The 70,838-nt window shown below is 50.7% G+C and overlaps 1 protein-coding gene across 1 annotated transcript; it reads left to right on the forward strand.

Annotated features, from left to right (window-relative positions):
* The first annotated feature begins 28,541 nt into the window (after positions 1-28,541).
* CSF2RB (colony stimulating factor 2 receptor subunit beta) lies at positions 28,542-52,608 on the forward strand. Its single transcript, XM_027070843.2, has 14 exons — positions 28,542-28,754; positions 35,183-35,426; positions 36,601-36,724; positions 39,227-39,420; positions 42,616-42,767; positions 42,850-43,018; positions 43,610-43,745; positions 43,920-44,077; positions 45,149-45,288; positions 46,280-46,442; positions 47,527-47,617; positions 47,824-47,881; positions 48,766-48,869; positions 49,468-52,608. Exons 2-14 carry the CDS (start codon positions 35,351-35,353, stop codon positions 50,570-50,572), a joined length of 2,670 nt encoding a protein of 889 aa, XP_026926644.1. The 5' UTR covers positions 28,542-28,754; positions 35,183-35,350; the 3' UTR covers positions 50,573-52,608.
* Positions 52,609-70,838: the final 18,230 nt, after the last annotated feature.

Below are 70,838 nucleotides of genomic sequence, written 5' to 3' on the forward strand. Positions count from 1 at the left end.
CAAATCAACAATTCCCAGGTACTCGACAGAACTGCTGTCTACAGCAGTATTTGAAAAATGAACCTGCCTTAAGGGCTTGGGAGACTTTTTATGTGACTGATGAGAAGATGGTAATATCAGACTTCGTACCTGCACAAGAAGTTTATCAGCCTAAAATGGAAGTAACGAGGAGGTGATGTCAAAGAAATGGTAAATTCTATGGCTCATCTATCGTTCATTCTTGGCATGATGGGGAAATTCCTGAAGTGGTGTTACATACAGATAAGAGTTGACTGTGACCATGAGGGTGCTGATGATATGAGGGACACAGATGAAATCATGCCCCTTGCCAAGGTGGTGAATATTTGTGATTGGGGAATAGCCTTGAACATTCTGCAATTAGTAACGTGTAGAAGGTAAAATGGCAAATTACCCAACTAGAAATAGACTTCTAGGAAGAAATCGAAGTTAACGGATACTCACTAAAAAGAGTATCAATTGCAATGCTGCTTCTTCATTTGAGAATCTTATTCCTGACTCATCAAGTATCCAATAGGAAAATGATGGCATCCTCAAATTAGGATGATCCAAGGAGTGTTTAATAAAGGAACTACTTACAAAGGTAGATGCAGCATGTGGGAAACCAGAAAGAATGGCTCAATATCCCAGAGATAGGACTACGGACCTGTTACATTCCTGGGTCCATAGGAATAAAAGGAGGAAGTGTTTATAAAACTTGGAAGGAGAGAGTTGTGTGCAGAGGGCCACCTTGAGAGGCACAGTGACCTTTGCTTGGTGGACATAATCCACAGTAACCCTTCAGGGAAAGAATCAGAGAAATAAATACCCTATCCTCTTCCTCCTCCCTCCCTCCCTCTGATCTCCCCCAAAGAGAGTGTTTCCCCATGGCCAGAACTACCTGGAAGCCAGAGTACTAGGCTATTATCATCCACTCAGGTAAGGTCCCTAGGGCAGAAAGCAGGGTAGAGAAGAACACAGAGTAGAGAGGAATGGGCAAATGAAGATGTCTGGCACAATCTACCTATTTTGCTTCCTATTTCTCTTTTCCTTCACCCAGGTGAAAATTCCATGCCCCCTGGATGGGGAATGTGGAAAGTTTCATCAGCCACAATATCACTGTAGGGCATTATCAACACAGACATACACCCAACTGAAACCTAAAACATTCACTGACATAGGTATTCTTTATATAAAATGGGGGGGGGGAGGTGTTGGTTTAAATGACACACATGTGGTTCTAAACTGGTCATAGGTTCTAAACTGGTAGCTCAAACTATTTCCTTCCACCATTCATTTCATTGTTCCCTTACTCTCTGCCTGCACACTGGCCAGATAGGGGCCTTTATTTGGTGGAATGACCCAACACTTCATTCTATGGGATCTGAGTTCTTGGAAGACTTGTCTTTATTGAGCTGCCTCAGTATTCCACTGTCCAAGACTAGAGGGTAAGGAAATAATATAAGCACACACATGAATCACTGTAGTTCCAGATATCACCTCCTTTGTGTAGAAACAACTTAATCTCCCCTCAGGCAATAGGCATCAATAGCCCCACTCATTACAGTGACTCTTTGCTCTGCCTGTTGGCTCACTGGCACAAGGAGTCCTAAATGGCTCTGGTTTTTAAAAATGTGACTTTACCATAACCCCCAAGTTTCAATACCCCCATTGTTACTCAATTGTAAATATGTTCTTTAAATTCAACTATGATTCTATTCTTTGAGCTATCAGTGACTCAGAAGTGTGTTTTTAAATTTCTAAATGTGTGGAGCTCTAAAAATATGTTAATGGTCAAATATAATAGTACAGAAAGTGCAGAAAAAGAAAAATACCTGGAAATTAATAAGCTAAGCTACCAATAGCAGAAGTTAAAAAAGGAACAATAGAATTACTGTGAGAAAAGGAAGAAATAACAAAGATAAGCACAGAAGTCAACGTCAACAGCAACAGCAAATATGATAAAAAAAAAAGATGGGGAAAAAAGATAAAAAAGATTTTAAAAATGGGTTCTTTGGAAAGACTGGCAAGACTGATAAAAAGCAAAAGAAGGGATAAAAGAAAATGTTAGGAATAAAAAGGAACCACAATGACAAATAAAACAGAGATTTAAAAGAAACTTACAGAAATCCATCAAAAACCATAATCCTAATTTTTAAATTTTAGACAAAACAAATACTTACAATAGTATATCTTGGCAAAAAAAAATTTTTCAGAACTAGAAGCCTGAATTTTCCCTTAAAACTGTTAAATAAATTGAAGCAGAAGTATTGTGCCTCACTAGGTATATACTCCAGGCTAATGGGCAAATTCTACCAAACATTCAAGGAGCAGATCATGCTACTTGGAAAAAAAAAAACCTTCCAGGAAATAAAAGATAAAATACCTCCCCATTCATCTATGCATCCAGAATTATCTTGGTGTCCAAACAGACAAAGATAGTACAAATAGTAAAAAGTATAAGCCAATCACATATATGAATATAGATAAACATTTTAGCAATGAAATTCAGCAGGGTGCAAAAAAGAAAAAGAACACAAATGGCTACATTAGGTTTAAGTCAGGCATATGAAGGAGGTCTAGCATTTAACTCTCTATACATGTTCACCACTGCCTAACATTAATGGACAAAAACTGTATGGTCACTCCAACAGATGTGGGAAAAAGAAACTGAAACTATTGGAGATCCATTCACGATTTAAATCACACGAGTATTCACATATTTGCACAGCTCTTAGTATACTGGGAATAAAGAGACTTTCTTAAACTCATAAGCCTGTCTTCAAGAAAACCTACAGCAAACATCATTCTTAATAGAAAATATTGGAATATTAGCAGCAGTTTCTTCAAAAGACAGAAAGAAGGCAAGAACACCCATTGCTGCCCATCTATGCAATACTAGAAGTCTTAACCAACCCAGTAGGGCAATAAAAAGAAATTAAAGTATAAGGACTGCATGGCAAAAGCATATCTGTCACTATTCACATTTGATATAATTGTCTTTATAGACAACCCAATAAAATGTATAGGCAAATTATTAGATCTGATAATAGAGTTTATCTATGTTGTAGATTATAGTAATACTAAAGTTGATTGCCTTTTTACATATCAACAATAAACAATCTGAAAAGAATTTCACAACATCAACCAAATCTTTAAGCTACTTGGAAATAAATCTAAAGGTATACAAGACCTGTATGTATAAGATTACAAAATTCAACTGAAAGATTAAAGACTGAAATAAGTGGAAAGACAGCCCATGTTCATGGATAGGAAGCTAATAGCATACAAAGATGTCATTTCTTCTCATTGACCCACAGGTATTCATGGGTTGAATGCAATTAGAAAAAACACTCCAATAATTATTTTGTTTGTTTTTGTTGGTTTGTTTAAAGTTTCATAAATTTATTCTAAAATTTATGTAGAAGAGTAAGGGACTTGTAATAGCCAATGCACTCCTGAAGAAGAATAAAGTAATGAGACATGCCCTCCACAGAGCAAGACTTCTTATAAAGCAATAGAAATGTAAAACAGTGTGATATTAGTGCAGGAATTTACAGTTTAGCGGTGGAACAAAATAGAGAGCCCAGAAATACCATGCACACATGGTGTTTGATATGTGAAAGAGGTACTTTTGCAAATCAGTGGGGGAAACCAGGAACAAAATTTTGAAATGGTGCATAGACAAATTGCTCAACCATATAGAAACCCAACACAAAAGAGATTAAATCCCTAATTCAAAGTATCCCAAAAGGCAATTCTTGATGTATTAAATCATAAGAGGGAAAAGCAATACTTTGAGAAGATATATAGGATACTATTTACCTAATCTTGGGGTAGGGAAGGATTTCTTAAGCAGAACAAAAATGAATAAATATTAATACATTTGACTACATTAAACTTAGGAAGTTCTGCTCATCAAAAACACAAGGGAAAACATAAGCCAAATTCTAGAAAACATTTGCAAGACATATAACTGACAAAAGATTAGTGTTCAGAATATATAAAGACTTCCCACATATCAATAAGAAAAATACAGATAAGTATATTTTAAAATGGGCAAAAAACATAAATAAGTATTCCACTAAAGAGAAAATAGTCAATACATATATGAAAAGACACTGAGTAGAAATAAGAGGAATGTAAATCAATCCAATCACTTTGGAAAACTGTTTGCAGTTAGTTTGTAACGTTGAACATTCATGTACTTTGTGACCCCAAAAGGATCTGTTGCATGTGATCAGGAGACATAAGCAAGATGACTTTGCAAACCACCCCCACAAATGTAAACAACCCAAACGCCAGTCCAGAGAGAACAGTAGTTTCATCCATTAATTACAACACCATTGGGAAACACACGTTAAATACATGAATGATTTTCAGAAACATAATTGAAAGAAGAAATCTAGTCTCCAAAGATATGATTCTATTTTCATAAGGCTCAAAACTTATGAACCACAAATAGCAAACACAAAATTCAGGAGAGTGGTTACTTCTGGGAGGGAAGAAGACAGAAACATACAAATGACTGTTACTGCCTTCTAGTACTTGGGTTTGAGCAATGCATTCTCAGCTGTTTGTCATATTATACTTTATAGCTTACATAAACATTACACATATTCTTATCTATGCATCAAGTATGACATTAAAGATATAATTTAGATTAAAAGTTTAAAAATTGGTTTCCATGGGAAGTTCATATTCTGCCGCTTTCAGAACTTAAGCTTCATCTTGTGTGAATTAAATTATTTTAAGAGCATTCACTCCCTCCCTGCCTTGGGTCACTTTGTACCTTTTTAGATGTTACGTGACACGGATCAGTTCTTTCTTTCCTGGCTCCCGATGGGTCAGGAGTGAGGATGGCATTTCTCTTCTCTGCAATGGTTGGATGATGCCAGTATTTCCCAGAGGGAGTGCCCAAGGCTGCAATAGGCCATCTAAGAACATATTGAACGACAGTATGTTTCCTCCACATTCCAGCTGACAGGTGTGATGGAGCGGAGGCTTTCCTGAAAGATAGGGCAAGGGGAGGCTATAGACTGGGGAGGCTGGCCTTGGAGAAGAAAGCCCGGGCAGGAGTCCAAGTCAACACTGGTGTCTGGGAGGGATTCAAATCTCTTCCCAAGCTGAAAACTTTGGGACTTTCCACCTTTGCAGTTCTGGTCAATGTTCCATTTCCCTGCAAGCAAGCGCAGTAAACCCTGACCATGGCCTCGGTTTAGAGGTTTGTCTTTAGGGACAAAGATGAATGGGAGTAGAGGAAGGAAGGGCGGGTGCTGCTGGGCACCGTGGGGGTGGGGGAAGGGAAGTTCATGCTAAAAAGGAAAGGGAGGCAGCTCTCCGCCTGGAGGCCGCTGTGAAGAGTAGGAAAGCGAGGGGGACCCTGTGGTATGTGGGTGAAAGCATGGGTCCCCTCTCTATCACTTCCTAGCTGGGTAACTTGGGTAAGAGACTCAGTTTCCTCATTGTGAAATGGGCTAATAATAATAGTATCTTCCTTTGTCACAGGGTTTTGTGAGAATAAGGAGATATATTGGGGTGCATGCGTGGCTCAGTCGGTTAAGCTTCCAACTTTGGCTCAGGTCTTGATCTTGCAGTCTGGTCTGGGGGTTTGTACCCTGCATCAGGCTCTGTGCTTACAGCTCAGAGCCTTGAGCCTACTTCAGATTCTGTGTCTCCCTCTCTCTCTCTGCTCCTGCCGCACTCGTGCTCTGTCTCTCTCCATCTCTCAAAAATGAACGAACATTAAAAAAAAAAAGAATAAGGAGATATATCTTGTTCATTTGCTTGGCACATAGCAGCCACCCAATAAATGCAGACCTAATAAAAAGACCACCTAAAAAGAAATTTAACGAGAAACAAAGTTTTTGAGGCAGGGACTGGCAAGGCAGGGAATAGGGGCACAGGGAGAGCTGGCTGGAGCTGGAGGCAATCCCAGACGCTGGGGCCAGATCACACTCTCCCAGCGCCCCCTGCCCAACCTGTCCCATAACAGTTCCTGTAAGGGAACACAAAGACCATCCAGGGACCATGCTGAGGCACTGTTATTATTGTTAACTGGGCTTTTACAAGCTGTGTGCTTTCCCTCCCATGCCTGACGAGAACTCGTGCGTTTCCTGTAAGACAAGATTGACTTGTTCACCCATATGACATTTAAACAATGTACACTTGGACCCAAAGAGCACCAGTTGGGATGTTTGGTTTGGGCCTTAGGTCCTTCCTGCTTGGAAATTGGGGCCTTTGAGAAGCAACGTTTGTTGTTGCAGATCTTTAAGTTTTATAACCTCTATCACCGAGGCAGTTGGAATCCTAGAATCCCCATGACCAAATCATAGAAACTTGGGAGATCAGTGTGTGTCTGTGTGTGTGTGTGTTGGGTAAGAGGAGGGCAGAGAATACCAAAGCAAAACCAATGTGGGATGGAGAGACCAAAGTCTCACAACAGGACAGAGCATTTCTGAAGCCTGAAGTAGAAAGACACCTGGGAAAGCCCAGAAGCAGTGTCTCTTGTCCCTATGTCCCAGGAAGAAGGAGGCCATCTGGTAGGCACCATGACTGCTAGCCTTCTCCCCTGTCAGGGGTGATCCAAGGATGAAACCAGATAAAGCCAGATGCTAATTAACAATTGTTTATGTTCAGATCTCTCAGGTCAAATAACTGGTGTAATCTCTGTCTCTGGATTAGAATTATTATAATCTATAATAATTATTATATTAATTACATTTACTGTATAAGACCTAGAAGTCATTGTCTGGCACTTAGAGAGTCAGTATTCCAGACCGAAGTGTACCACTAACATACAAAGTGATCAAGTAGACAATCCCATGGATTGCCCTCTCTTTTCTGCTCCCATCCTCTTGGGTTACAAAGTGCTCTGTGCTCAACTGCCCTTATTTCCAGGAAATAATAATAATGAAGATAGCACGTATTATGAGTGTATTAGGTACCATGTCACTCCTTATTTGAACTTCTCATTTAGTCTTCAAAACAACGCCATAAAATAGATACGAGTATCACCTTCACTTTATAGACAAACACTGAAACCCACTCAGAGAGGTTAAAAGACTTGTCCCAGGACTCAGAGCTGTAGGTGGTAGGGCCAGAAATCAACTCCCTAGTTGGTGACTCCAGAATCCATGTGCTTCAACTGTTGGCTGCAGTGTTCTGGAAAGAAACAGGCTCTGAGTCACAGCTCTGCCACCAAAGGAAGGAATGGCCAGGGAGCCAAGTAGTGGATGGCTCCATCTTGTGAAATGGTGACCTGAGGCAGTGGGGGCAGAAGTGAGCCACGTGCTCAAGTCAGCAGTGATTGGCGGGGGTTGACTGGAGCACTGGCGATGCCAGCAACACAGAAGGGCACAGTAGACTCTGTGTCATAAACTTCAAACGAACTGGGATTGTGGAAGGAATGGGGAGAACCCATCCCCCTCTGGAGAGAGCTACCATGTCCTCAGGGGAGGGGTCAGAGGTTCGAGTCAGAGGTCAAGCTATAGTAGTTCCCTGGGGCTGACCCAACAAAGTACCACAGAATGGGCAGCTTAGCCAACTAAAATTTATTGTCTCAGTTTTGGAGGTCAGAAGTTGAAAATCAAGGTGTCAACAAGGTTGCTTCTTTCTGAGGGCTGTGAGGGAAGTGTCTGTTCTCTCTTCTTCTTGGCTTGCAGAAGGCCATGTTTCACGTTCACAATGGTGATTTCTGTATGTGTGTCTGTCTCCAAATTTCCTCTTTTGATAAGGACACCAGTCGTATTGGAGTAGAGGCCCATTTGACCCATAATTACCCCAGTCTAACTTTACTAACTCTGTGTGGGTTCTGTCTCCAAATGAGGTCACATTCTCAGGTTCTGGGGGTTAGGACTCCAACATATGAATTTTGAGGGGATGCGATCCAACCCATAACAAGAGTAAAGAGAACAGTCAACAAAGAGACCAAGAGACAGTGGGCCCTTGCTAGACCATGAGTCCCCATGGATACAGGGAGGTGTTTAGAAAAGCTGAGGGGTCAGACAGAGATATGATTAGGAAGTATACAGAGCCCTTTGAGATAAAGGCTTGGACTTCTGGCAGTGACTGGGGTGACCCAGGAAGTTGATGTGTTGGGCTTACCCTAATGGTCTCTTGGGGAAGGTGGTAACCAGTTCCAACTAGCCTAGGACCACCAGACAGCCACCCCCTCTTCCACTCTTGGTAGTTCAGTGCCAAGTGGGGAGGGAAAGCCTCCTTAGCAGCTTGCTCTCTCAAGAATCATTAAGGTGAGTGGGTTTCCTCCTCATGGAAACAAAAGAACAGGAATTCTCCCCCAAGGCCATCAAAGCAGAATTAGCATCACTGGGCACCACTGACCATTCTGTGCAGGGTAAGGGCAGGGTGTATGTAAGTTCTGGAACCTTTGTGACTTCCCTCAATGAACCAGAATTATTACCCATTTTTCTCTTATAATCAGGAAAACAAAAATCTTAAGAATGTAGAATGTCATCATGGAAGTTTTGAAGCATCCTGACTTAGTGGGTGTTGGGGAAACAGGAACCCCTGAGGTTGCAGAGGGAGTAGGAACCTACAAAAGAAGCACTTGCAGAGAAGACTAGGCTAGAAGGAAGGAGCGATGCTTGGGGTCAGGTTTCTGGGGCAGCTCCCAGATGGGGGAGACCCTGATTGCCTTGAACACGAGGGCTGACGGATGGCCCTGGACCCCAGGGCTGTTGACCCCATACAGGCTGAATCTACTCAGCTGTCCTCATCTACCTCCCCACCAAATCCCAACCTCTCCCTGCTTCGTCACTTGAGACTGTCTGGTGTGAGAGAATGCGTGTGTCCAGTCAGCACCCCCACTTACATGCTAATCACCCCAAGACACATGTTCACCACTTCCTCTGTCATACTCAAGAATGTGTCAATTCAAAGGAAACAGTTACACAAGAAGTGGGGGGAGCAGTCTAGAGAGCAGGAAAATCTCATGCAAGGAAGATGCATTTGAAATTGAGAACAGAGTCTGAGAACTCCATGAGTTGCAGACAAATCCCTGCAATGGTCAGGTGGGGTAGCAATTCCCAGGGTGGAGAAAGGGGCCATGTGGGCCTCAAGCTCCCTCTCGTCTCTCTGTCAGCTCCCCCAACCAGGGCTAGTGCTCTAGGTTCACCATGACTGTGCAAGTTCTTATCCCAGCCTGCCTTCTCTGAACCCAGCACTCTAAACCCACCTCTTCTGGTTCCTCTATCCGCACCTCCACCCTCAGACTGTGCTCAGTCAGAGGCAGTTTCAGGCCTTGAGTCACACTAGGAGGATCTGTCTGTCTAAGCCTCTCTCTGAGATGCCTCCCAGAGGTCCTTGCATTCTTGCCTGGAGCATGGCCTTCAACCCCTCAGAACAGAGTTCTCAGTAATGTTCCTAGGTCCTCCTTTCCCATGGCTGAGCCACTGTCCCCTCATTCCCCAGCTGGAGGCTCAGATCCATTATCAGCGTTAGGACTAGAGCTGATATAAGACAGGAGGGATTCACAGGGTCACAGCTGTTCCTTAACCCTCCTTGAGACTCTGTTCTCACCCCTGGGTCTAGCCTTGTTTTTGAGAGCAAGGGCCCACTTATGCCTGGTAGCTGAATTCCTACATACCTCTCCATGCCAGAGTCCCTTTCTTAAAAAGCTCTAGATGATTCTCAACTTTATAAAGAATAGCTACAAAAACCTACCATTGACGTAATACTTAATGACGAGAAACTTGAAGTTTCTCAGGTACAAGGCAAGAATGTCTTTGCTCACTACCCCTTTCCAAGATTGTACTGGAAGTTCTAGGTAATGCAATAAGACAGGAAAAGTAAATAAATGGTATAAAGATTGGGAGGGAAGAAATAAAACTGTTTTGTTTGCAGATGGCATGATCATCTATGTAGAAAATCTGAAAGAATTTTTTTAATCTCCTGGAAATAAGTGATTAAACAGGTTTCAGGATACGAGGTTAATATACAAAAGTCAATCATTTTCCTATAACCAGCAATGAACTAGTAGAATTTAAAATAAAAAACATAGTACCATTTACATTAGAACCTATAAAAATGAATATTTAGGTGTAAATCTAACAAAATATATATAAAATCTGTATGAGGAAAACTACAAATTTCTGATGAACAAAATCAAATAATAACTAAACAAACGGAGAGAGATATTCTATGTTCATGGATAGGAAGACTCAATATTGTCACTATATCAATTCTTTTCAATTGATCTATGAATTCAATTCAATATCAATCAAAATCCCAGGATGTTATTTTGTAGATATCAAATAAGCTGATTTTAAAGTTTATATGGAGAAACAAAAACCCCAGAATAGCCAACACAATATTGAAGAACAGAGTTAAAGTACTGACAGTACCTGATTTCAAGACTTCTTGAAAGCTACAGAAATCAGGATAGTGTGGTATTGCTGGAAAAATATTCAAATAGATTCATGGAATAGAATAGAGAGCCCAGAAAAAACCTACATAAATATAGTCAACAGATATTTGACAAAGGAACAAAGGCAATACAACGAAGCAAAGACAGTCTTTTCAACCAATAGTGCTGGAACAGCTGGACATTTACATTCTAGGAGGAGGAGGAGGAGGGGGAGGAGGAGGAGGAGAAGAAGAAGAAGAATCATCTAGACACAGACCTTACACTTACACTCTTCACAAACATTAAGTCAAAATAGATTATAGACCTAGATGTTAAAAGCAAAACTAGGAAAGTCCTGTAAGTTAACACCGGAGAAAATCTAGATGACCTTGGGTTTGGTGATGACTTTTTAGGTACACCAAAGGCACGATCCATGAAAGAAATAATTGAAAAGCTGGACTTCATTCAAATTAAAAACTTCTGCTCTGCAAAACACAGTGTCAAGAGAACGAGAAGACAAGCCGCAGACTGGGAGAAAGTACTTACAAAAGACACCTCTGGTAAAGGACTGTTATCCAAAATATTTAAAGAATTCTTAAAACTCAATTGTAAGAAAGTGAACAATCTGATTTTAAAAATGGGCCAAAGTCCTTAACAGACTTCACCAAAGATATACAAATGGCAAGGAAGCATATTAAAAACGGCCTGCATCATATAGCATCAGGGAAACACAAATTAAAACAACAATGAGGTATTACCACGCACCTATTAGAATTACCCTAATCCAGACCACTGATAACACCAAATGCTGGTGAGGTTGTGCAGCAACAGGAATGCTCATTCATTGCTGGTGGGAACGCAGAATGGTGCGGCCGCTCACCAAGCAGTCTGAGGGTTTCTTCTAAAGGAGTAAAAACAAAATGTATGCTCATACAGAAACCTGCAAACAGTTGTTTGTGGCAGCTTTATTCATAAATGCCCAAACTCGGGAGCAACCAAGATGTCCTTCAGTAGTGGATAAATAAACTGTGGTAATCCAGACAAATGGAATATCATTCAGTTCTAGAAAGAAATGCCCTATCAAGGCATGAAAAGACATGGGGAAAACTTAAACTAAGTGAGCCAAGCCCATTTGGAAAGTTTACGTACTGTATGACTCCAGCTATGTGACATTCTGGCAAAATTAAAAGGAGACAAGGGGGGATAAATACTTCTCAAAAAAAAAAAAAAAAGAAAGAAAGAAAGACCAAACTGTGGAGACAGTAAAAAGGTCAGTGGCTGCAAGGGGTTGGGAGAGGGATGATATGTGGAGCACAGAGGATTTTTAGGGCAGGGAGACTATTCTCTATGATACAGTAATAGCAGATGCATATCATTATACGTTTATTCAAACCCGTAGGATGTAAAACACCAAGGGTGAACCCCAATGTAAACTGTGGATTCTGGGTGATAATGATGTGTCACTGTAAGTTCGTTCCTCAGTTGTAACGAGCGTATCACTCTGGTGGAAGATGTTGATAGTGGGGAGAGGAGGTGGGAGTGGGGTATGGGGGTAATGGTAAATCTCTGTATTTTCCCAATCTTCATGCGAACCTGAGATTGCTCTAAAAAAAAAAAATCTTAAAAAAAAATTTTTAAGCTCAAGATGGAGGCCTGCCTTGTCCTGCCCCTCCCCAACTGGCCCCCATAATCCTGCTGCTTCTAGGCCCCAGCCCAGAGGCATGGGTCCCATCCCCCTTGTTGACTCCCTTATTGTCCCTCAGAACAAACCTGCTTTCCCTGTCACTGTAATCAGCCTGGGGTGGGGACACCCCTCTGCTTGGGCAGCTATTACTGCCTGCCACCGGTAATTGCCTGAAATCTCTTAGCTTTGCACACTTCTATCCGGAAAAACAGACCCATCGTTCAGAAGGGAGCATGGCTTATCAGGCAGGGATTTTCCTGCAACTCCGCACTCGAGGACGGTTGTTTTATCTGTCTCTGCACAGATGAAATGCTGACGGGCCCTTATCTTCCTCATGACTTCAAACCACACGGTTCAGTTCCTGGTATCTCCTTTACCACCTTGCCCACCCTTGAAAAACAGCAGGTGGTTTCAGGGCAGAGATTTGGGTTTCATCTCCAGTTCCTGATCTTGGGCTCAGAATGCCCTGCTGGTGAGGAAATGTACGTTGGGTGCTTTTCTGGCCTTGGAAGAGTGGTGCAGGGCAAAGCCACCGAGATTGTCCATTGAGGGGCATGGGCAGGGAGGAGGTAGGATCATCAGGTCTCAGAACATAAATTCTCCAGCTACAGGATGTCAGACCAGCTTCTCCTGCCAGGAAAGCCAATTCCTTCCACAAATCCTGAAAGACCATCTTCCATGTGTAGGGCTCAGCACTGGCCAATAGCAACTGCCCTCCGAGGCTGCGTCTCCCCTAGACTTGCTGCCCTCCTTCCATCCACCTGGCTGATAGCCACCCCTCTCAGAAATGTGGGGCTACCATCACCAGACACTGTGGTTCTATCCTTTAAATATGCCACAAATCTACTCACTTCTCTCTTCATTGTCACCATCAAAGTCCCAACCAGCATCATTTTCTTCCTGGCGATCGCCTGCTCAGTGATGTCCCCATCCCCAGTTTATTCTCAGCATGGCAACCTGAGCCACCTGCTCAAAAGTCAAATCTGATCATATTAATCTCTGCCTGAAACTCGCATAGCTTCTCAGTGCCTATAGGATAAAGCTCCAAATTCCTAGTGTGGTTCCAAAGTCCCTCAGAACCTGAGTTACCACCATTATCTCCATCTCCTGACTCCCCATTCTTCCCCTCTCCCTCTCTGGGCTCCACTCCCTGCTCTTCCCAATTCCTCAAATGTCTCTTCTCAGAGACTCTTATCCAACGCTTTCCCCCACTTGCCAAACAACTCCTGCCCACCCTCAGTTTAAATGAAACCTCCTTCAGGGTGCCTTCCCTAAATCTCCAGACAGCCCTGCTATCTGCTTCTCATAGCAGCTATGCTTTTTGTTTTTCAAAGCTTTGAAATGTTCATCATCCTTTTGCTCATTATCTCTGTCTTTAACAAAACTTTGGGCTTCACAAAGGCAGGATCATGGCTGTTTATTCGGTGCTCTGTTCTCAGTGTCCTGCACAGTGCCCAGAAAGTTGTAGGAGTTTAATATACTGTTCAGTTAGGGTTGTATTAGTTTGCAATGGCTTAATTTTTTTGTTTTCATAATAAATCAGAATATATATATATATATATATTTTTTTCAGAATGTATACAGAATGAATCTGGATACCAGTGTTGGTCCAGTACCTTGGTAATGTCAGGGCCAGTGTGTGAATGGTTCTCTTGGCTTTTCCCTCATTCCTGTTGCTCTACGGTTGGAAGATAGCTATGCTCCAGGCTTCAAGTCCAAGTTCAATGATGGAAGGAGGGGGAAGAAGAGAAAGGCAAAAGATCATCTCTTTGTAAATTGATCTTTTTATTTGTAAAGAGGAGCTCTCCTCCACAGACCATCCTTTTTGTTTTGGGTCAAAACAGGGCAAATACTCATCCTCAGGTTAATCTCTTCCCAAATAGAAGGAGACTTCCAGAACTGCTTTATGAAATCGTTTTTCTTCTTCGTTATTTTATTTTTAAAATGAAGGTTCTTCTTAAGGGTTGCAATAAAGAACCACCTTCCTTGAGCACAAGAGATCCTCTTAGAGACCTAAAAAAATAATGGTTCTGTTAGAAGAGAAGAAATAGGGTGAAAACAATATAGATATTATCTATTGTGCTTAGCAACTTAAAGCAATGAACATAGTCTCAAAGTTTCTATGAGTCAGAAATTTGAGAGCAACTTAGTTGTGTGGTTCTGGCTCAGGATCTCTTAAGCAGTTGGCTGGGGCTACACTCATCTGAAGGCTGGACTGGGGCTACAGGATCCACTTGGAAGTTGGTTCATATGTTTGCTGGCACGACTTCAGCTCTTTGTCATGTGGGCTTCTCCATAGGGCTGTTCATAACATGGCAGCTGGCTTCTCCAAAGTGATCTATCTAGGTAGGGGTTGGAGGTGTATAAGGAGAGAGATGGAGAGAGAGTGAGAGAGAACGAGTGAGCCAAGATGGAAACCGCAGTGTCTATTATAATATCAGAAATGACACGCCATTTCCTGCTCTCTTCCATCAGTCAGACAGACCAGCCCTGCTGCAGCGTGGGATGGGACTACGTGAATATAATATTCAGGAGATGGGCATCATTGGGGTGATCATGAAAGCAGCTAAGGCAAACCTGTAGACAATACAACAGACCTTGGTTGCCACGGTGTGTGTTTGTTGAGTAGAACTGCACTGAAAGGAAGGAAATGAGTTGGAATGAAGTGTTCCTGTTTTCGAGGGGAAGAGAAGGAACGAATTGAAAAAGCTTAGGCTCATTTCATGCCTGCTATATGCTAGCCATGCTATATAGGTAATTTCACTGACTTTTCCCAACAGTGCTATAGCAAATAGGTGGTGATGTCGCCATTGTCTGGATGAGAGCATGAGGGGGGTCAAACCTCAGCATGCCTTCTCTACATCTGACACTCAAAAGCCAACCTAACCCACAGGTGGCTATCTACCTGTGATACTTGGATTAACTGAGTCTGTTTGATTCTCTTTCATGACCTTGAACAAAAGAAGCATAGTGAGAGAGTGAGGATCTGGTTGTGAGGCAGAAGCTGAAAACCACTCCACGGTGGACACTGATATACCACTGAGATGCCCTGTCAATTGACTCACACCCCAGGGGCTGGGGATGCTGTTGGCTCAACTGGCAGCCCCTTTAGGGACAGTTCAGCAAAAGCTATGATACTGGAGGTATCCATTGTGGGGAAAGGTGCATGTGGCAAGCCCCAATGAGAGCATCATAATGGCAACCCCTGGAGTCCTGGGCAAGGCTATGCCATCTACAGTGAAGAATTGTATGTTTTTTGAAAAATAATCTTTTGCACACTGTGGGGCCCTAGCAGAGACATTGCTTGATTATGGGACACCCCATGGCCATGTGGCCACAACTGGCCTTCACGAATTGGGTTCTGTCAAACACACCAAGTCATGATGTGGGGCAGGCCCAGGGCATTATATCATCAGATGGAAGCAGTCCATCTGGGATCAAGCATGAACAGGACTGGGAGGCATAAAATAAGCAAGCTGCACGAACAGGTTTTCTGTCTGCACCAATGCTTCTCTCTTAGCTCATGCTAAGACTGCATAGGGTGGGAAGGTCCCTGTTGGACAAGCCAACGGAGGAAGAAAACACTAAGCTTGATTCATATGTAGGTCAGAGGATATGTGGGTGCCAGCAGAAAGGAAATTGTGGCTGTACTGCAGCCCCACATAGGAATGGTCTTGGAAACAGTGGCAAGGAAAAATCCTCCAGTGGGCAGAGTTTTGGGCAAAGGATTTGACCACTTCCTTTGCAAGAAAAGTAGAATAAATATAGACTTACGGGCGAGGCTATGATTAGATCAGGAATCACAGCTCAGCTGCTGCTGCCAGCCCCTGCTTCTTCTCCTTCCTTCTTACAGGTTTTGATCCCAAGAGCACATCTTGTTTTTAAAGTTTTTACTTACTTGTTTTTGAGAGAGAGAGGGTGGAAGAGAGAGAGAGAGAGCGGAAGTAGGGTAGGGGCAGAGAGAGAGGGGACAGAGGATCTAAGGTGGGCTTTGCACAGACAGCAGAGAGTCAGAGAGTCTGATGTGGGGTTGAACTCATGAACCGTGAGATCATGACCTGAGCGGAAGGCAGACGCTTAACCGACTGAGCCACCCAGGCACCCCACCAGGGGCACATCTTAATAAACACCCTGCAAAACACCAAACTCTGTCTGAGAATCTGGCTGTCGAGGAGCCCAAACTGTGACACAAACAGCGAGGCAGCAGAGACTCTGAGATGGAAGAGCCTGTGGGACACCATGAATAATAGTTCAGGGAATCAGGTGGGGGGATGCTCATGGGCACTGACGGGAGGAATAGGAACAGAGATAAGGAAGGAGTGGTCACCGTGGTGGTAGGTGCTGCTGCTAAGTGGCTGACAGTGAAACCAGAGTCTGCTCAGACTTTCAACCACCTGCAGCTCCCTGTTGCCTCCCCAGTTCGGTAACGCTTGGCTCTGTGGGTTCCCAAGAACACCCATCATTGCCCCCCAAGTGTCTGTACTTACTTATTCCTAATAAAAGAATTTGTGCTGGATACGTAGTGTGGTGGGTTAAATGGTGGCCCCCCAAAAGATATGTTTACATCCTAACTCCCAAAACATGTGAATGCGACCTTATTTGGAAAAAGGGTTTTTGCAGATGTAATTAAGGATTTTGAGATGAGATCACCCTGGATTATCCAAGTGGTCCCTGAATCGAATGACAAATGTCTTTATTTCTTTTAATTAAAAAAATGTTAACCTTGTTTGTTTATTTTGAGAGAGAGAGAAAGCATGAGTGGAGGAGGGGCAGAGAGAGAGGAGAGAGCGAGAATCCCAAGCAGGCTCTGCACCACAAGTGTGGAGCCCCATGCAGGGCCCAAACTCATGAACCATAAGATCATGACCTGAGCTGAAGTTGGATGCTTAACCTACTGAGCCACCCAGGTGCCCAGGACTATTCTTTATTCTGAAGTTATGTACTTCGCTGAAAACAGCAACATTCTTTCTCTGGTGAAACCAACAGTGGTAGGTGGGGTCGTGACTGCTTTTGACTTTTCATCCCATAGTTCCTTGTATTTACCAAACATTCCAGGAAGGGAACTAGAAGAAGAAATACCAACCCTGATTTAAGAACCAGGAATTGATAGCAAGTTAAGTGAGCAGCCTTGACCCAGGAGGGAACTGACTGGCCTGTAGTTGCTTTTGAAAATGTTCTTACCTAGCACCACCCCTCCACACAGATGTTGACATCCCCTCACTGGTCATTGTAATAATTTGGAGAAATGTGGGGTGGGGAATGTCACTGGTGTGCAACGTTCTAAATCTGAGACCTCCAAGGTAGAGCACAATGTAGGGCAGATGTCAACATGTTATTCCCAGGATCCACGTCTTATACATTTCTGTGAGGGTTAATGATGGGAAAAGATATCTGGGTGGGGAATTAAGGACAGAGGAATGAAATGAGTTTGAAGTGGATTGGGGAGAGAGAGTTTGTTTCACATCTGCTTTGGAGACATGGAAACCTGCAACCATGGTCTGTGCCTCCATGACACCAGCCACAAGGCTTCCAAGGTGGGAAAGACCAGTTTGCAACCCAGTGATCTATCCTTGGGGGAAAGTGGGCCTGGAGAAATGATGTCCCTGGGATGGACACGGGCTGGCAGTAGTGCCCCCACGGCCCCCTTTGCACAAGGCTGTGTTGGGGGCAGAACTGCTGGAGGTCTCAGGCTTGCAGAGGGGTTGCATCTGAGCCCCAGGCAGGAAACACTGAAATGCTGGGGCAGCTTTGGGGTATTGATCAGAGGGAGCAATCTGTGATAGGCAAGGAAGGAAAACATCAAAGAGTTAAGCAGATAAACTCAAGATTTTAATTTAAGTAGGTTAAGTGTAGTAGTTTCAGTCATGCCTGGCTCTTCAGGCAGATCTCATGTGGAGAAAAAAGACACAGTGAGGCCAGAAAACAAGGCAATAATTGAGGATTGGCTTACATTCTCCTACCTTTGGGAGTGAGGGGCCCTGGAACACAGCTCCAGCCTGGCCAGGTAGAATCAACGAGCTTACTCAGGGCCACCCTGCACATGCTCCACTCTGGCTGCCCTGGGGTAAATGCGTTTTAGGGAGAAAAGTCAAATACAGATGACAGAGACCGTTGTCAAGCTGAGGCAATATGTGGCATCAGCCTTTGCTCCTCTAGCTTTCATGTGCCCACGCATCACCCGAGGATCTCGTTAGAATGTGGATTCTGGTTCCCTGGGTCTGCAGTGGGGCCTGAGATCCTGCTTTTCTGACCAGATGCCAGGTGGTGCTGCTGGGGGTTGTCCAGGAACCACACTTTGAGCAGAAAAGGCCTGGTTGGCATCACCCTAGGAGATCTGGGAGGGTTTGTGGCGCAAACAAAGACGTCACGAAGGGGAAAGAATATATAGTATGTAAAGGGAGTGCAGTGAGGCCCTGTCAGCTGCAAGCAACCAAAAAAAAAAAAAAAAAAAAAAAAAAACAAAAAACAAAAACAAAACCACTGAAAGTAGCTAAGCTTAAGATAAAGAGCCTGGGGGTTGGGCAGCACCCTGTGAATCTCAACAGGTCTCAGGGCCTCAACCTCATCATGAACTCATGTGTTTCCCCTCCTCCTGCTCTAATGGCTCAGAATGTGGGTGATGGTGGCTAGGGTGGCTCCAGATGTCACTAGCAGAGGCCTGGGGGCATGTCCAGATGCAAGAATGATATTTTTCCTCACAATGAAAGGTTTACCCACATGCCTCATTGGGCAGACTGACCACATATGCCCCTTTCTAAGCCAATCGCTGGCAAGAGGAGAATTATCATGAGTAGTTTAAACCAATCAAGTTCTGCCTTCTTGGGACTGGGAACAGGAATGTACCTTATATCCAAGATCTGGTTGATCCACAATCTTGGTTCTTGGGGATCTATGGCTATTGTTTGTTGTTTCTGTTTGCTGTCTCCCATGGTGGCTTGTTTTCCTTGTGAATTAGGTGATAATTAGTTATGGGCTTGTGTATCGAAGGATATGTAGAAAATCAACATGATTTGGCCAAAGACAATGGTGTTTTCTACAAACATCTAACTAGAGCTTGGGGCCCGAGAGACACTTGGGGTTGAGCTGATTCGTTGTGCCTCCTGATGATTGGTCATGTTGGTGTTTATAATAAGTCACGTGGTTCCATGTCTGCTCTGTCACATGTGCTCCTTCTACCAGCTAGCTTCCTAAGGGAAATCATGGAAGGCAGGAACCTAGGATAAGCAGAGAAAGGTATTCTTTCTCCTAACATCTTGTGCTGGGGCTCAAGGCAATCTAGGCATCCTGCCTTTGCCACAATTCCAAGATCGAGTCCACACAGAACAGGCCAGCATCATCAAAAATGGCCATTCTCAGCCCGAGGAGCTCTCATTGATGGTGTCTTTCCTTGGGCTTGTGACCATATTTCCAGGGTCTCTGCACCCACCACAAGCCTTCTGTTCCTTCTCTTACCCCGGACCTTGGGCCCTAACCCAAACCCTCCACTGCCTTCTTCCTGCTATGCCCAGGGACCCTCCAGATTCCTGAACCTTAGTTATGCTGAGCAAGTTTCTGGTAGGAGGGTAAGGGCCTCACCTTTCGTGAACAAAAAGGAGCCTATGGATCTCTCCAGAGGTCAGGGCTGAAACAGATTTGGGCTTCACAGCATGTGTGCGAATGAAACTCTCTAGGGGAAACACAGCTTGAGATGAGCCAAGGGTACAGATGGGCCTTGGAAACACCATCACTTAAGGGATGGGCAGAGAAAAAGGAAGTGATAAAGGAGAAATAGAAGAACACAGAGAAGTGTCGTGTCCTGGAGGCACAAACATGTGTCGAGCATAGAACGTTCAATAGCATCAAGCTCTGCTTCCACAGAGCTGGAAGGTGACTCCAGATCTGGCCATATGGAGGTCCTTATTGGCCTTGTCAAAAGGAAGGTTTAGGGAGCAGATTTCTCTGGGCTAAGGAATAAGTGGGAGGTAAGAAGTGGTGACAGTGAGTGTAGACAAGGCTCTTTAAAATGGCGAGTATCTCCTCTGCCCAAGGAGATGTACCCTGATCGTCCCATTTAATAATGCAATCTGCCCTCTGCTCGCCCGCCCAATTCCTTGTCCAGATCTACTTCTTTCTTCCATAGCACTCACCTCCTTCCAAAATACTATATGCATTCTATCCTTTGTTAATTTATTATGTTCCTTGTTGAGTGTGTATCTCCCTTGCAAGACTGTAAGAGTCCTGAAAACAGAGACCCTTGTCTGTTTTATTCACCAATAAATCCTAAGTGCCTAGAACAAAGAGTTGGCACCCAGGACGCGTTCAAAAATATTGGTTGAATGAAAGAATGAATGAATATAAAGATGGGATTGAGAAGAAAGCCCAGGCAAAGGAGGGTTTTGTGTTTAAAGACGGCGGCAGCCAGATTGTGTGTATGGCTTGGGCAAACTCTCCAGTTTGAAAACAAAGGAGAGAGTAATGGGAATTAATGTCTCAAGGTCTTGGAAATGAGGAATTTCAGAGAACACTTGGAGAGAATGATCTGGTTTGGGGAAGTTGTGATGCTGGGAGGGTAGGTTCATTGAGTGTCCTAAGCCAATCTGCCAGCCTGAGCTCGTGTCAGCTGGAAATCCCAGGCCGATGGTCTTTTTGAACAAAGGAGTGACAGATCACTGTGGTGACCACTCAGGGTCTCTGTGTTGCACGGCTCAGGAGACATCACTCACAACCCCATAGAGCACAACGTGAATGGTGTCCTTGGAAGTTGTGCAACACGGCAGCCCCGTGAGAAAAGGCTGGCACTGAGAGGGGTGCAAGGCAGGACTGTCTGATGGGAAGCTCTTAGAGACACAATAAGGCCTGATGAGGGAATGGCACAAGGGATGGGTCAAAAGTCATAGAGGCTGAGTTTCTGCCAGAGCAGAATTCACACAAATCCAGATCTAATAGCAGGTTGGAAAGTAACAGGGTGAGAAGTACTGAACGTAGGTTGTTTATGGAAAGACCTCGGGGACGGGACGGCTGTGCTGGGGAGATAATGACCTGAGGTTTTGGTAGTTGCAGTTACTCAAGAAAGAAGGAAGTCCACTTAGATATCTTCAATTTTTAAAGTGTGATTATAGATAAATTACCAGATAAGACCCCTGAAGGGAATTCAGTACTTTCTCCTAAAAAGGGGGCTATTGGAAGAGTCAGTGACATTTGCGATTGAGGTAGGGAGGCCACCTGTGTCCTACTGAGGTCATCTTTGGTGCCACGGGCTCCAATTGCATCCTGTCCACTCCATTCAATCCAACCGTGTTTCATTCCATTCAACAGACATCAGTTGAGCATCTACAACTTCCCAGCATCAGAAACAAGGAATAAATGGGAAGGTCCCTGCTCCTGACTGTTGGGCTAAAAAGGGAGAGAGAAAAGCAACTACAACAGAATGTGGAAGACGTTACACTGAAGTTTGCAGGGGATTGAAGGAGGCCAGAAGCAGACGTTTGGGAGGGTTAAGGCTCTTTATCTCCCCAACTTTCCTATGGAGATGAGGCACAGATGGGCTTTCCTTGGTCATCTTTCTTCCCCAAGCCCCAGGAGTGGGGGTGTGCAGGGGCAGGAAAGGGTACAGGAAGCTCAGGAATTCACATTTGCTCCTAGGATCTCTTACTGCACTCAAAGTCATAGAGGTAGCATTGGACTCAACCACTAACTGGCTGTGACCTTGGGGTGTTCTCACTAACTGTGAGCCTAGAAGCGAGGGTGTGGGTCTAGTTCTATGTGGAGGTCCTCTTGACTGCCTGGTGCCTTCCTTAGCTAGCCATGTCAATGAGTAGACCCCAGGGATGATGAGTTCTGTGCAAAAACCCTCACTTCCAAGAAGGTGGCCCAGATATCCCTTTTCCTCTGTCTGGCAAGAGTCTCTGTAAACTCCAAGATCCAGCTCTAGGAGGGCCTCCATTGTGGAGCCTTCTCTGACCTCCCAGGAGATGCTTCCACTGTGGTAGCGGTGGCGGGGGGGGGGGGGGGTCTCAGTGTGTAAGAGGGCGAGGTTTGCACATCACCCTCCCTAGATTGTGAATTCCACGTGGCCAGGCACTGGGGTTTACTCCTCCTCATGTGTTAGATAATGGCAGGTGCTCAATGCTTATTGAATGGATAAATAAATGATTGAACGTCAACATTTTATATCCTCCCTCACCACCCAGAGCCAACGTCACCCTCCCTTGCCACCCTAGGTTAAAGTCACCCTCTTTCCTCATACTGTCATCAAGGGCTCTGAATATCTACTACAGAACAGGAACCGGCAACCACTTTCTATAAAGGAGCAGACACTAAATATGGCTTTGCAGGCTACAGGTCTCTGTTTCAACAATCATGGTAAAACATAGAGCAGCCAGGGACAAAACATGAGTGAGGGAGCATGGCTGCGTCCCAGCAAAACTATTTATGGACCCTGAAATATGAATTTCATGTAATTTCCATATGCCACAAAATATTATTTTCCTGTTGTTTTTTTTCCAACCGCTTAGAAAATGTAAAACCATTTTTAGCCCATGTGCTGAACAAAAACAGGCTGTAATCCAGATTTGGCCTGCAGGCCAGCGTGTGCCAACACCTACCATAGAACTTATTTAGATCTGCTTGCTCACAGGCTTATTTTGGTGTCTCCCATTATTCTATGAAAAGAGTAAACTAAGTAAGAACACAGCCTTTGGAGATGGCTGGGCCTATATTCTAATTCTGATTCCAGACTCCTTCCCTTCCCTTCCTTCCTTTTCAGTCAGTCACGAGGGTGGCCTGATAATGGCAGGAAGATGCCAGAACTCCTACAAGGGGGTACATCCTTTTCCTAGGGTTGCCAGAACATGCCAGAACAGAGCACTCAAAACAACAGAAATGCACTGCCTCACGGTTCTGGAGACTAGAAATCCAAGATCAAGGTGTCAGTGGGCCATGCCCTCTCTGACCGCTCTAGGGGAGAATCCTTGCTTGTTCCTTCTAGCTTCTGGTGTCGGCCCGCAATCCTTGGTGCTTCTTGGCTTATACAGGTACCACTCCCTGTGCGTCTACACATCTTCTTCCCTCTGCACATGTCTCTGTATCCAAATTTCCTTTTTATAAGGACACCGGTCATATTGGATTAGGGTCCCCCCTTGTGACCTCATTTCCACTTAGTTATCTCTGTAGAGCCTCCACTTGCAAGTAAAGTCAGGCTCTATAGTATGATAACGGGGGTTGGTTAGGACATCAACATATCTTTTCCGCGGAAGGGGGCGCAATTTGGGTATCAGAGCAGGGCAGCAGCCCCGCAGGGAAGGGGGCTGCGTGCAGGTGGGCGAGCAACCGAGTAAACATACTGAGGACAACAACAGTGTGGTTTCTCACAGCCAAGAGGCGAGTTGCAGGCTGGAATGGACTCTGTGTCGTTCCATTGGAAAGGAGTGTCGATGTGAACTTGGGATTTTCAAAACCTGATAGATCTACACATAACGAGAGGTGTGAAAACGCAGTTCATGCGTGCATACATCCGTTCATCCACTTCCTGGCTCTGTCCACCCTGAGGGCCTGAGCAGCAGTGAGCCCTAACTATCATTCTCCACTAACTAAACACAACACAACACAACACAACACCAAAGAAAGAAACAACTAGAATTCCTTGGAGAAATGCCAGAGCCTAAGGCTGGGGCAAGAGAAGTCCAAGATAAGACGGGCGTATCTTATGGTGCCCAAACATCAGGAAGGCCTTGAGGAGTAAGGGAGATATGTCCAAAGGTCACAGGAGCCACTTTGAAGGAGCTCCTACTGTCCAAACCTGGGCTGATCAAAACATCCCAACAAATAATCATACTGATCGATGGTATCCATTTAATAAAGCAGGAAGCCATGGGTTTACATTGATTAAATAAGGGGCTAAAAACATGGGAAGAAAATAAAGTTCTTTCTTTAGTTGGTTAGTGCCAACGAACAAACGTAGAAGGAAGGATAACCTCAAAAGGGGCAATCGTTATGATAGTTTGCAATTTAGTTAAGGAGCATCACTCCTTGCTAAATCAGTGGGTGGAAGGAGGGGGATGATGGGATTTCACACAGTCTCCAAAAACCTCTCCACAAAATACTCATTGGTTAATTCAAAAGGTCGGGGGAGTGTGTGGGGGGGGGGGGGACAGGAGGGACTAACTTGACAATGGAGAAGTTTGGCCAACTCCATCTTCATCATGTGAGCAGAGTGAACCTCCCCAGCAACTGGACAGAGCAAACTTGAAAGCTGACAGGATGCCCTGAGAAGAATCCAGCATTGCTTCTCTGTGATCCTGACCAAAAATTATAACCTGGGTCGAATCCTGAGGAAAACCCCAGACCGGCCTAAACAGGGAACGTTCTGCAAAATGCCTGACCTGCAGACTTCACAGATGGCAGAGGGAGGAGGGGCAGCCGTTCCAGGTTGAAGGAGCCTGTAGAGGCGTGACGTCTACACACGGAGACGTGTTGGATCCTCGGTTGGATCCTTTGTTATAAAAGGCGTGACTGAGACACTGAGGCTTGAATGGCGTCGTGACGTCATTCAAAGGGAGTATTGAGGTGTTTTGTGCCGCCCTTAACGCTTTCTGTATTTTGAAATTGCTTTGGAATTAAAGAAAAAAGAAAAAAAACTTACCGTAATAACTACAGTGTTACCATAGATGAGCTATGTTCCCTTTGACACGTTATTTCACTTGTTATGCCTCAGTTTCTTCATCTGTAACATGAAAATAATAATGGCTACTTAAAGGATATTGTCAGGAATAGAAGAGATCGTGTGAGTGAAGCACGGGGTCCACTGTCTGGCCACCTCGGGAAAAGGCTCAGCCCAGGACCATTGCCAGTGTCGTGTTCTTGTCAGCATTGTCCCGAATTTCATAGACTCTAAGATGTCACCAATGGTAAGATGCGTTCTCATTTTATAAGCCACCGGGAAATTAACAACATGCCCAGTTAAGCCGACAAAGTGATTCTTCTCATGTACAGTGTTTAATATTTATTGGAAGAGCTGTTTAGGTTTTTGTTGTTGTTGTTGCAGAATAATTAGCACACAGTGTTAATATTAGTTTTAGGCATACAGTGTAATGATTCTGCAATTCTAGCTATTTCAACAGAAGTACCATATGATCAGCAATTCTGCTTCCGGATACGTTCTTTTTTTTTTATGTTTTTATTTATTTTTGAGAGAGAGAGACAGACAGAGCGCAAGGTGGGGAGGGGCAGAGAGAGAGGAAGACACAGAATCCGAAGCAGGCTCCAGGCTCTGAGCCGTCAGCGCAGAGCCCGACGCGGAGCTCGGACTCATGAACCGTGAGATCACGACCGGGGCCGAAGTCGGATGCTCAACTGACTGAGCCACCCAGGCGCCCCTACTTCTGGGTATGTTCTTAAAAAAATCGAAAGCAGGGACTCGGGCAAATGTTGGTACACTCCTGTTCACAGCAGCTTTGCTCACGACAGCTGAACAGCCCAAATGGCCATCAACAGATGAATGGATAAACAAAACGGGGTTTCACCATACCGTGGAATATTATTCAGCCTTTAAAAGAAGGACATGCAACAATCTGACTCATGCAACAATGTAAATGAACCATGAAGACATGACAGTGAGTGAAATAGGCCAGTCACCACAGGACGCATATCGTAGGATTGCACTTATACGAAGCACCCAGAGATTCATAAAGATTCATATGATTCAGATTCGTAAGGGCAAGAAGTAGAATGATGGTCACCAGGGGCTAGGAGGAGGGAGAGTGGGGAGTTACTGTTTCATGGGTACTGACTCCTGGTTTGAGATGACAAATGAGTTCCGGAGATGGACGGTGGTCAAAGGGAATTCACCCAATTCGCCCAACAGTGTGAAATGTACTGAACGGCCGCTAAACCGTGCACTTCAAAGTGGTCAAGACGGCAGATTGGATGTTATGTATCTTTTACCACAGTTGTAAAAACAAACAGGCACTGTCAGTTTACAGTGAGAGAAACCAGAGTAACAGTTACCTTTAAGGGGTTGTGATGGGGAAAGGGCACAGAGGGACCTCCTGGGGTCTCGGAACGTTCTATAGTTGATCTAGCGGTTATACGACTGTGTAGGTTTATAAATATGCATTGCGCTGGACACTTAGGACTGGTGCACTTTAGAACATGGAACTTGGAAGATATTTCAAATGCACAAACAGTAGAGAATTTTTTTTTATTGTATGAGCCAACCTTCCTAAGTCCCGGGCAGAGAGGAGCTAGGCAGTTGTCCAAGGCGGAAAGCAAGCTTCCCGGGAGCCAGGTGGGATCCGTGCATTACCTACCCCTCTCGTCAGAGCCACGCTGAGTGACCACACACCCCATCTCGCCTTGTGGGATCTCCCACAATCCTGCGTGTGGCCCGCATTTCTCTCCCCATCACCCGGCACGTGCCCCCTGGCACAGAGGAGGGTCTTGGCGACTGTATGTGGAATAAACGAACGAATAACTCTGAGCACAGCAGGGTCGGGGCAAAGGCACAGTGAGCGAGGCACATCCCCGGGCGCAAAATTTAAGGGGCACCCAAACAGTAGCTAAGATAAATAACATTTTAGCGCGATGTTGTGAAAAACTAGCGCAAAAAACCCGCAACAAAGTGTGAAATTTTAGTTTATTTCCTTTAGTTTAGAGGCGCCCCTCAAGAACATGATCGAGCTTTTCTTGTTCTATTTCCTTATCTCGTTCTTGTTGCCTGGTTTTGTACCATTGGCAACTTTGTTTTAAAAGCTGCAGGCTGTTGGGGCGCCTGGGCAGCTCAGCTGGTTGAGCGTCCGACTTTGGCTCAGCTCACGATCTGCGGTTCGAGAGTGCGAGCCCCACCTCGGGCTCTGGGCTGACAGTTTGGAGCCTGGAGCCTGTGTCTCCCTCTCCCTCTCTCTCTCTCTCTCTGCCCCTCCCGCACTTGTGCTCTCTCTCTCTCTTTCAAAAATAAATAAACATTAAAAAAAATTAAAAGGTGCAGCCTGTTAAATTCTGATGTCCTGTATTCAGGCCACCTCCCTGCTGCGTCCCGGTCACACACTCCCTCACCCTGATCGGCGCTTGTCACACAGGGAGCCCAGAGGCTGGGGGGCGCTTGGCCCACCGGAGGAAGGGGTTTGACTGGCTTGCTGTTAGGAGCTCAGCCGAGCTGGGACAGGGAACGCAGCGGCAGGTTCCAGAGTAGCCAGTTACAGCCACCGGCTGCAGGGAAAGAGTTGAGCCTTAACCACTTATGGCTGGAAGAAGCCGGACGTTGCACCTGCAGACAGCGCCTTTTCCATTCCCCCCATAGGGTGGAATGGAGGGTGCGTGGATCCTCTCACCGTCGAGGAGGCCAGAACAAAAAAAAAAAAGGCTCTGGCCATTTTCCCGATGGGGAGGGCGAGGGCTCAGAGTGGAAAGAATGGGGTGCTGAGTCAGAGCGGGGGGGGGGGGAAATGCGTCCCCCGGGTGTGCCCCTTTGAAGAGGGCCTCTCCCAGAGGCCTCCGATGCAGATATGTGAAAGATCGCGGCCCGCCAGGGGCCCTGAGTCCTTGACCGCAGCTCCCCCAGAGGCCCCCTCAGAGAAGACACAGTGTACCCCGAGTCTCGTGTGCGAGGGCGGCTTTCCCCACAGGCCTGCCAGGGAAGCCTTCCTAACTGCCCACGGCTGGGCCTACAAGTCGCATACAGCTCGTCAACCAGGAGCCCGGGTCCTCACCACAGGCGTCCTGCCCTCTCTCTCGGCCCCGCTCCCCCTGCTCTCTCTCTCTCAAATAAACAAACTAAAACCTCATACTTTGTTGCAGGTTTTTTGCGCCAGTTTTTCACAACGTCGCACAAAAATGTTATTCATCGTAGCTACTGAGTGTTTGGGTGCCCCTTAAATTTTGCGCCCGGGGACGTGCCTCGCTCACTGTGCCTTTGCCCCAACCCTGCTGTGCTCAGGGTTGTTCATCCGTTTAGCCCACCTATAGTCGCCAAGACCCTCCTCTGTGCCCGGGGGCACCTGCCGGGCGACGGGGAGAGAAATGCGGGCCACACGCAGGATTCTGGGAGGGGGGCAGGGAAAGACCGCCCTGCGCACTGAGGACTGCGGGACAGGATGGGGAGGTGCAAAACAGGTCACCAGGGGAATCAAAACAATACGGGCTAACCCTTGGGGGTTGTCTGCAGCATATCATTTGGTTCTCTCCACAGCCCTTGAGTGTCTGTAGATGCTCACGGGGGAGTAACGGGGTTGCTGGGGGGGCGGTCCCGAGACCCGGCAAAGTCACACGCCAGTAACTCGCATAAAGTTACACTCTGAGCAGGAGTACAGGTGGGAGCCGGCCCAGCTCCGTCTGGCTCTGGGCTGTCCCCTGCTCTGGTTATTGTAGCCACCGCCCCCCCCCCCCCCCCCGCCTCCCCCAGGGGCGGCACAGAAGGCGGCAGGAAGCCACTGGTCGCCGAGATGACCGAGGATGCGCGGGTGTGTCCAGGGGGGGCGCTGCTGGCACAGGGAACAGCATTGACAAAGTCAGCGAGGCCCAGAGGAAAAAAAAAATCGGTATCTCGGTGTCCACAGTTCTAAGAAGCTGGGCAATGTTGTGAGGAGTCACTTGTGCAGACACAGGCCTGGCCGGTGTCGCTTCCTCTTTCTGCTTCTGTTTCCTAACGACGACGTCAGCATAAATAGGAAGCGTGACAGGCTCCCTGTCGCCTGGACACTCCAGCAGAAGGCTTTGCTGTCCCACCACGAAGAGGTACGGCCTGGCTTTCAGGGGCGGGCTGGGGAGCGGTGGGGGAGGCCCAGGCTGTGGACAGAGAACGGGGAGAGGCGGGGGGGTGTGGGGTGGGCGGGCGCGCTCGGGGACTCGGGGTGGGGGGGGTCAGGGCTTGGTCTCTTGGGAAGACTGGCCAGGCTCCTCGGGCAGCCGGGGGCTGAGCAGACAGCCAGCGGTGCCTGCTTCCTTGAGTGTTGTGTGAACAGGGCGAGGGCCTCCCGTTCGGGATCCAGCCGTCCTGGAGGGAGGACTCCCAGGGAGGCGGCGGTCACACACCTACCTGCGTGGCGTCCCTCTTGGCTTTGCCGCTAAAGTGTCGCCGAGGTGTTAGTGGCAGTGAACCGGTTTCTGCCTCCTTGTCTCTGGAGTGGGAAGAACACATCAATCGTCCCTGACATCCTGGTTTCATATATGTATTTTTTAATGTTTATTTATTTTTGAGAGAGAGCGAGTGAGCAGGGGAGGGGCAGAGAGAGAGGGAGACCCAGAATCCGAAGCAGGCTCCAGGCTCCGGGCTGTCGGCCCAGAGCCCGACGCAGGGCTCGAACCCGCCAACCGGGAGATCGTGACCTGAGCCGAAGCAGGACGCTTAGCCAATGGAGCCACCCAGGCGCCCCTCTGCCGTCCTGGTTTAGAAAAGGAGAGCTGGAGAGTGAGGGTGTGTGTGCGTTTCCATGGGTGTCCGTGGGGATGCAGGGGTGCAGAGAGACTGGGAGGCGAGGGGGGAACCTGGAACTTTGTCATGCTCCGGCCCAGAGCTTGGTGTGGCTTTGGAAGCTCCCTTTGGAAGACGAGAAAGGGCTCGGTCTCTCTCGAAGAATGTGGTTTTACTCTCAACACCCCACCCTGAGCCTCCGTTGCTCAGTTGGGTTCAGGCACAGGTGTGGGTGTTCCGCACCCAAGTCTGTGAGCTGGTGGGGGATGGGGGGGGTTGCGTCTAAGGGGGTATCTACCTCAGGATGTGTGCAGGTGCGTGCACTTGCCCTGTGGATGGGAGCGCGAGGGCTTCCAAGGTCCCCACCGGGGTGGCAGCCTGTGCGGCCCCACCAGACGGGTCCCAGCGACAAGTCGCAAGTGTACAGTTTTGAGTCTTAGGGATCCTGCTACAATTTTGTGTCACCGGGTCCTGATTTTCTCTACCTCTTGCCTTTCATGCTTCCTAATAGTTTTATAACGAGTGAAACCTTTCCTGTTAGCTCTCGGCCCCTCCTTTTTTTTCATTCGCCAGTTTCACTCATGTCGTGTGATACGCACCAAACACTACAGAATAGTCCCTCAGTTGTTTAATGAGCGTGTTTCGTACTAAGCGAATCCGTGGCTATCTGCTTTATCAGCCGTTAGAATGATCCGGAATTGTGTAGCGTAAGAGACAAAGCACCAGCTATCCCTATCTCCCGGCCTCACATCCTACTCTATACCATATGTGTCCTTCCAAAACATTTTCTAAGCGCGATGCAAGTATATAGCTTTCCTTTGTACATAAACAGGAGGATAAGCAGACATATTGCTCGGGGCGCCCGCGTGGCTCAGTCGGTGAAGCGTCCCACTTTGGCTCAGGTCGTGATCTCGCGGTGTGTGAGTTCGAGCCCCGCGTCGGGCTCCGTGCTGACAGCTCGGAGCCTGGAGCCTGCTTCGGATTCTGGGTCTCCCTCTCTCTCTGCCTCTCCCCTCTCGTGCTCTGTCTCTCTCAAAAATAAACATTTAAAAATTAAATATATATATATATACATGTATACATATATATACACATATTGTTCTATGACTTATATTTTCACCTAATATTACATTTGGGACATTCCACAATAACACATACCGATTTAAGTCGTTTATTAGCCCTACAAAATAAGGCAGCATGTATTAGTAGGGGCCACACCACAAGTTACCCAATCCCATACTGATAGACATTTCGTTGTTTTTTGTTGGGGTTTTTCTTCCCCCCATTTTTCCACACCTGTGGAGGTGTTTCTATGGCCCAGATGCCTAGAAGAATTACTGAGTAGGAGATTGTGCATCCAAACATGTAATAAATATTGTCAGATCATCCTCAAAGCAGCTGAATTAACATACACCCCCACAGTGGTGTATAAAAGGCTCATTTCTCTTTAGGAAAATGATCAGTCTTTAGACTGTATCCGGGGCACCTGGGTGGCTCAGTCGGTTGAGCACCAACTTCAGCTCAGGTCACGATCTCATGGGGTTGTGAGTTGGAGCCCCGCATCAGGCTCTGTGCTGATGGCTCAGAGCCTGGGGCCTGCTTTGGATTCTGTGTCTCCCTCTCTCTCTGCCCCACCCTCCTGCTCATGGTCTGTCTCTCTCTGTCTCAAAAATAAATTAAAAAAAAAAAACATTACAAAAATTTAGAAACTGTGTGCAATGGATGGAGGAAAATTGTCTGATTCTTGCTTGGAGTTTTCCTTTCCCTGATTATGGGTGAAGTTACTCCTCTTCCATATGTTCATTGGCCACCTGAGCTCCTTTTATGATATGTATAGGAATGCTTTGTCCATATCCCGGGTTTTTTGTCTTTTACATATTCACTGTAGGAGTAGCTCATTTATTAAGTACACTAACAATTTATTTGCATAACGTTTAAATTATGTTTCCAGATCATTACTTGTCCTTTTTCTTTACCGTGTGGAAGATACTTTCATACAAAAGCATGTTAATTGCCTTCCAAGTTCAGTTTGGGTTTGGTGTCTTGTTAACCCCTAAGGTTAAACAAGTACTTGTAATGCTTTTTACCATTTTAGTTTTGACTTTTAGAACTTTAATCCACCCAGAATTTGGAGGGGTAGGCAATATGTAAAATAATTATCTAGCTTTAAAAAATTATCAGCTAATTGTCTCAACATCACAATTATGAGCATGTGGCCCATCCTTTCCTCTGTGATTAGAAATGCCGCGATTTCTTCCCAAATTCCTATTTGGTTGTTTTCCTTATTGTTTTCTAGTCCATCTGTCTGCGATTATACTCCTCGTCATTTTTCTGGGTAATAGAACCCGTCTCTCACGTTTGGCTTGTTATAATCTAGAACCGGTTTGTCAAGCCTGTTAAAACCCCTTTTGGAGTTTTGACTGAGATTGCGTTGAATTTAGAGATTATTTGGGGGAGATGGCAGTAGTGGGTGGCCTTCCCCTGCTTGTGCCCTTGACGGGGACGACACGCACATTCTCCTTCGACGCTGACGTCACTACTGACTGGTAGTAGATGCCCAGAAACACCAGCATTCCCTTCAACGCCTCATTTGTCGAGGTTCACCTGTCAGTGTGTTTAATTGGGAATGGCTTTTGTATTACTGAATATTGAGAAGCATCTGTCAAGATAAGCTGATCCTTTTTTCCCCCTTTAATCTGTTGGTCTGTTTCTTCTAATCATGAAGAGATTGCTTCATGGCTTTTTGTCTGTTTCTGGAATAATCCCCAGGTGGCCATGATACAGTCTTCTTCTAGAAGTCTTTGTCAGATTGCCCTATGACATTCTTTTTGTCTGGAATGAATTTATGGTTTGCTTTGTTTGTTTGTTTGTTTTTTCATTTCCAGTTTTTATTCCTACCAGTAAATTTCTTCATGAGTTTGGGAATTTTGGTGTGCATGTTTGTTTCGAGTAAAAAGGTGTTTGGTTTTTCTCTTCTCTTTTTTCCCCTCTTCCTCCTTCTCCCTTCCCTCTCCCTGTCCGCCTTTTACTCCTGTGCTTACCCCTCACTCTTAGCGGCTTTTAACCCTTACCTTTTTAACACATGTACATAACGTGTATTTTCCATCAACATTTGGGCGTAATTAACACACTTCTGTGCCTCCAAAACAAGACACGAACCCTAACAAGCTTTCAGTGCTCCTCTGCTTTCCCCCCCTCACCTCACAGCCAGCTCCCACCTTCCAACCACCTGCATCGTTATCACATAACTAACTCACTTTCACTTTATAAGTAACAATTCTTCTCTACTTAGCGTAAGTCTTATTTGGTTTCTTTTCTCACCACTGATTCCAGTATTATATGCTATCTTTCTTGAACTCTTTTTTTCCCCCTGAAATATATCCCAGAGCCAATTGTGTTTCTTAGAAAAGATCTGAAAATGTTCTTTGTCTTTACTACATTTCCAAATGTTGCGTTTTTCTGTCCATGAGCATCAAAGGAAGCTGGACTTTTAATGATTCTAGGTTTAAACGTATTTTCCCTCAGTGTTTTCAAGACATCGCTATCTACTTAGAGTTCAAGGTCACTTGTAAGAAAATCTGGCCAACCTGACCCTTGTTCCTCTGAAAATAATGTTTGTTTCCTACTGGAACCTTTTGGGAGTATTCTTTTATTCTTGGATGACCGAGAGTTTACCAGCACGTGACTGAGTATGGCACTGTTAAAAATTAAGTTTGTCCTTCCCTTTAGCGGACTGTTGTCTCCTTTAAGCCCTGTGAAGTTTTCTTCTATTTCCATTTGTATCTTTTTGGTTGCATGGAAAAATCTTCAAACAACCGTGGCTTAACAATATGGAGGTTTATCTTTGTTCTCACATAAAAGATGTCCAGAGGCAGGCGCTCCCAGGCAGGTGTGGTTGCTCCCGAGTGACAAGAAGGATCCAGGCTTCCCTCTTTCTGTTGTATGTGGTTCCATCCTCAAGGTAACCTTACGGTCCAAAATGGCTTCCAGAGCTCCAGCCATCACTTCCAAGTTGTAGGCTGGAAGAAGGAAGAAATGGGCCCCTCCTCCCCTGGCCAACTCCCTTTAAGAAGCCTTTTTTTGGAAGGCACACCCGATGCTTCCGCTCACATCTCCTTGGACAACTTAGTGACATGACCACACCTAGCAACAGAAGAGTGTAGGAAATAAAATCTTTTATTCTGTGTAGCACCAAGCCCAGCTGAAGCCTGAGCTTCTGTGACCAAGGGAACAGGGGGCAGTGCACACACCGTCTGCCACGTGGTTTGCAACTTTAATACGATTTAACATCTTACATTGAAATTTTTAATGAACCCCATTTTGGGTGTGGTATGGGACAGAGATTTAGGTGGACACGTTTTACAGTGTTATTCATTGTCTCTTAGCCCTTGTTTTTTTATTATTATTATTATCTATCCCTTCACGTTGATTCACGACTCCTCCTTCCTCACGTAGGACATTCTTGGGCAGGATAGAATTGCCTGGTCAGGACGTCCATTGACGTATTGTGTATGTGTGCAACACGCTTACTCATCAGATCTTTACAATAAATTTTGCTACTGGGGAGAGCCTCCTTTTTGCTAAAAAATCTCAGGAACTGTCCTCAGAGCGATTTTTTTTTTCCTGAGGTCCTACAAAAAGCCATGTTGGTAAATTTTGTTTGGAATTGTGTTAAACCTATAACTTATCTTAGGAGGAATTGCTCTCTTAGCACACGTAGTATTCCTAAGTGTGGTAAGACCCAAATAAAAGCTCTGGAAGTTTAGGCTAGTCCCAGGTAGGCAAACACATAGACTCAAGCCCTTACCGCAGGGCATGGCCTCCAGCTACAGAAGCTGAAGGGGATGAATACGTCCCCCCCGCCCCCCCACCAGCTCCAAGCAAGCCTGTTCGTCTTTCTGGAGCCTTTATCCGACTAACCTGTCTATGAACATCACCGCATTGGGTTCTTCTCACGTGAGATACGTGTATTTGTGCCCACATTACCAACGCAGAGAACAAGGTTCAGGGAGCACTGGTGGGTCAGCACAGGCCGCTGGCGGGGGAGAAGCAGAGCCTGGGCTGAAGGTCAGGTCTGCTGAGCCCAGAGCCGTGCTTTTCCCAGTAAGAAAGTTGCTGCTTCGTGTGTGTGCACATGTGCCTCTTGAGTGAAATTTCAGACAATCTTAGGGGGAGAAAAGGAACCACTGTCCCCTGTTCTCCTCTCCTGGGTACTTCCCAGGGCCAGACAGAATGAAAAGAGGAAATCCCCGGCCTTCTGCAGAGAAAAGGGAACAGGCATTCCGAGGGTGGTGTGGGAGGGTTGACAGTAAACGGAGCGTGTGTGCGCGCAGTGTAAGTGAGCGTGTGCTGTGATCATGCCCAGGGGAGGGGAGGGTGTGGCCCCCACACCCCTAAAAGCGGATCGGGTCAGAGGCCGGCAGGGAGCTCAGAACAAGTCAGATACCAGGCCTCCCTGTGAGGTTTTTCCATCGCCAGGGGACTGCATAGGAGCTTCTGATGCACGACCGAGGGGTGGGGGTGGGGGTGGGAAAAATCTCACTTCTTCAGAAGCCACTAAATGCATCTCCCTCAAAGTCACGCCCCAGGCACTGAGGCTAAGGGGAAAGGACTGTCCTGGGTGCCAGGCTGAGGTGGCAGGGGGCGCCAGAGGCCGTGCGTCACTCCCGGCTTCACCCTGCAACGTGGGTCAAGTCCAGGGAGTGCAGGACGGAAGGGGGTCACTCACTCTCAGCTGATGTCCCTTCTGCAGGCGGAGTGCCTTCGCAGGCGAGAGGGCTCACAGGAGCCGGGGACATGGGTCTGGCCTGGCCTCCAGCTGAGCAAGCATACACGACTCCGGGTCACTGAGGACCCCAGCCCCTGCCCAGACCCGGGCCCACCTGAGCCGGCCACCCGTTCGTCCAGAGCTGACCCAGAGATGGTGCTGACCCGGGGGCTCCTCCCTGTTGCCTTGCTGGCTCTGTTCTGGGGGCCCGGCGTGGCGGGGGCCCAAGGTGAGCTCCGTTGCTGCCTCCCCTTCCCTGCGACCCTCCTCACAGCTGGCCCTTGAGCAAGGCCACGCCCACATGTGCCCAGAAAGCCCCAGACCCCTCCCGCCCTCCCTCATTCTCCCCCTCCCTGTCCTCTCTGGCGCCCCGCGCCCCCTCCTGGATTCTCCCTCTTCTCCAGCCTCCTGAACGGCCATCTCTGCTCGTGTGGCTTCTCTGCCCACCTTCTCAGTGTGGCATCCCAGGCATCTCCCCTCCGGGCTGGTCATTCCAGCCTTAATTCTGACCCCCCAGATATTCTGTGCCTCGGGTGGCTTTGACCGGTCCCCTCCTCTGTGCCTTTCTTCCCGGGGCCCCTCAGACTGACGGTCTCTCCCTGCTTCGGCCCCAGCACCCTCCTCCTGCTCGGAAGGCCCTGCTGGGATGTTCCTTTGGCTCTTAAGGTGCACGAACTCCCCCTCCCCACGGGCTCCCAGAGAGCATGGCTTCTCTGATAACCCCGAGAACCACATTCTCTCTTCCCACCGTCAGACCCTGCAGCTGACCAAGAGACCAGGACAGGGAGGTCCCAGAGGGCTCTGCCATGCTGCCACTCTTCCCAGGCTGTCCCAAAAGGGGTCCAGGGGCCGGGCCCATGCCCGATGCAAGCGTCCCTCCTGGGGTGGGAGAGAGACCCTGCGCCAGGAGCAAGGGCACAGCAGGGGCTCAGGAAATGTGCTGTGACCCTATGAGAATACTGCGTTTCTAAATTTGTTTTTTACATTTATTTCTGAGAGACAGAGCGTGAGCAGGGGAGGGGCCGAGAGAGAGGGAGACCCAGAATCCGAAGCAGGCTCCAGGCTCCGGGCTGTCGGCCCAGAGTCCGACGCGGGGCTTGGACCCACAGACCGCGAGATCATGACCTGAGCCGAAGTCGGACGCTCACCCGACTGAGCCACCCAGGCGCCCCTAGAATATTGTGTTTCTACCCAGGCAGCGGGGCCCACGGCTAGGGCCCTCACACCCCCAGAACCCCCGTCCTCCCCGCGCTGCCCAGGGTCCCTAGGGAGCTCTGTCTAGCAGCCAGGGGCCCCTACGGGACTCCGGAAAACCCCTCCCTAGCTCTTGGCACTCCAGAGGGGATGGGGGGGGTGACAAGGGACATCCAGATGTGACCCCCTTTCTGCCTCTCCCCGGGCAGAGACCATCCCACTGCAGACCCTACAGTGTTATAATGACTACCACAGCCACATCACCTGCAGGTGGGCAGACACTCAGGATGCCCAGAAGTTCATCAACCTGACTCTCTTCCGGAGGCTGAATGAGTAAGTGCCACCAGGGCTCAGGGGTCAGAGGGGCCACAGGGAGGCTGCTGAGTGGGACTGTGCCCCGGGGGGGGCTGGCCAGAGGGCAGGGACAGGGAGGCCCCTGCCCAGGAGCTCCTGCCCCATTAGGCGGCCAGCCAGGTCCGGGTGCTGATGGCCGGCGTCGGGGTTTGGAGGGGGGGAAGAGGCTCCTACGTGAACATCGCTGTGGACGACAGAGGTGGTGATACTCGTCCTCCATCACGGTTTAACAGAGTCGCCCTGCAAAGGTCAGTTTTAGATTATCTTCACTGCGAGGTGGGCAGGGCAGGTGTGTGACGCCCAGTTCACAGGTGAGCCGACCCGAGGCCGCGGTGGCACGGTCCACGGGGCAGCTGTGGGGCCGAACGGGAGCCGGGGCCTGCGGCCTCCGGAGTGTGGGTTTTCTCCGTTGCCCTCGCATGGTCTCCGGGGGGACGTGCCGTTTGGGAAGATTCCACACAGCGTTCTGGGGTCTGGTGATGGTCTGACCCACCATTCTGGGGATGATTAAATGGCTGGCGTCACAGGTGCAGAGGGCCCCCCCCCCCCCGCCCCGGAGGCCGGCCCCTCACACCCCCAGTGCCGGCCTCCAGCACTCTGTCCCGCTCTCCTGGGAGCCCCCTTCTTCCCGTCTCCTCTGCCCTCCTCGCCCGCCTTCACCTCCCGCCCTCAACTGTGGCCCGATTCCTCCTGTGCTGAGACACAGCGCGGCCACCACCAGACGCCAGCAAGGCCTGAGGCCCTGGGGTGCCTCCTGACCCCCACCTCCTCCGGTGGAGCCCACCCTCTGCTTCCCCTTGGAGGCCACCCTCCCCCAAAGAGTTGGCTAGACCCACAGTGTCCAAGGTCTTTCCGGTTATTCTGAACCTGGAATGACTGGCCCCACCGGGCCACCCAGACCGCTCGGGCCCGAGGCTACCAAGCCCTCCCTGCTGTTAAACCCAATGCTCGGTCTCAGCCTCCTCCCTCCTTGACCGTGGGCGGCACCTGACACACACCGGCCCCACGGACCGTGGTGAAAGCACCTGCCTCTCCTGGCCGCCACAAACCCCCTCTCCTGTGTCTCCCCAGCTCGCCTTCTCTGTCTCCCTGTTCGCTCCCTTCTTTCGTCTCTAACTTGAAGGGTGAGATGCCCTGGGGTTCCTCCTTGGATCTCCGCTCTTTCATACCTGACCCAGTGGCAGAGACCCAGCCCCAGGCTGCACGCTGGTGACTCTCACGTGCTCTCCAGCCCTGCGCCTCCCCCCACCCCCCCCAGCTCCAGGCCTGCAGGTGAACTTGCCCCCCACCCACGTGGCCTGTAGACGAAGGTGTCTTCCACCCCCAGCGATTTAAACCAAATTCTGCTCACCCCACCCCCCACCTCCCGCTTCACTGAATGGGAGCTCCCAGAGGCTCCTGCTGACCAGCTGGGAGATTCGTTGTTGTCTTCCCTCCTTTAGCACCTTCCCTTCCCCATCGGCGCCTCTAATCTGTCAGCAAATGCTGCAGACTCGATCTTCGAACAGGACGCGAATCTGGCCGAGGCTAACACCACCACCCTGGTGTGAACTACTTGGCCCGTCACTTGGCTATTTCAGGAGCCTCCTATCTGGTCTCTCAGCTTCCGAGACTACCGCCTCCATCCACCCCTATCTATCCACAGCCCAGGGGCCTGAGGAGGCCTTTGGGTCACGACATGCCACCCCTCTGCTCATAACTTAATTATCTCCACGCTCAGTGACATCCAAATTCCTCGGTTTCCTTTTAAGCGCCATGTCACCTTGCTCTACTGGTCTCCCTCACCTCCCACCCTCACAGATGCCACTCCATGCATTCTGGGTGACCGCCGAATCCTACAACACTCCAGGGGCGCCTGGGTGGCTCGGTCGGTTAAGCGTGCGACTTCGGCTCAGGTCACGATCTCACGGTTTGTGGGTTCGAGCCCCGCATGGGGCTCTGTGCTGACAGCTCAGAACCTGGAGCCTGCTTCCGATTCTGTGTCTCCTCTTCTCTCTGCCCCTCCCCCACTTGTGCTGTCTCCGTCTCTCAAAAATAAATAAAAATGTAAAAAAAATTTTTTTTTTAATCATACAACGCTCCAAGCCCGTGCCTGCCCCAGGGCCTTTGCACCAGCTGTTCCCTTTACCTGAACTCGCCTTTCAGGTAAAGCCCATTTGCATGGCTCCCTCCCTGACTTCCTTCAAGTCTCTGCCCAAAAGTCGCCTTTGCCACGAGGCCTTCCCTGTCTCCCCTGTTTCAGATTGCACCCCCCCACCCCACCCCTTCTGGCTTCCGTATCTCCCTGCTGTATCTGTCCGTGTAAAGTTTGCTCCATCCGACACGTGATGTATTTTATCCAGTTCTTCCGTGCGTGTCCCCCTCCACCAGGATGGCAGCACCCTGGCCCCGGACAGAGCCTCGCACATGGTGACCGCTCAGGACCTTTGTTGAACACGTGATGCTTCTTCACTCTGGGCTCACCATGTTCTCTGCTGGCAGGAACCCTCCAGTGCCAGTGTCCTGTGATCTCAGTAATGACACGGGCTTGTCGTTGGACCACCCCTGTGCCGGCTGCGTGCCCAGAAGATGTGTCATTCCCTACAAGATTTTTGTCCTCGCCGACAAAGACTACTTCTCATTCCGACCAGACAGGCCTCTGGGCGCCCAGCTCACCGTGACTCTGGACCAGAATGGTAAGTTCTGGGGTTCCCGGATGGCGGTGGTCCCGGGAGGACAGTGGACCCCGGGGGTGGCGAGACGGCAGAAGGGCCAGAAAGCCAGAGTCTTCAAGGGGGGGGGGGGTGGCTCTGGTCTCTTGAGAGAGGAGGGTGCGGCCTCCCGACAACCGAGGCATTGGAGCAGGTCCAAGGGGCGGAGCCCCCGGCCGGTGGCACCTCCCTGGGCCCTGACTGCTGCAGCACCCGCCAAGATACTGCCTTCCAGCAGTGAAGGCTGCCCTTCTAGGAGAACCAGCCTCCCTATTCAGGTAGAAACTTCCTAGCTTGAGAACACCCATCACCGATATAGCCTCATCCAACGTCTGCAACAACCCATTTTATAGATGAGGCAGTTAAAGCCCAGAGAGGCCACATGACTTTTCCAAAGCGCCAGCCCTGAGCAGTCAAGCCAGTGATGGATCAGCTCTGCCCAGGGCTTCCTGCCCTGGAGATGGAGGTCATCACCTCCCTGCCCTCCCTGAGTGGCTTCCAGCGAGTGCGGCCCGCGTGTCCACAGCGGCCCCAAAAAGCCAATGGTCCTGGGTGGGTGTCGATGACCTAGCTAGGCTTCGTTCGACTGTGTGTTACTCAGAAATATAACCAACACTTCAGCCTCATTAATTCAATTTTTATCTGTGCTCACAATGAACCTACACGAGAGATGTTCGAGGGGATCACCTTTTAAAGTTGAAATTGATGCGGTAAGAACCCTACGGATGGCTGGCTTTTAGGAAACACTGCCCAATATTACGTAACCATTACGACGACGGGTGGTGTCACGCACCCCTGTTTTCTTTTTCACCCCATGTCACTGATGTTGAAACCGAGGCTCGGAGAACAGGAACTTGCCCAAGGCCTCTCAGATACACGTGTGTGACTTTAGCATCCGGGGTCCCGAACGCTGGGCAGGCACTGTAGGTGCAAGCGTCACACGGAGAGGGGACTCCTGCCTTCGCTTCCTGCCTGTTCTCATGACGGCAGCACAAAGCCGTTGCCCGGAGGAGGGGATTGGTTAGGCCATGGCCGATTCACCTGCAACAGTGTCTCTAAACGCGTTTGATGGATGAGAAAGGGCCCCATCCCCATGGGGCTCAGAGCATGCAGGTTGAGAGGCCAGGAAACACCGGAGGTTGAACCAGAAGTGGGTGCCGTGTGCCACATGCTGAGGGGCAGTGGGCAAGGAGCCTGGGGGCCGGGGGTTCAGGACAGGCTTCCCCGGGGCGGGGGGGAAAGAGCTTGCAGGGAGAGCTGAAGGGTGGGTAAGAGGACAGAGCAGGAAGAACATTCCTAGAGGAAACAGTGTGTGCCAAGGCTGGGAGACTGGGGAGGGCAAGGCGGGTTGGGGCAACCGCGAGAAACTGTAGCCCAGAAGCATCACCATCAAAAGGGCCAGACAGTGTGAGGAAGACGGAGAGGGGCAGGTGCAGACAGGGGCCTGACCTGAGGACGCTGCTGGGCCCTGCAAAAGGGCTTAGGGGCCAACGTCTAGGTGATGGAGAGCCATCGAAGGCGCATGACTTGATCAGATGTGAGGATGCCCGAGGTGGGTGACGCACAGGGTAGACGGCAGGGGGCAGGAGGGGGCAGGAGGCTGGGGCCCGGAATGCAACCTGAGGTGCTCGTCCCATGGAGAAATGACGAGCATGCTACTGGAACGCGGCCAGGGCATGGGAGCGGGGGGCAGGGGGGGCATACAAATCATACTTAGGACACACGTGCCCTTCACTCGTTCATCTGCTCCCTCACTGAGCACCCACATCCACCAGCACAGCAGTGAACAAGCCGGTCAGTGTCCCTGCCCCTGTGAAGCATATGGCCTGGTCACAGGGAAGGTGATATGCTGGACATGGGGACAACTTAGAAACGGGGAGGGGAGTGTGACGTTTGTCTCCTAGAGCCTGTGTTCAGCAGGGAGCTCAGCTCCAGCCCCAAGCCATTTTGGCAATGGATCAGGGAAGCTTCTGGTGCTGAGGAGGGACAGGTGTGTGCGTTGGAGCTGCTCTGAGGCTCCCACGAGTGGTGATCTGGGGTATTTTCCTTCCTCTGTCTGTTTCTCCATCTGTGAAATGAGCTAGTGGACTACGATCTCTCAGGTTGGAGGAACAGGTTTGCGCTCAGACTCCCAGTCGTTTCAGTTGGGAGCAGCTTCTAGAGCTCTGTGCTGAAAGGGATTCCCACTCCCCGGGGGGCTCAGGGGCTAGGAGTGCAGTGATTGATTAGTGATGTCTGCTGTGGCTGCGGAGAGATCTGCCACTCGGGGCTTAAGATTTTCTAGAGGCTCCAGCTCGGACATGCTCTCACATGCCACGTCCCGGTCGGACTCATTGGATTCTGTTTCACGGTCATCCCTCAGCATTCAGACACAGAAGCTTCAGGAAGGCGGGAGCCGTGCCATTCGTTAATGACTATGCTCGCCCAACAGACACACGTTTGCTGTTGGTTGACGGAATGCCTTCTTGAAAAGTCTGTGAAGGTTGCCTACATGTATTTATTCGTGGATTCATTCATCCTTCATTCACTTTGTCCCCCAAATTCACTGAACCACTAATCGCAGGCCATGGGGGTAGGGAAGGGTGTGGAGGGCCGAACCCGGCCACCCATAAGCTCCTGACTACTTGGAAAGGCAGAAAAGGAGACACATAAATGCCCCAGGGCTCTAAGGCCCATACAACGGGCTGTGGTGAGACAGGAAGAGGGGCAAGGGATTCTGCCCAAGGGGACGGGGGCATCCAAGAAAGTTCTAGAAAAGGAGACATTTATGCTGGGCTCTGAGAGGAGCAGGATCCTGGGCAGGTGGAAAGAGGAAGAGGATGGACAGCATCGCGGGGAGTAACGTGAGCCACAGCGCCCTCTGCTGGGAAGGGGCCGAACAGGCCGCGAGGTGGGCAGAAGGGACCGGAGGCTCCATTCGGAGGAACTTCACTGGCAGCACCTTTCACGGAGCTTGTGTGATATACGCCCAGAAATCTGCGCGGCTTTCATTCATGTTCACAGTGAACCCCCACAGTTTGGCAGGTGAAGGGCCTGATGCCCACAGAGGAAAGGGGTCTTGTCCAAGGCTGCTCAGCGGGTAGGACGGCACTCAGCCTGGGGCCCCAGTCCGCCCACACAAAACGTGCCGCCCTATAGTTATCCAGCCCCTTCTGAGCCCTTGACCGCCCCTTCCTCCAGTGCAGGCCCCTGCACCCAAGGACCTCCAGATCACCGCTGTCGGGGACCGTTTCCTGCTGACCTGGAGGGTGGCCCCTCCGGGTTCCCAGAGCCACTGGCTGTCAAACCTGGAGTACGAGGTGGTCTACAAGCAGCTTCAGGACTCCTGGGAGGTAGGGGCCATGGCCGGCTCTGCCCCAGCCGAGGGACCTGGCCCAGCTGGCACCTGTTCAATTAACCCCTCCCTCCCTGCAGGATGCCCCTACCCTCTACTGCAACTCCTCCCAGGCTGTCCTGGGGCCAGAGCACCTCCTTCCCAGCAGCACCTATGTGGCCCGAGTGCGCGCCCGCCTGGCCCCCAGCTCAGAGCTCTCGGGGCGGCCCAGCCAGTGGAGCCTGGAGGTTCTCTGGCACTCCCAGACAGGTAACAAAGCCAAACTTGGGGCAATGCCCTTCTGAGGGGAGGGCGGCTCATTCAGCTTCCGGACAGAAAGAGTCCAGGGGTCCGTTTTGCAGGATTCCACAGATCTTCTGTAGCCTGTGTTCAGGATCGATACCCAGGGCGGACCCCATCCCTACTGTGGCTCTCCAGACACAGTGGCTGCGTCCCACCCACGGCTGGGCCCCAGCCTCTTCTGCGCACTTCCTGCGCCCATGTTACAGGGATAAGCATCACGGGCTGTGGCCGTGGCATTCTGAGCAGCTGTGTTTCCGTGAACGCTATGCTGGGTGTGGACAAGTCAACATCATCGTGTTGCGTCTCCCCCCCCCACCACCACCACCAACACTGAAACCAGACGCTCTCCCCAGGGTGCACAAGGGGGTAAGAGGGTTCGCAGAATTCACTCTCTGACCTGCGGACACACCTCGGGCAGGTTCAGGCTAATGCTAAGCCCTAGTTTTTCTGGTCCCAAAGCCCCACGATCTCTCTGAGATGAGGTTCATGGTAGGTCCCACTGAGAGCGAAGGAAGGAATGGAGGAGGGGAGGATAAAAGGAAGTATCTCCCTTCCCAGGGGACAAGGCCCAGCCCCAGAACCTCCAGTGCTTGTTCGATGGGGCCGCCGTGCTCAGCTGCTCCTGGGAAGTGTGGTCCGAGGTGGCCAGCTCAGTCTCCTTCACCCTCTTCTACAAGCCCACCGCCAGTGCAAGGTGAGCGTCCTCTCCTCCCCCCTCACCCGCCCTTCCCTCCCCTCGTCACCACCTGTGTCCTTCAGACCTCCCCCTGACCCTGAGATTTCCCAGTGGAAGCCATGGCTCATCCCGAGGTTGCCTCCCTCCCATGGCCTCTGCCTCCCTCGCCCTCACCTGCACCGTGATCCTCAGGGAGGAGGAGTGCTCCCCGGTGCTGAAGGAACATCTCCCCGGCCTCTTGGTCCAGCACCGATGCCAGATTCCCGTGCCTGACCCCAGGAACCACAGCCAGTACGCCATCTCTGTTCGGGTGAAGGAGGAGGAGAAGTTTATAAAGAGCTCAGACCACAGTGAGTTCGCCCCCAGCCTTGCACGCAGGCCCCCTTGCCACAGTCCTGTCTCGTCGCGTAACCCACGCAAACTCAGGACTCCCTGTGGCCCAGTCTTCACGTTGGTCACTGTCCTCCAAACGCGGCCCAGCGAGCCAAGTGAACAAAAGTCATTCTAACCTTGACGTTCTCAAGAAGCAAGGACACCGCAATGACAAGGGCAAATAACACGAAGGAAGGTTCCACTGATACTTCCCAGGAGCACATCTCTAAAGCCTGTTTTCTCCGATTTCTTGAGCTCTGCGTTCCTGTCCAACCCCGCAGCTCCTCTGAAGCCCCTTCTGCCAACTGTACTCCCCTAGGCCTCCCCCCCACCCCAGACTCTCCCTTTCGTCCCCTGATTGGGTTTTTCGCTCTCTGATTTCCAAAGTCCTCCGCGCACTGATATTTTCAGGCTTCGAAATAGTAGAGCTGTGAGTTACTTCTTCAATCGGGGGCTAGAACATGCGCAAATAAATGGTAGCTCCTTGCGGGTCAATATCCACGACTCCTCTTATGCAACAAGAATCCCATGCAAAGGAACCTCCTGCGTTGCTTCCTGAGGACCCAGGCTCTTCCATCCAGACTTCAGTGTGGGGGGGGAGGCCACAGCCAATCTGTCTTGCTCACCCGGGTTGGAATCCACCACTCACTCCGGGGACACCGGGTTGTCCTCTTTTCCTCCACCACTCGTTAGCTGCCTGGCCTTGGCAAGTTACCTAATCGTTCCGGGGCTCAGTTTCCCCGTCTGTGAAGTGTGACGAGTTAATAGTACCTACCACGTTGGGTTGCTGTTAGAATCGAGTGAGAGATTCGCGCAGACTGAGCATGTATGACGATACCTGCGACATAGTTAATTCTCTAGACTAGGACGAATAAATAGTGTTTCTATTTTTACGTAAATGCTGGGCGTAGCCCGTGCTTTGGCTCACCTCCCTACAAAACGGGCCTATCTCAGCATCTCCCAAGAGGAGGGCCACTCGGATCAAGGTGGATAGTGTGGCAAAGTGAGGTGCAAGGAACAGCGTTCCCTAAAGGTTTCCCTCCCTCCAGTCCAGATGGCTCCCCCGACCCTCAATGTGACCAAGAGCAGAGACGGCTACGCCCTGTCCTGGACAACAGAGGAGATGCTTTACAAACACATAGGTCACACCTTCCAGATCCAGTACAAGAAAGACGCAGACTCATGGAAGGTGAGGGCCTGTGCCCGGGAAGGGGCTTGGATTGGGGTAGGGGGGATGGGAGAAAATACACAGGGGGGCACCGACCTGCCAGGGGCCTGGCTCCCAGCAGGTGACCGGTGAGAGGAAGCCGCTGAGACTTCGCGGTCGCGGCCCTGTGTGGTCAGTTGGTCCTTGTCCTATCCCGTGGCGGAGGTGCTAAAGTTCACAGGGGTGATGTGACATGGCCCAGATTGACGATGGGACCCTGACGTGCCAAGGGGATGTAGACGTCGGGACTCAGAGGGCTGAGAGGCAGCTGGGTGAAGGGTTTTCAAAACTCAGGAGGGGATTCTTCTTCAGAGAAATCTCTGGAACGCAGATGTGCAGCTGCTGAGAGCAGAGCTGCTCTGATAAAGCAGGCAGGGCCCCGGCCCAGGGTTCGTTCTCTGGCCCCCACCCCCAGACGGCCCCCGGGCTGTGTGTGCAGCACCCGGGTTCCCCGCAGCCCCAGTCGGCAACCTCAGAGCCCGCCCCAGACCTTCAGGTCTGGAAGCGGGGAAATGGAAGCCAGGAAGGGCACGGTCAGCGGTGGAGCTGGGAGTGGGGCCCCGACTCGCAAACCCCGTCTCGGGGTCCAGCGATGCTGCCCTGCATTCCTGGGCAGGCCATAACCGGGGTCCAGGCCGTCCCCGAGGAGCTCGGGGGTGGGCGGGGCGGTTTAGAGTGAGGGTGGCACACGCTGTGTCCTCAGGATTTCTGGACCTCGGTGTTGTCCTATGTCGCAGGGGTGCGGCCCCCCGTCCCGTCCAGAGTGCTCTGCCTCTGTGCGCCCTGGGGCAGGGCCCTCCATGGGGGGCAGGGAGGACTCAGATCTGGGGATGCAGCTGCGGCCAGGGCCTGACAGGACAGAAAAGCTGGGGCGCTGAGGTGGGAGGGGCTTGCGGCTGTGCCTCCCCGCCCCCCCCACACCAGGCAAGTAGCCTCAGCCTCAGCAGACCTGCTCACTCGCCTGTGCCCACAGGAGAGCAAGACGGAGACCCTCCAGAACTCCCACGTCATGTCACTGCCACCGCTGGAGCCCTTCACCAGGTACCAGGCGAGAGTGAGGGTCAGGCCCACCCCCAGCGGCTACAACGGGGTCTGGAGCCAGTGGAGTGAGGAGACCTTCTGGGACACGGAGTGGGGTAGGTGTCCCAGCCCCCCACTTCCGGGTACAACCCAGCTGGGCAGAGGACAAGCGAGATGTGAACACAGGGGTGTGACCCCACTCCACCCGAGTGTCCTTTCCTCCACGTGTCACTAGTCACTGCAAAGCGACGCCTATGTGGCAGGTGAGGTCCTGAGAGCAGAGAAGAAGGGTCCTCCCTCAGACTGGCGCTTAGCCCTCTATTGATATGGCCCACGGTTTGTTCCATTAGCCTTGGTGACAGCCATCACCTAGTGACCACTCAGCATGCGTTTCCGGTTACCATGGTAGCAAACATCAGGAGCGATGGGCTGGGGCCTGGGATTGGAAGGGTTCGGTCTGATTTCTTAATCTCCCCCATTGCTGCTTCCAGTGTCTCTCACCGTTGGCCATAGTGGCCACCAGGAGACAAGTACCAGACTAGGTCCAGGAGGTGGTGGCAGAGAGAGGACCGAGGAGGTATTAGCAACAGGGACCCCAGCCCCAGCCAGCCTTGCAGGGGGGGGAGTCGCAGGGAGAGGGCCACAATCAAGCGGAAAGGAGGACTGGACACCAGGCCTAAGGGAAGAGACCAAGAAAGTCCTGGAGGGGCCCAGCCTGTGAAGGGCTCAAGGCTGCCAGGCAGGCAGGAAGTTGGGGCTCCTGATGGGCCTTTGTACCTGCTGATTCCTACACTAGCACGGCCTTCCCCATCTCCGCCTCTCCAAGCCTCCCTGTGCCTCGATGCTCAAGCTTATATGCTGCCTCCTACAGGAAGTCCCCTGTGATTGCCATGGGCTGGAGTCACGGCCCCGCCCCCCACCCCCATAACTCCTTCTGCTACTGGAAAGAATCTAACCCTCTGTGTCCTTCCCAGCACTTGAACATGGGGGTGGGGGAGGTCAGACCAATGCCCTCTTCTTCGCCTATGTCTGGCCTCCCCCCGCCACCACCCTGCACGCCAAGGCAGTGAGTTTCTGGAGCGCCATGCCTGCACAGAGCAGGATCTGGGGGCACTGACCTGGCCTCCGCTCCTCCCCACCTCCTAAGCCTCCAGCTCTGTCCCTCCCCAGATGCTAATATTCCTTTTTCCTTCCCGGAAGTCCTGCCCACGTGGGTCCTGGCTCTCATCCTGGTGTTCACCACGCTGGCCTTGCTCCCTGTCCTGCGCTTCTGTGGCATCTATGGGTACAGGTAAGGGGACTCTATGATGGGTGGGAGGGGTACTCAGGAGCCCAGGGGGTGCCAGGGACCCCACAACTGGCTCCCTCTAGTCCCCGCTCCGCACCCGCTCCCTGGGAAGCCTTGGCCACCTCCCACCTTCTCCCTGGGCCTCAGTTTCCTCTCTGCACGTGAGCATGGGGCCTCTGGCAGCGGTCACCTCCCTGGTGTCTCTCTAGGCTGAACCGGAAGTGGGAGGAGAAAATCCCAAACCCCAGCAAGAGCCACCTGTTCCAGGTAGGAGCCGACCGCGAAGGCGGCCAGGGTGGTAGGGGCGCCTCACTCCTGCAGCCACGTCCCCGTCCCTATGTCTTCCCCGCCTTCCTGTGGCTTTGAGTGTGATGCCGAGGTGGCCCGGGAAGGTGCCAGGAAGCTCTAAGAGGCAGGCCAGCCCCGGCAGGTTCAGCTCTGCAATCCTCTGGGCACCTGCAGGCTCCCAGGGCTGGCCCAGGGTGCAGGGCTCCCTCGGAGCCGGAGCCGGAGGCGGGAGTCGGGGTGGCCTCGGGGAGGGGCTCAGTTCCGCAGGGGCAGGTGGGCTCACAAGAGGCAGAATGGCTTCCCTGAGGATGGGACAGCAGAGCTGAGCTTTGAAGGAGCCAGGGTGGGGCCAGGTGGGAAAGGCCACCGCAGACAGAAGGCCTGTGGAGGATGGGCACGGGACCCCCCTCATAAAAGGAGCCGAGGGGGGCAGGCAGCGAGGCTGGGGGCACATCCCAGATGCTGAGATGGACGCAAGGCAGGCGGTGGCACGTGGGTCACAGGAGCCCTTTGGTCCAGCAGGGCCAGCTTGCCCGGTGGCGGGGGGGTCCTCATGGCTACTGTGGGGGAAAGTAGGGTGTGAGTGTGGAGGCAGTGACACCCGAGATTAGTGAACTCGCAAGAAGAGGGTCCCCATCCTCAGACGCTCAAGGGCCCATGGGAAGTCCCAGCCCCTCTCTGGGCTTCTCCTTCCTGGTGTCAGGGGGCCCGGCTGGTCCTGACCTTGCTGAGACTCCTTGCGTGTCTGCGGGGCTCGCTTTATCCCCTGTCATGCCCTGGCTTCCTCGCCCCACCCCCACCCCCCACCTTCAGCTTCTCGGGCTCCCACACAGCCACGGCACAAGTGTCCTTTCTCTTTCCAGAACGGGAGTGCCGGACTCGGGCTCCCAGGCAGCATGGCAGTACTCACCATCAGGAGCCCCTTACACAAGGGGCCGAGAGGCAGCTACTTCCCTGAAATGGAGGGGTGAGTGTCTGGGCACGGGGTCCCTAGGAGGTGGGAGGGTGGCCCCATCGTGCACACTGGAGGCTCAGAGGAGGTGGCCTCTGGCCTGTGGCTCAGTATAGAGAGATCTGTGGGGGTCGGTGGCTCTAAAGCAAAAGACATACCCGTCAGACATCCGGAAGACTTTCCTGGTTCCCAGGTTAGGGAGGGCCATACCTTGGACTTGGCCAGACGCGGAAGACCGGAGCAATGACCTCTCCCTGCCCTACTGGCCAGGCAGACCCCACACTGGGGTGCTGATGGCACGGTGGGGGATGAAGGGACGAGGGCCTGACCGAGCCCTGGTCCCCGAAGCTGGGTGGATATCAAGGAACCTGGGGTGAGGGGACCACACCTGGCAGGGGAAGAGCTTGAACAAGAACATGGAGGCTGGCGGGCGAGACCCACGAGGGCCACCCGATGTCCTCTCCGGGCCCGCTCCCTCACCTTGCCCTGCTCTGTGCTCTCCCTGAGCTCCGGGTGGGGCCAGACCTCCCCCCGACCCCGGCCCCTAGCCCCAGCATGAGCTGAAGTGGCTGCCCAGGGGACCCCAACGTCCCTGTGCCCGTTCTCCCCGCAGGGTGTTTCCCGTAGACTGCAGGCACAGCGAAGTGTCACCTCTCACCACAGAGGACCCAAAAGATGTGCACAGATCACCATGTGAGCCTGACACAGCTTCAGCCACTTCGGACCCGTGCACGGAGCGGCCCCCCAGCCCCCATCCAGGCCCGTCGGCCCCCGCGGGCAGGCCCGAGAGCCGGGTCTCCGGCTTCGACTTCAACGGCCCCTACCTGGGCCTACCCCGCAGCCACTCCCTGCCTGACGTGACGGGCCCCCCGGAGCCCCCACAGAGGGGTGTGAGCCAGAAGCCACAGCCTCCGGGGTCCCTGGAGTACCTGTGTCTGCCCGCGGGAGGACAGGTGCAGCTGGTTCCACTGGCCCAGGTGATGGCACAGGGCCGGGCCAAGGATTTGGAGAGGAACCCCGGCCCGGAGGCCGAAGGGAACCCCTCACCGGAGTCAGGGGCAGGCCTTGCCTCTCCTGTATACAGGCTGATGGTGGGCGGTCAGGGCCCAAAGGACAGGGCCCTCACGGCTCTGCCCACTGGCTCTGGGGACCTTGAGGACGGCGTCACGGCCTCTGGCTACGTCACCACCGCAGACCTGGCACTTCCCTGGCCCCCGGGGCTGCCATCTGCCTCCAAGGTCCACCCCCTGGACCTGCCCTCAGACCGGAACGACGGCCTCAGTCTTGGACCGGCCCGTAGGCTCTGTAGCGTCCCAGCCCCCACGAAGCCAGAAATCGAGGGCTATGTGGACATCCCTCTGACCCCAGGCCAGCCCCCCAAGTCCCCTCTGGGCAGCCCTGCCCCTCCTGCAGCCAGCAGCCCCATCCTGAGCCCAGGGGAGGCGGCCCCCAGCCCCCCACACCCCGAGGGGCTCCTGGTCCTGCAGCAAGTGGGCGACTACTGCTTCCTGCCTGGCCTGGGACCTGGCCCTCTCTCACCCTCTTCCCCAGGACCCTGTCCTGAGATCGGGGACCACGACCACATGTTCCAGGCCAAGAAGGCCCTGCGCCCCGCCATTCCCCAGGTGCCAGCCGTCAGGCATTTCAAAGCCCTAAAACAGCAGGACTACTTGTCGCTGCCCCCCTGGGATGTCAGCAGGCCGGGGGAGGTGTGCTGAGCCACCCCAGATCCCCGGGGGGGGGGGGTCCACCTGCCCTCCCGCCACCTCCCGGCCCCTCCCACAGTCCCTTCCGCAAAGCCCAGGAGAAGCTTCCGTGTTGGAACAGATGACCCGGAAGTTAGTCGACCTCCTACCTTCTCACTTGACCTTCGGCCAAGGAATTCTGCCCCCACCGCCTCCCGATCTGTCTCTCAGACACACACACACACACACACACACACACACACACACATTTTTCTGTCCTGTTAACTGAATCTTAAGCTCCAGACTGTTAGCGCTCTCTCTATACTCATTCCGTTTGCCCACTTTTTTTTTTTTTCCCAGATTTCCTTGCTTTTGCCACTGTCTTCTTTCTTTTTCCACTGACTTATCATTCGAGTGAGCTTGAGGTCCGAGCTAAGCCCATCCTGAGAGGGCACGTCTCGGTCAGAGCCTGTTCTGACGTTGACATGTCCGGTTGTGTTAAGGACTTGTGTCTGCAGCCTGGCCCTGGTAGGCGCGAATGCGTGCGTTTCCCCCATGGGGAGGGAAGAGACCCCCCACCCCGTGAGGGTCCTGGGGGAGGGGTGAGATGGGGAAGAGCAGTGTAGGACCGGCCTGCTCATGGCTGGCACTGCGGCCCCAGGCACTGTGGCAAAATACCAGCCCTGATGGCTGTCACACCAAGCCATGGGGCAAGAGAAGAGTTGTTCTGAGCCCGTGGGAGCCCCTGCTGGGCCCACCGCTATGACTGGGGAGGTCGGGATGCAGGCCCCTGCCTCAAGTAGAGGCCACCCGCCCAAGTGAGGAATGTCCCAGCTGCCTGCTGGCCACAGCAGTCTCCCTTCTACACCCGGGCTGGTGGGGCCTGCAGAAATTCAGAAGCAGAGGGGAGTCCTGAACCCACATACACTCTAGAAATGTTGGGAAAAACTGTTCAGCAAAGGAAAAAAAGGAAAATGATCAAAGCCTTGTACACTTTGGGGCTTATAGTCAACGTGGCCCTCCTGCCCTCCCTCCAGAAAGCCCTTACGGTCCCTACCCCCGCTGGCCATGGACGAGGGGCTTTTGATCTATGTCTGGGCCTCCATGGAGGATTATGGCTTCTTAAAAATCTGTGCCTTTCTGATATGCAAAAACAAAAAAAGGCATTAAATCATTTAAATTTGCATTATTTGATAGCTATCAGGTTGCACGTTTTCGTATTTCTTGGGCACTCCTATTTTGTTTTACGGGGCTAGCCCACTTAGGACTTTGCTCTGTTGGGTGTTCATCCTTTTCTGATTAAGTTTTTAAAACTGTTTACATGCGATCTTTCATGGACGGTGCACATTTTTTTCCCCCTAGTTTGTAGTGTGTCTTTTCGTTTCGTATGGGAGGCCCGTAGACGCACACGATGTCGACTTTTCCGCCTTTTGGGTTAGAGTCGCCGGCTCCACTTTTGACGTCAAATTTACAAAAGCCTTCGCCACTTCGAAATCACGTTTGTCCTAATTTATATTTTCACCAGTACTTTCTGAGTTTCAAGCTTTTCGCATCAAATCGTAATGACTTTGGAGTGGATGCGTGCGAAGGGCAGAACTGCCTGTATGTTTTTGCACCAAACGAGTGGCCTGGGTGTTTTTCCATCGTTTGCCGAAACACCCGTTCTTCGCCCATCCGACCGAAATGCTACTTTTATGATCTAGAAAGTGCCTGAGATACTTGGAATGTTCTAGCTTCATAATGTTTTTTAAACAAGCGGCCAACCCGATGTCCTTGTAACCTTTATTCCCAAATCCCTGTTCATCACAAAGGTGTTTGTGGTCAGGGGGAAAGGAATTCTAAACAGCGTATATAATTCACCAATGGTGAAATTAACAACAAGACTTCAGGATATTCTAACGCGGAATCCTGTGTTACAGATGAACACGGCAGTCAGGCCTGCGTGGGTTAGAAAGAAGTCCAAGATGTGAATTTCGAGATGTGCAGATACTGTTAGCTGAAAAAAAAAATTGCAATAAAATGTGTTCGCTGTAAACCAAAACCCTTCGCTCGTGCGTATGTGTTAGAATTGTCAGGGGAGGGGTGCGGTTTGAAACCACAGTTGCATTAACGAGGGTAAATTCTGTGAAACAGAAGGGCCGTGGGTCTTTGAGACACCACGGCGAGTTTGGGGACAGTGTAGACAGACCAGGAATGCAGTGCCAGCAGGTGGAGGTCCTCAGACAGCCCCGGAGGGAGCTGGGCTCTAATCCGAGACCTCCTGTCCCCAGAATTGTTACGAGCCAGCCCGGAGGGGAGAGACCTCCCGGCTACTTATCCTAATAAACTCCGTGAGGGGCACCAGGCTGGCTCAGTGGGCGAAGTGTCCAACTCTTCCTTTCGCCTCAGGTCACGATCTCACGGTTTGTGGGTTCGAGCCCCACATCGGGCTCCGTGTTGACAGTGCGGAGCCTGCTTGGAATTCTCTCTCTCCCTCTCTCCCTGCCCCTCCCCTGCTTTCTCTCTCTCTCTCTCTCTCTCTCTCTCTCTCTCTCAAAAATAAATAAATAAACATTTAAAAAAAAACCATTTAAACTCCAGGAAGTGGATTCGGGGTGCAATCCATTTACCGCTCTGGAGTGGGTGATTCTCTAACCCAACTTCATCGCCCTCCCATTTGCCTGGCTGGCTTTCGATGTCTCTCTCAGTTTCTCTCTGAGAAAGTGCAGTCCTGGTTTTGGTGGGGTTGGGGTCAGGCGGGGAGCTGCCCCATATCAGAACACGCAGCGTCCTTGGTAGAATATGACCTGTCAGGAAGGGGAACCAGATAGAAAGGGGGGAAAGGATTGAGCATTTGACCGCTTGGGCGGCACACAGAGATGGAGCCATCCCCATGCAGGAAAGCCAACCTGGGGTCTCCTTATAGTCGAGCAGGTGCGTGGAGGTGAGTCCGGGTGGATTCACAGATAATGAGCTCACAATAGATGCCGAGCCAAAAGAATGATGGTTGGAAACAGGACCCGATGTGTCGCAAGAAGGGGCCATGATCTGTTCGCTGGGCCCCAAGGCTGGAGTGCGAACTTGGGCCGTTGGGTGGCCGCCCTCGCCCCAGGAAGCCCTCACCGGGACCAGAGCCGAGCTCAAGAGCTCCCACCTTGACTGGGCCTCCACCTGGCTGTGTCACCCTGGGGTGCCTCTTGCTGTCTTTAGCCTCACTTTGAAGCCTCCCAGGCTGTAAAATGTGGGGACCAGATGGCATCTGCCAGTCTGTGCCCTGAGCCTGGCCCCTGAGGGCCTGGAGTTCTCTCCTGCCCTCGCCGCTCTGCTGACGTTCCCCAGAAGCAGAGCCCAGGGTCCTGAGGATCCCCAGGGTCCGAGTCGAGCATTGCCATGTTAAAACAAGTTTCTGGGACCCAAGAAGAAACTGAAAAGCTATTCACCAGAAGCCAAACCTCACTACACTTTATTATAAATGTGAGTCTCCAAGCTTTAAGTGCTAGGCACTAACAACAGGCCCTCAACACTGCTGATGTCAGGTCACTCTGGGTGTCCCCTCTGACGCCCCATGATCCTCAACACACATTCCTGTTCAACCAGCCGTTCGGAGGTGACCCTGACCTTCCGGTGCACAGGAGAACATAGGTCAGGTCAAAGTTCCTGGCAATCTGTTTCCAAAAAGAACTCCGTACTCAGGATTGATGGCTTAGGCTTATCCTGAAAGCCTCATCTGCAACTTCTGGGCCGGCGCCCTGGGGCTGTGGTTTCCGCAAGATTTTTGTTTCAATCTTAGCCTCCAAAGACTCGAAACGACCGACCAACCGAGGAGTAGCATCCTAAGGGATTCGCATCAAGCCTCCTGTGTTGAGAGTGAAAGAATAGAACCAGCTGTGCCTGGAGTCCCTGTAATCCCAGCTCTCCGTCCTCCCCGCCCTCTTCTTCCCCTTTAGGTCGTCTGCCTCAAAGACACCCGTTCGCACTGCATTTTGAACTTCACCCTCTGGGAAATCTGGGCATGGCGGAAGTTGGCATTTTGCTTCTAATTTGCTCTCCCAAGATGTGAGCAAATCTCCAACAGGTTCTTTGCTTGAAGGATCTGTGGCCTAAAAGGAATTCAAAAATGAAACCGCATCCTTCAAAGAGATTCTGTCCTGTGTGAGGAATGCTAATACTCTCGAATTTCTACAGAGATTAGAATTGTAATATAACGAAATCTCTATTTTCCGCCTTTTACTGTTATTTAAATCTAATAAGCTCTATCTGTAATAGTCCTCCTGAAATTATCAAGCAAACACGCTGTCTTTTCTTTTTTAATGTTTTTTAAATGTTTTTATTTATTTTTGGGACAGAGAGAGACAGAGCGTGAGCAGGGGAGGGGCAGAGAGAGAGGGAGACACAGAATCCGAAGCGGGCTCCAGGTTCCAAGCTGTCAGCACAGAGCCCGACGCGGGGCTCGAACTCACCAACCACGAGATCATGACCCGAGCCGAAGTCGGACGCTTCACCAACTGAGCCACCCACGCGCCCCAAACACGCTGTCTTAATACTTGTATGAACCATCAGTCTATGTCCCTTTTTAACCTGTAAAGCTCTTAGTTACGATTTTCTTCGTAAAAGTAATAGCTTTCACAATCATTACGTAGTGCGGCGTTTTGCTCTCAAAATAATAAATACGTATTTATACTTCAACGGACGGATTCAGTTCCAGCATGAGAAGCGCGTAAGGAAATACATTGCAAGGAGAGAAGAGAGAAGCAGGTAGGTAGGAACACAGGCTAAAAGAGGCAAAGCGTGCTGTTCAGACACACCGTGGCTGATGGGTGGTGCCCGAGAAGTCAGGGTGCTGGTTGGGGGGGGTGGGTGGCTGGCCTGGGAGCAGTATGTGGAGGGCCCTGCGTGGCTGGTGAGATGTCTCTCCTGTCCGCGGGGTGGGGGGCAACGATAAGGATATTCACCTTGTGACAATTTATTAAGCTAAACCGTTTCATGTGGTTTGGGGTACTTGTGCTACAAAACGAGTTGTAAAAAAAAAAAAAACAGGATAAAATGCCAATCTGGAAATAAGAAATACCAAATGCTGGGATGCCTGGGTGGCTCAGTCAGTGAAGCATCTGACTCTCGATTTCTTTTTTTTTTTTTAATTTTTTTTAAACGTTTATTTATTTTTGAGACAGAGAGAGACACAGCATGAACAGGGGAGAGGCAGAGAGACAGAGGGAGACACAGAATCGGAAACAGGCTCCAGGCTCTGAGCCGTCAGCACAGAGCCCGACACGGGGCTCGAATTCACGGACCATGAGATCATGATCTGAGCCGAAGTTGGACGCTTAACTGACCGAGCCACCCAGGCGCCCCTGACTCTCGATTTCAGCTCAGGTCTCATGATCTCATGGTTCGCGAGATTGAGCCCACTTTGGGTTCTATGCTGACAGCGTGGAGCCTGCTTGGGATTCTCTCTCTCTCTCTCTCTCTCTCTCTCTCTCTCTCTCTCTCAAAAATAAATAAACATTTAAAAAAGAGAGAGAGAGAGAGAAAATGAATGCCGTGGCCAGTTGTTTCCAAAGATGATGGCCACTGTCCCTCCCAGCCGCATGCCCCTCTGGGCTGTGACTTTGTGGAACCTCTTATTAAGAGGTGGGAGGTATTTCTTCTCCCCTGGGACTTGGGTCAGCCAGCAGAATGCAGCCGAGTGAGGCATGGGAAGGGCAGGCGGGCCAGGGCTGGAGCTTGCTGGCTCCCCCGGTCAGCCCGCGGGCAAGCAGCCCAGGCTGTCCAGCCATCGAGGTCTTGCGGGGACAGAAGGCCTGGAGGAGGGGAAGGAGGCGTCCCTGTGACACCAGCGCGGCCATCCCCGGCGTTCCTGCCCCAGCCCAGCTCCCAGCTGACTGCCTCCACAGGGACGTCCCCCCTCGGCTTCGTGGAGCAGAACCACCCACCCGACGGTGACAGCTGCTGACAAGTGCTTGCTGCTTTCGGGCACAGACACGGGTGGTTTATTCCAGGCCGAGGGGCCGCGGGTTCTTCAGACACATCGCTTTGCTGGGTGGAGGGGAAGTCAGCTCTGGGGCGGTCACATGGTTGGTCACACCTAAGCAATGCTGGAACCTTCTCCGCAGGGCCTCTCCAGGCCCAACCTCAGGGCACCCTTGTTTCTCACGATGGGACCCTCTGAGGACACCAGCGCCCCCCCCCCCGTATCCCCCCAGCCCATCGGCGGATCCCCTCTTCGTCCGGTCTGCTTCCTCAGACCTGAAGACACAGTCGACTCTCTTCCACCTTCGAAACCGTGCCCGCCCTCACCCAGCCGGGGCCACTTTGCTCCTGCAGCCACGCTTGGCCCAAGAGCCCACTTCCTGTCGGCACAGTCCGGCTCCCGCCCACCACGCCCCAGCATCATCTCTCGCCAGCGTCACCCGGGGACCTCGCGTCGCTGGCCAGCCTGCCCCTGGACTCACTTTGATCCTCAGACGCGGCAGCCAGACTCGGCCTGTCCTGGAGCCGTAGACACCTCTCCCTCCCTTCCACCTCTCAGCCCCCCAGCGCCCTCTCCGACTGGCCGTCCTCGGTCCTCCCTACGGCGCGGGGTTGTGCTCCCCTTTCGCAGCCCCCTCCCGCGTCGTGCTTGTCTCTGGGTTCTCGGGCCTTCCCACATCTCTTATCTCTCCCATGTGTTCCTCCAGATCACTTCCCTCCTCCAAACCCCACAGCCCCGGAGCCAGCTGCCTACAGGACACCTCCCCCTCAGGCGTTCCAGAGACGCCTCGAAGTTAGCATCCCTCAGCCCGGCCCCCCAATGCCCTTTAATTCGAGGCCTTGCCCACGGCCACGGACCCCGCTAAGGCCAGAGAAGAGCAGGACACCTGACAACTCGTGGGCAGGGATGGCCGGAGCCCCAAATGGGGAGCCAGACAGGAGGCCCCACCAGCCCTCCCCCAAGCCACATGCCTTTCATCAAGGGGGAGGGGGTCACGGGGCAGAGGGGATACCGGGACCCAAACGGTGGTCACGGGAAGGGAAGACCTCATACACTCCTTCCGCTCAAAGGCAGATGAGAAGACAGAGGGAGGGGTCGGTCGGGCTCAGAAGACTGACAACCTCCCTCGCCGGTGGGGGGACTGTGCTTATGAAAACCAGCCCCGCGGGAGCCCGTGACTGGAATCATACCTGGACCCGGGGCAGGGGAGCTAGCTTTGCAGTCACACGGCGGGGAGGGCGGTGACTCCCGCTCTGTACAGAGCCGCGTGGCCCTGAACAAGTCACTTCACCCCTTCTGAGTCTCAACGTCTCCGTAAAATGGGAACATTCCTAGCTGTTGCCCTACCTCATAATGCGACGGTGAGGATTCAGTGAGATGAGGGTACTCATATGGCCCAGAGGCCTTGGGCTGTTTCTGCAGATGTGGGGCAACCTTGAAGGCGAGGAGAAGCCCAGGGAGGAAAGGGCTTTCATGTCTGTAGACCCTAGGGGGTGTGGTGGGAGCCTGGGGAAGAGGTCCTGAGTTGGGGTCTGGAAGCCTAAGCCTGTCCTTGAACGTGGTGCTTAGGAGCGGCCAGGGCTGGGGACCCAAGGAGGGAGCTGTGCTACCCCAGACCCCCAGCCTCGCCTGCCCAGGAGAGGGCACCCAGGCCTGGAGGCTTCCGTGGTGACGGTCCAGTTCCCAAGTGGGGTCACCGCTTTCCCACAACACCCAGGACATCCGGAAGCCCCAAATAGACCAGCAAACCCTCACCCAGTGGGCCAGATGGAGACGTACCCCCCCAAACCCCTCCACCCTGAGCTGGGAATGAAGGGGTAAGAGCCACGCCATCATCTTGAAACAGAGTTGGGCAGTAGAGATTGCCAGTAAGGCTCTGACAGTCCTTCGGCATATATTTATACAACCCTCCCACCTTCATATAAAAGAGACAGACAGCCCAGGAGGCAGAGTGAAAACCGGGGCCTGATACATCTGGTTTATGAATAAATGGCTATAGTCCAATTTATTTCTTGCCCCCGGCTTGCTAGAATACTGCATCAGCTTTAACCGGATGCGATGAACTGAGCGTGACATTTGCTTGGTGTCCTCACTGATGACGAGTTACATAAAACCCTTCATGTTGTGTTCATTTTACTCCTGCGTGATTTTATCCTCTTTTTTAAAAAAAAAAAATTTTTTAACGTTTATTCATTTTTGAGAAGCAGACAGAAACAGAGGGCGGGCCGGGGAGGGGCAGAGAGAGAGGGAGACCCAGAATCCGAGGCAGGCTCCAGGCTCCGAGCTGTCGGCACAGGGCCCGACGCGGGGCTCGAACTCACGAACCGCGAGATCATGACCCGAGCCGAAGTTGCACGCCCAGCCGACTGAGCCAGCCAGGCGCCCCAATTTTATCCCCTTTTAAGATGAAAAGACTGTTAAATGGAGGACCACACATAGAAAAAGAGTGATGCGACTTGCGGCATCGAGGCAAAGGCCCCCAAAGTCCATCACGCCCAGGGAAGTGGTCCAGGCATCACACTGATGGGCTTTTACCCCGGCTGGGGGTCCACTATGCCCGCCACAGCCCTCAACCCAGAGCCCCTCCCTCCTCGGGAGCCTCGGAAAGACCCGGCAGTGGGTCAGCATTGGCTCTTCCGTCAGGAAGGAGACAGTTGGGGTGACAGGTGTGCCCCCTGCCTTGATCGTGGGGATCGGGCAGGCCAGGACCTGACGGCTCCCTACATCTTGGACCCACTCGACGCCCCCACGTCCACACCAAACCCCAACCCCTTATCTCCCCAGGCCCCTCTTCGCCTGGGGCAGCCCTGAGGTCCAAGCAACCCCCCCCCCCATCTCTCAAGCCACACGCTTAGCATTTCCTGTGCCTCGTTCAAAACTATTAACTTCAAACAACCAAATTACATCAAGGAGAGGGAGCAGTCAGAGTCTGGACTCACCACAGTCTAGGGAAAGCTGGGTTCTCACGCTGGCCCCCCAGGTCTATGAGTCTGAAACTAGGAATTTGGGGTGCAGAGGCTGGGCACCCCGTGGGGCCAGGATAGGTCCCTGCCATGGTGGTGATCTGGGCCGGCGGGGGGGGGAGGGGGGTGCGGTTTCCAGGATGGGGAAGGAGCTCACCTTGGCCTCAGGCTTCCTTCCATCCCTCTGCCAGCTCCCCTGACCAGGGCCAGCCCCCAGGCTCCCCGCGACCATGCAGGGCCCCAGCTCAGGCCACCTTCTCCGAGCCTGGCGCTCCACACCCGCCTCTCCCGCCTCCTCCGTCGGCACCTCTGCTCGCCGTCCCTGGATCACAAGCAGCAACATGCCTGAGCCACATTCACAGTATCTGTCTGTCCAGGTCCCTCTCGTGCTCAGTGGTGACCTGTCTGTCTCCTGCTCCTGGGTCCACCTGTCCCCTGACTGAGCCACCTGGGTCCCTCCCTGACTGCCCGGCTGGAGGCTGAGATACATCCTGAGCCGCAGAACCAGCCCTGGCCCAAAGCAGGGGCGATGCACAGGGACACGGCCGTTCCCGGTGTCCGTGAGCATCTGTTTTCATCCCGGGGTCCTGTCTTCTTCCTGAGATGTAGGGCCACCTTGTGTCCGCCCACGACGGCTGAACTCCTGCCTTCTTCCCCACGCCGGAACCTCTGTTCTAAAAACCTCCAGACACAGACCTGTCTTGTTCTGCCCCTTCCCAGCTCCCAAATGCCCTTCCTGTCCCACACCCCGCGTGCTGGATGTGGGACCCCCTTCCTACCAGAGGCCTCCCCTCGGTGCCCCCAACTCACCAGTGGACACACATCCTCCCCCTCTGTTGCTGTTCACTGCTTAGCCTCCAATCCCTGTGTGTGCGGTTTCGAGACACTGAGTTTTCATCGATATCGATGAGCGAAGGGGGGAGGGGGGGAACCAAGAAAAGAAGAATATTAACCTTTTATTTTTAAATCAACAACAATTTTTACCACCCACATCATTTTATATTTTTGAAAAGGTCTTTTTAATACAAAGGAAGTAGAGGGGCGCCTGGGTGGCTCAGTCGGTTGAGCGTCCGGCTTCGGCTCAGGGCGCGATCTCTCAGTCTGTGAGCTCGAGCCCCGCGTCGGGCTCTGTGCTGACAGCTGGGAGCCTGGAGCCTGCTTCGGATTCTGGGTCTCCCTCTCTCTCTGCCCCTCCCCTGCTCATGCTCTGTCTCTCTCTGTCAAAAATAAACATTAAAAAAAATTTCTTTTTAAATACAAAGGAAGTAGGCATGTTTCTCATCGCCGATAACAGGATGGTCCGTTTCCACAAGACAGGTGGCCCTTACATTTCCCTCGTTTTCTGTGGGTTTCTTATTCCAGCAAAGGACAGCAGAAAACTTCATCCCGGACCAATCCTGGTTGTTACAATGACTTTGGGAACCTGCCTTGGCCACCACAGTGTTCTGTATCCTGGCCTGATAAGTTTTTGACTGAGAGGTAGGGACCCACTCTAGCCACAGTCACACATGGAAACTGCTAATGTCACTCCTGAGAGGTCTTACAGAGCGGTGTTTATCTTGGTGACTTCGCGGGCGTGATCCATATCTGGCCGTCGCTCCCTGGGCCCAGAGCATCTGTTTCTGGGGGCCCCGAAGCTGACCGGACTCCACGAAGTCAGATCCGATTTATGGAAGTCACAGAAACATGTCAATTTGTCGTGAGCTAGCCCAGAGGCAAACTAGACCGAGTGCTGAGCTGGACCATCCAGCTCACCCACAGTCCGTGGAAACCTTGCTGGACGGCCACTTAATAACAGCAGGATATCATTCCGTGTCACGCCACACGGTGAGGGGCTGGGCAGCCAGGTGTGGGTGGCACCAGGCTCTGATCGGGACAAGGGCTGGTTGCTCCATGACCAGAGGCAGGCAGACACCCCCCCCCCCCACCCCGGCCAGGATGTGCCTTTGCAAAGAGGGCTGGAGGCCAAGGTGGGCAGCCTCTGTTGTTCCTGGGTGCCGTGGGGCTGGCCGTGGTTGGGAACGCCTGCCCTCTCTGGACTTTGATTCTTGGTGATCTCCATGAACTTGCAGCAGTTACCCAACACCAAAAAACTGGGATCGAGCAAAGAATGTTCCTCCTCATTTCCCATTTGTTATGTTGCCAGGCACGATCCAGGCACCCCGGCACCATTCCCAGTCTTCTGCTCGAAGGTGGGGTTCTCCAACCTCTGGGGAAGCCTGGCTTTACACCCCTTCTCCTGGGGATGGTGGCAGCACCAGTGGGATTCGCCCGTGTCCCGGGAGACCCCCTGCGACAGCCAGATGGAGCAGTTCTCGGGGCCCGTGTGACAGGCAATCACAAGCTCCTTTTGTCTCACTTGGGTAATGATGCAATCACTTTTCTCTAATTCTTAAGGGACACATATGCATATCTAATGAGCAAGCAGGCGGGATTCCAAGCACAGAGGGTTTTAAACATAATTTTGAGAGAGCAGCTCTGAACAGGGAACCCATAGATATGATGTCATGCCTCCTTATTAGAGATAAGCAAGCTTTCCTTGGAAGGATGTGGAGCCCTGGGCAGGGGCTGCTTAAGAAAAGCAGACAACAGTTGAAAGAAGGACAGAAGGACAAAAAGGAAGGGAGAGAGGGAGAGAGATTGGCCTCTTCCCACCAGAAGAGAATGTCTTGATACTTTGGTATCCTGAGGTCTTAGGTTCCATGTAGAGGTTTCCCAAGAGAACCTGATAATGACCCACCAGGGTGGAATGTTAATGTGGATAAAGTCATGGCTAGCACTCTTTTCGCTTCCAGATTAGAGAACTTTTCATCACTCCCCTCGTCTCGACTAAACCCTAGACCGGCTTCTTCTTGAGTCTAGGCTCTCGCCTTCCTTTCCTTAGAGAGTTTTCTCTAGAAAACGTGGAAATTCTTTCTCTGCCCCTTTGAGATATATGTAGATCTTTTTAAAAAGACTCCAGTTTTACAGCATAGAACTGTCTTCTTAAGGGCCTGGGAGATTATGCCTTGAAGGGTAATCATCAAGGATGATGGCGTCTCACTCTCACCATCTCTGTTGAAGAGATGGCGTCTCACTCTCACCAGCTCTGTTGAAGGTCGTAGCCTACCTTGGGCGGGCGCCTTGCTCTGAGTTGTAATACCACTTCCTGCCATCAAGATAGAAGCAAGTTTGCTTTTCCTTTGGGTAAAGCCAATTGGCAAGCACAGATGACCTAATGGTCTCCCTCTCCCACCAGCACTAATACACAGCTCCCCCCAACCACCACTGCTCTTGGTTCAGTAGAGTCCAGTGCTGACTCAGTGTTAGTCTCTCCTCCCTATTACAACAATCTTGAATAAAGTCGCCCGTGTCTGTTTAACTTCGCCTGGTACAATTTTTGCTTTGACAATTCCCAGCTTGGTGACACGGGAGCCACAGTGGTGGGACAGTCCCTCGGAACCCCAAACCCACCAGGGAGACGATGGCCCTGGATTATGGGCTGACTTCTAGTGTCACAGGACTCACTTGGGTCCCTGCTTTAATTTTTCGTGCTGATTGATTTCTGATGGGCACTGTCACTGCTTTATTGGAATGAATTCTGCTCGGTCAGATATTCCTTTAAAACATTTCTATACCTGATATGCCGATATCTTATTGATGATTTTGTGTCTGCATTTATAAGTGAGGCTAATCTACAGATCTCTTTTTGTGCTGGCTTTATCAGAGTCCGGGGACATGGAAGAAAAAGTTTTAAAGGATAGTAATGAACAAGCATGGCTTTAAACTTTGGATTTCAGTATAAAAAAAAAGCTGTCAAATAGCACATAGTTTAAAATTCTGTGGCAGGAGAAAGGGAATGGAGGGATGCCTCCCTTAATGCTGCAATCATCCTTTGAGACTCCATAGTCTCTGAATTTCGTGCTTCTTTAAGAAATTTGCTGAGCCTGCGGTTGAATCCTTTATGCCTACCGACATAATTTTTGAATCATCATCAATTTTCAGGAATTATATAATTTAGCCTGAGCAATGTTTCACCAGCATCAGAAACAGTGAAATTATTCAGAGGGGCTGAATATGAAGAACAAAGAGTAAACGAACATGCTTATTGGCATCAGAGGCTCTCATTTGTTCCTGGGAGGCAGGACTGAGTTCAGGGAGAGCAAAAATGGCTTTGAGGGTTTTTCTTTGGTTTTAAACCCTGGCCTGTCAGCCTGTTCTTGATTAACGGTTAACAGACCTGCATTCTGAAAAGGATCTTCCCCCATCTGAGGTGTGGTGTCCAAAGTGGGGCTTGTATGGTCTCTCCCCACATTTTAGGAATGTGATAGTTTCTCCGAATGAATGGGGATGCGTTCGTTCTATCTTTGCCCCTTTCTCCAGGATCAGCTAAATAATATAAGGATCAACCATTGCTTACAAGTGACTTGCCTTAAAAGAACTTAAAAACGTAAATGACCTTGGGTGTTGAAGTGTCTGGGCTGATGGGTTTATACGTGGTTCATTATTAAGTGTGCTTTTCCCTTTTTTTCTACCATGATTCTGGTTTTTAGTACCTTACCATTTAAAAAGGAGATGTTGGTTTTTGAAAAATACTTTTTTTTTTGAGAGAGAGAGAGAGAGAGAGAGAGAGAGAGAATCTTAAGCAGGCTCCAACCTCAGCACTGAACCCAACACGGGGCTTGATCCCACAACCCTGAGATCATGACCTGAAGCGAAATCAAGAGCCGGACGCTCAAGGGGCGCCTGCGTGGCTCAGTCGGTTCAGCGTCTGACTTCGGCTCAGGTCATGATCTCACGATTCATGGGTTCGAGCCCCGCGCTGGCTCTGTGCCGACAGCTCAGAGCCTGGAGGCTGCTTCTGATTCTGTATCTCCCTCCCTCTGTCTGTCCCTCCCCTGCTTGTGTTCTCTCTCTCTCTCTCTCAAAAGTAAATACGTAAACATTAAAAAAAAAAAACTAAAAAAAAAAAAGAGAGAGTTGGATGTTCAATTGACAGAGCCACCCAGGTGCCTCAAAAATACGTTCTTTCCCTGAATGACACCTGGCATTCACGTCTCAAGTATCTGTGTCCAGAGCAAAAGCTGTGCCTGTCTGTGGCAGAGTATTAACGTTTCCTGCTTCTGCAACAGAGTATGAATTCAAGCATCTAGTGAAAACGAGCATCAGAAAGATTTTTCTCTTTTCTCTTTTCTCTTTTCCACCAGCATTTCTATTTCTCCTTGAATTGGTTGTGGTATATTTTATTTTTCAAAAATTGTTTTTTTATGTTTATTTATTTTTGAGACAGAAACAGAGCATGAGTAGGGGAGGGGCAGAGAGAGAGGGAGACACAGAATCCAAAGCAGGCTCCAGGCTCTGGGCTGTCGGCACAGTGCCCGACACGGGGCTTGAACCCACGAACCGTGAGATCATGACCTGAGCCCAAAGTCGGACGCTTAATAGACTGAGCCACCCAAGCGCCCTTGGTTGTGGCATATTTTACACGATAGCTGTGCCTTTCAGCGAGATTTTCCAAACTATTGGCATAAATTTGCACATAATATTTCTTATAATTCTATTAATTTTCTCTCTATCTATCCCCATGATGGCATCTACTTTTCTCATTTGGACATTAGATGCTGTTGTTTTCTCTTTTAAAAACATGAAATGGGCAAGATCAGCACGAAAGCTCCTAAACACTCGGGATATAATGATTGATATAATCTTTATGTAATACATGAAATCATTCATATCCTCAGTGCAAAATGTTGTCTAAGATGGAAGCCGAAAGAGTCCTAGTTATGACTTCATCCACATTAACATTCCATCTTGTGGATCATTTCCAGGTTTTCTTGGGAAAACTCTCTGCATGGAACCTAAGAAGACTTCATGATACCGAAGTATCAGGACTCTGTTCTTCTGGTGGGAAGAGGTGAATCCTTCTTCCTTCCAAGGCAAGACAGTTGGTTCCCGGACGTATTTTGAAACAGAAGTATAGTTGTGTTGGTTGCATTATTAACTTACCTCCATGTTGTGTTTTGTTCCCTACTTATGTTTTTTTTTAAAGATTTTTTTATAGGTTATTTTTATAATCAGACGCTCAACTGACTGAGCCACCCAGGCGCCCCTTTCCCCAGTTTTCCCCAGTTTTAAGAAGAAATAATTGACACACTTCACCGTGTAAGTTTAAGGTGAACGACAGGATGGCTTGATTTACACATAGCGTGAAACAATCACCATGGTAGTAGGGTCGGGGAACACTCATTTCTTATACAGATACAATAAGAAGGAAGAAGGAAAGAAACAAGGGGGGAAATTCTCCTTGTGATGAGAACTCTTAGGATCTCCTCTCTTAACTTTCTTATACCGCTCACGGTTAGGAGAAGCATACACATATAGAAACAGCAAGTAAGCAGAATTCCAACCACAGAGAGTCTCTTGAAACATCATTTTGAGAAAACAACTGTGAGCAACTTGCAGACAGGATGTAACAACTCCTTCTTTGGAAATGAGCAAGCTTTTCCTGGAAGAACGCGAAGCCCGTGGCGTCGGCCGCTTAAGAAAAACAGACAACGGCTAAAGAAAGAAAAGCAAAGGAAGGAAGGGAAGGGAAGGAGGGAAGGAAAGAAGGAAGGGTTACAGAACTCAGACGTGCAGGAAGCCAATAGCTGAGACACCTGTTCTGAAGCAAAGAAAGCTTTATTACCCGAAGGGCCGCCCAGTGAGAAGCTGCCTTGCCCTGTTGAACCGAGGGACAGCTTATGTATGTTTGGGGAGGGAGGTGACTACTCAAGAGGAGGGTTTCTTGAAACTCCGGTGGGGGGGCTTGAAATAGTCTGGATGTAAATATTCTTCCAGACAGTGAGGCGCTACTGGGGACCTGCTAGGATCCAATAGATCAAGACAAATGTTACGGCCCTGTCCCCATTAGGTTTTTACCAGCAGTGGGCAAACAGAAAGTAAGGCTAAAAAGGCAAAGTTAATGATTGATCGTGCATGAGGGTAAGAGAGCACATAAAACATAATTAAGTAGGGGGGCGCCTGGGTGGCTCAGGCAGATGGGCATCCGACTTCGGCTCAGGTCATGATCTCACGGTTCGTGGGTTCGAGCCCCGTGTCGGGCTCTGTGCTGACAGTTCGGAGCCTGGAGGCCATTTCTGATTCTGTATCTCCCTCTCTCTGCCCCTCCTTTGCTCATGCTCTGTCTCTTTCGCTCTCTCAAAAATAAATAAACTTTAAAAAAAAAATTTTTTTTTAAACTGGGGGTAAAAAAACAAGGGAAGTGCTGACGTTATTATCTCAAGTGAGATGGCAGAAACTTGTGATTGCCTGTCACATGGGGCCTGGGAACCGCGCCATCCGGCTGTCTCAGGGGGGTCTCCTGGGCCCACCCCAGGTGCTGCCATCATCCCAAGGAGAAGGGGTACAAAGTCAGGCTCTAAGACTGCCCCGGATATTGAAGAACCCCCCCCCCCCCTTAGAGCAGAGGACAGGGGACAGTCTGGGGATGTCTGGCTTATGACAGCGTTATTTGTTATCTCATGGTCTCGGAGTCAGACCAGATATGGCTCAGCCAGACTCTCCAGCTCAGGCAAGGTCACAGTCAAGCGTCAGCTGGGGTCACAGTCACCTTAAGATTCAACCGAGCCAGGATTTCCTTCAAAGTCACTCAGTGGTTGCTGGTGGAATTCAGCTCCCCGCGGACTGTTGGACCCAGAGCCCCCGTTCCTGCCGGACTATTGGCCAGAACCCGGCCACCCGGCCACCTATTCATTTCTTAGCCGGCTTCACCAAAGTTATCAAGTTGAGAGAGAACAAGAGAGAGCCGGTGGGAGGAAGTCGCAGCCTTTTATCACCTAATCTCAGAAGGGACACCCTGTCCACTTGTGCAGTGTTCTGTGGGTGGGAAGCAAGTCCCCAGGCCCCGCCCAGCCTCCAGGGGAGGGGGTCACACAAGGGCAGGAACAGCAGGAGGCAGGCATCCCGGGGAACCGTTTTAGAAGGACGCCTCCCGCCAGAGTCTGGAATAGAACCAGGCGTATGTGGGGAGTGACTATAAGACAATGGATGTCATTTCATATCCTAGTGAAAAGACCGATTGTACACACACACACATTGTTGAGATGGTCAGCTCTCATTTGGAAGTTAGGTTTCCTACCTCAGCAGCCACAAAAATACTTTCCAAATCGGCTAAAAATCCAAAAATATGGAACCCCATGAAAATACTAGAAGAAAATACAGACAACTGTTTTTAATTTTTTTTTAATTTTTAATCTTTACTTATCTTTTTGAGAGAGAGCACGCGCAAGAGGGTCAGAGAGAGAGGGAGACCCAGAATCGGAAGCAGGCTCCAGGCTCCGAGCTGTCCGCCCGGAGCCCGACGCGGGGCTCGAACTCACGAACCCCGAGATCATGACCTGAGCTGAAGTCAGACGCTTCACCGACCGGGCCACCCAGGCGCCCCTGGGCAACTGTTTTTATAACCTCCGACGGGGATGTCCTTCTAAATATGACTGGTGTGTCCAGTTCACAAGGGAAGGGAATCCGTGTGGGGTTGTTATACGATTGTATCCCAGTGCTAGAAACTCTCTCCGACATGTTGCGAATGGTTAAATAATGCTTGTTGAAAAAAGGCTGAAGGAAAAAAAAAAAAAACCCAAACCCTAAGAGAAAACAGCTTTGGGCCAGATTTGCCCCAACGCGATCGTGTGTCGTGGGGGAGGACACTGAGAAGGAAGTTAAAACAAAAACAAAAAGCAAAGGCAGCATGCAGAATCCGGACAAGTGGAGAGCAAAACGTTAGCCTCGCGAAGGACCGGAAGCTGGTCAATAATGCAAATGGAAAAACTTCTGATGACACACTGTAGGTAGAAAGGGAGGTCTAGTCGTCTCTTTCCCTGAACCCGGACTCTGTGCCGCGTGAACAGATCCCTGGGGGAGTTGGGGCTTCAGGTGTCCCCAGGGAACTGGAGGCCCCCGTGGGCTCCCCTGAACTCTGTGTCGTTTCTTCCCCAGGGAAAAAGAGCGAATGGAGGGAGATGATGGGGAGAGGGGTTAGGATTCCTCTCCTCCGGGGACATCAGGGAGTGTATATGTGAGCGAGATGTGTGTGAGACAGCGAGTGAGTGTGCGAGTGAGTGTGAGGGGACGAGAGCGAGTGTGTGAGCATGAGAGTGAATTAGAGTGTGCGAGAGAGTGACAGTAAGTGTGTGAGTGAAGGTGAGTGTGCCTGAGTGGATGAGTGTGGGTGTGTGTGAGTGTGTCAGTGGATGAGAGCGGGTGTGTGAGAGAGTGGGTGTGCGTGTGTGTGTTAGGGGAGGGGGATCCCCCTTCCCGATGTTCCACGATAGATGTGGCCCACAAAAGATCACAATTACGTTATCGAAAGGATCCCCACAAAACAATAAAGGAGCAATATAAAATTAAAAAGGAGAAACATCAGGGAGCCCGAGTGGCTCCGTTGGTTAAGCGTCTGACTCCCGACTTCCTGCTCAGGTCACGATCTCACGGTTTCTGAGTTCGAGCCCTGCACCGGGCTCTGTATCGACAATGTGGAACTTGCTTGGGATTCTGTCTCCCTCTCTCTCTGCCCTTCCCTACCTCTCTCTCTCTCTCTCTCTCTCTCTCTCACTCTCTCAAAATAAATAAATAAGGTTAAAAATGTCTTAATAAAAGAACACAAAATAAATTTAAAAACAAAAGGGAAAAAAAATCTAGGAGCGCCTGGCTGGCTCAGTGGGTAGAGCGAATGACTCTTGATCTCAGGGATCTGAATTCGAGCCCTGAGTTGCGCGTAGAGATTACTTAAAAATAAAATCTTTTTTTTTTAAGGGCAAAAATCTAGAAGACAATAGATGAGCAGGCAACTTACAGAAGAAATACAAAAGGCTGATAAAAACGTAGCAGATCGAGAGGTTTTTTTGTTTTTTTTTCCCCTGCCTCCACCTTCTTTCCTTGACCACCTCATTGCTGGAGAGGAGAAGATTTGCAGCCAATCAAAGAATATCTTTAGCAAAGGCACGCCTGGGTGGCTCAGTCGGTTAAGCATCAGACTTTGGCTCAGGTCACGGTCTCGTAGTTCGTGGGTTTGAGCCCCGCATCGGGCTCTGTGCTGATGGCTCAGAATGTGGAGCCTGCTTCCGAGTCTGTGTCTCCCTCTCTCTCTGCCCCTCCCCTGCTCTCAGTCTCTCTTCCTCTCTCTCTCTCTCAAAAATAAATAAAACATTTTAAAAAAAACTTGAAAAAAAAAGATTATCTTTAGCATAAAAGCACACGAAGTTATGCTATGGTAGGTATTCAGTACGAGCAAGCTTTCCGGGGTCCAGTCAGGAAAACGGAACCCAAAATATGCATTTTGAGCATGAAAGATTAAATACAAGAATTGGAGGCTTTTATACTTTATGCAAGAGCAGAGACAGCGATGGTCACAGAAGCTATAACCAAAGATCCCAGCCTCAAACACCAAGGGGATGGCTTCTGAGAGTTCTCCCGGAAACTGTGACTCACATCTGCTTCCAAAGAGCAAGGCCTTGTCTTCAATCCCGTGTGGCTCAGGGGCAAACGTTAATCCTGGACCCCACCCCCGAGAAAGGGATTCTGGGAGTTGTAGTTCCTGACCTCTCTAGCCGGAGCAAGACACCTCAGCGGCATTGGAGGTCACGCCAAGGTGATTCAGACGGCCCGGCACAGTCCACCTGGGTCCACACATATCCTTTTTACCCGTGTTTCACTTCCAAAAACAGGCAGTGAGGACGTCATGCCTCCACGTACCAGGAGCCAACGGTCTGTCAATCCAACGGAGCCGCGCTCACTCTCTCCCCCAAAGTCCCATTTATCCCGGATCCTTTCTTAGCTCAGTCACAACTCCCTTAAATATCCAATCACATAAATGTGGGATCAAAAATACTTTGTGTTAGACAGAGGGGAGCGGAAAAAAGGAAAGATTTTTTTTTTTTTAAGAGAAAAACACTTCCAACAGCAAGGCAACAGTGTTTTAAGAGCCGCCTCCCCCTGAATGAGGCAAGTGTTTTGTTGGAACTGAAGCTGTCTCTGGGGAATCCCTTAAAAAGAAATGCATGTCAATCAAAACTGACTTGCATTTGTGCCTGCAGGTGCGTCAGAACACTGTCTTAGTATTTCCATGAGCAATAAAATGAAGTATCGTTTCCTTTAAAAAGGGGGGAGGGGGGACTGAAAAACGGCTGCACAGTCCTCCTTTCTGCAACTGGCCGTGTGAGCATAACGGGAATTAGTAATGTCTGTTTGCTTTTCCATCACCCATTCTGTGTTTTCCTTGCTCTCGGCCAGCCCTTTGGGCACACGGTTCTTCACCTAGCAGGGTGACCCCAAGCCGTTCTCTCTCTCTCTCTTTTTTTAATTTTTTAACGTTTATTTATTATTGAGAGACAGAGAGAGACAGAGCGTG

The sequence above is a fragment of the Acinonyx jubatus genome, chromosome B4 (assembly GCF_027475565.1).
Source record: "Acinonyx jubatus isolate Ajub_Pintada_27869175 chromosome B4, VMU_Ajub_asm_v1.0, whole genome shotgun sequence".
NCBI lineage: Eukaryota > Metazoa > Chordata > Mammalia > Carnivora > Felidae > Acinonyx > Acinonyx jubatus.

Excerpts from the sequence above, each read along its gene's own strand:
- CSF2RB (XM_027070843.2), top strand. The coding sequence starts at position 35,351 with ATGGTGCTGACCCGGGGGCTCCTCCCTGTTGCCTTGCTGGCTCTGTTC. Across the intron at positions 42,768-42,849 it reads AGCTTCAGGACTCCTGGGAG|GATGCCCCTACCCTCTACTG; the intron begins GTAGGGGCCATG and ends CCCTCCCTGCAG. Across the intron at positions 44,078-45,148 it reads TATAAAGAGCTCAGACCACA|TCCAGATGGCTCCCCCGACC; the intron begins GTGAGTTCGCCC and ends CCCTCCCTCCAG.